General features: G+C 42.4%; 1 protein-coding gene across 3 annotated transcripts; it reads right to left on the minus strand.

The window, feature by feature from the left end:
* Positions 1-14,253: 14,253 nt before the first annotated feature.
* Positions 14,254-50,919, minus strand: DNAJC10 (DnaJ heat shock protein family (Hsp40) member C10). Of its 3 annotated transcripts, none has more exons than XM_061608282.1 (23): positions 50,863-50,919; positions 48,509-48,862; positions 47,052-47,217; positions 46,028-46,078; positions 42,691-42,773; positions 41,828-41,959; positions 41,194-41,287; positions 40,871-40,948; positions 33,997-34,040; positions 33,539-33,676; positions 31,381-31,470; positions 29,600-29,713; positions 28,364-28,478; positions 26,146-26,273; positions 25,302-25,418; positions 24,277-24,378; positions 23,246-23,401; positions 22,447-22,580; positions 20,803-20,856; positions 19,773-19,920; positions 19,292-19,411; positions 18,264-18,377; positions 14,254-16,821 (listed from the first exon to the last, which is right to left on the minus strand). In XM_061608282.1, exons 2-23 carry the CDS (start codon positions 48,713-48,715, stop codon positions 16,810-16,812), a joined length of 2,397 nt encoding a protein of 798 aa, XP_061464266.1. In that variant the 5' UTR covers positions 48,716-48,862; positions 50,863-50,919; the 3' UTR covers positions 14,254-16,809. The 3 variants fall into 3 exon arrangements, with proteins under 3 accessions (XP_061464266.1, XP_061464264.1, XP_061464265.1); XM_061608280.1 differs by lacking the exon at positions 50,863-50,919 and adding an exon at positions 50,561-50,852; XM_061608281.1 differs by lacking the exon at positions 50,863-50,919 and adding an exon at positions 49,764-50,518.
* Positions 50,920-72,089: the final 21,170 nt, after the last annotated feature.

Here is a 72,089-nt window from a genome sequence, read left to right on the forward strand (position 1 = left end):
TCTACCTGCTGCATTTTGCCCTAGCTGCAGTTTCTGGATCAGCTGATGGGCAATTCCATGTAGAGCGTGTTGCAGTAATCCAGACTGGAGGTTACCAGGCATATGGATGACATAGGGGGAAGTTCCCAACTTTATCTCTTTGGGCCCTGGTTTTAGTGGGCAGAGGAGAATTTAGTACCCCCTGTCTGTACATTAAATTGTGTTTTAAACACAAGGAAAGTGAAGAGTGCTTCTCCGTCTCCTCTGTCGTGTCACTGCTGGCATTCTCAGAGCGGGCAGTGACAGCGAGGAGTAGTGGCGGCATCAGCAGCAGGTCAGGAACCCCCAGAGGCTATGGGACCCTGGCAGTGGGGGTGGGCATTGGCAGGTGTCCAGTCCTTCTTCAGCAGGCCCAGGCTGGCCTTCCTTTGATGTCCCGCTCTTCTTTTCCTTCGTCTTTCTCTCCTCTGGTTGGGGGTGGATGGTTGAGGGGCCAAGGACTGCACTTGCTTCCCCATCTCCAAAGCAGTTCTCCCCTTTCCCTGTACTACCATGCCCCACTCCGTCTCCAGCCCTGCAGCCTTGCCTCTCCTTCTGCTCCTTCTGCCTCAGCTCCTGCACTCTCCGGATGAGGCTGAGTCCCATTTCTAGAAAGCACAGGAGCTGCTCCTTGCTCTCCAGAGTCAGGCACTTCTTCTTGCTCAGCACCTCCCAACCTTCCTGTGCCTCTCTCAGGCGAGCCAGACGCTCCTCCAAACTCACCCTGCCCACCTTGACCCCTGGACAGGCTGTGCCTCTTGACTCCATAGGCGCCCTCTCTGCCTTCAACTTCTGCACACTGCCGGCTAGAGCCTCCAGCCTCTCTTGGGAATAATAAGCCTGCAGGCTTTTCTCTTCTTTGGAAGCTTTCTCTGGAGCCCTTGGCTTCTGAGCTCCCAAGCCTCCCACCTCTATCTCTGTGTCGTCTTCCAAACCATCCTCCTCCTCTCTGCTGTCCTCCTCCGCCTCCTCCTCTTCTTTGTCAATGCCACTGTTGCCCTGGTTCAGAACTTCCATGGGTTCCTGAAAGCCAGGCAGTCCCTCAGCCATCCTCACCTCCATCCCTTCTCCAACTCCAGCATTTCTCTCCCTCCATGCAGCTGCTGTCAGCTCTGAATGCTCTCCATAACTCAGTCAGAGAGAACTGCTCTGCCTGGGCCTTCTCCCTTTCCTGGGGAGGGGACTGGAAACAAAGTCCTATGAGGAGAGACTGAAAGAACTGGGCATGTTTAGCCTTGAGAAAAGAAGACTAAAGGGAGATATGATGGCACTCTTCAAGTACATGAAAGGTTATCACACAGAAGAGGGCCAGGATCTCTTCTCAATCGTCCCAGAGTGCAGGACATGGAATAATGGGCTCAAGTTGCAGGAAGCCAGATTTCAACTGGACATCAGGAAAACTTTCCCAACTGTTAGAGCAGTACAACAATGGAACCAATGACCTAGGGAGGTGGTGGGCTCTCCAACACTGGAGGGATTCAAGAGGCAGCTGGACAGCCACTGTTGGGTATGCTTTAATTGGGATTCCTGTATTGAGCAGGGGGTTGGACTTGATGGCCTTATAGGGCCCTTCCAACTCTACAATTCTATGATTCTAAGAAAGAAAGAAAGAAAGAAAGAAAGAAAGAAACCAGATTCATAAAAGGCAGTTTTAGACTGAGCACTGTGCCAAACAGATTCTGGCTGCTGGGCTTTATAAGGTATAACAATTGGCTATTGTTTCCGTTCTGTGTACAGAATTCTCACGCCTTTTGGGTGTAGCACAAATTGGCTAATTCACTTGAACAGAGAGGCCTGCTTTTAATGCCTGTTGTGTGTGAATATAGGAAAAGAAATCAATTTTTCCTTCATCATTTTCAAGGGCCCAAATTGCTTGGGGCCAGGATGCTTGAGGGATCCTCCATCATTTGCATGTCAAACCAAGTGCAATCCCCCCCCCACTCAGCCAGCAAGCATAATCTCTCTCACTTAACCACCTTCTGGACCCTGCCCTCCCACCAACTAAAGGACACTCACCCAAGTAAACATTTTCCCCTGAGATGTAAAAAAGTTAAAATACTGCAAATGCAGCACAGTAGCCAGAGAGGGTGGGGGAGGCCACTTTGTGTGCCAAGTGCAAATGCAGTATTCTCTCTCTCTCTCTCTCTGTCTCTCTCTCTCTCTCTCTCTCTCACACACACACACACACACACACACACGCACACGCACACACACACACAGAGTCATCTTTCACCTCCACAGTTCTTTATCTCCATTCTGCTGCTGCCTCCTTGTCCTTCTCCTCTTTTATCCATGTTCTTGCCCTCCGGCTCCTTTTCCCCTCCACTCCATTCTTCACCACCACCATCCATTTTTTAAAACAATTGTTTTCTCCACTCCACCCCGTCTCACTCTCCACCACCTCCCTCGTCGCCTCCTGCCCACTCACAGAGCATGAGGGAAGAGTGACGCTGCATAGAAACACAGTTTGAGGCACATGATTTTCATCCACAAATCAGAGGAGCAGAAGACTTCCCCAGCTTCCCCCCCCCAAGTAATGCCCAAAGGTAATGCTGGGAACATTACAATTACTCCACCAAAGTACTAAAATTACTCCTAGTTCTATTATAATCAAAATGTAAAAGAATTACCCACTCGTTCCTCAAAAAAGTAATGAATTACTTCCATGCTCTGATTTGCACTAGGGATTACCATCTTCTCAGAGAACATCCATTATGGTGCTTGCATAGGGATTGGACACATTTGTGTAACACATGCACTCCATTGGGCTGCGCCTATCTGTACTGTCCACAGTCATCCACTCCACAAATGTCGCTTCACAACTGAAAGTGCAATGTGGGTACAAGATGGCAGGCTTTCTCTATCACAAAGCTTCTTATGCTCTGGATATCTCTGGATGAGATCTTGCTGCTAGTAGCTCACTGCTCTTATCCAGTCCCACCACTAGAGTGACAAACTAGTGAGTGGTCTCTTTTTCACCACTTATGTAGGATCAGTCCCTATCCTACAGTAATGCAACACCTGCTCTTGACTATGGGGCTTATGCTTTTAGCAGGAACTTTGAAGAGGACTAGAGAAAATCCCTCTGTGTGTCACAATAGTTGTGTGGCCGAGCACAAAAGCAGAGCTGGTGATGAGTGTGAGCTATGATGAGCCGAGACGTTACTACTTCAAATATCACATCAGGTTGAATTCATTTGGTGGCTTCTCAACTGAGGTCTTCCATCTCTGATACAGTAATAATTGGTCTCCCATTTCCAATATAGGGATAATTATGGGTCATAATAAGGAATATTCAACTAATTTATGTCAGGGAGAAGGAACCTGTGTCCCTCCAGAAGTTCTTGGATTCCCATCAGCCTCTGTCAGTATGGCCAATGGCCAGAGATGATGAGAGTTGGAGTCCTACAACATTTGAAGTGACTTGAACACTCAAAAACACTACTGAAATGTATTCCTCACATTTATATCCCACCCTTCCTCCAAGGGCCTCAGGTTGGCATACATAGATGGGGTTATCCCATGACTTTGTATCATCATAACTACATGGGCTGTGGGGGGGGGGAGGGAGGGCTCATCTACATGGTGGTTTGCTGTGTATTTGGTGCTACTCATGTCTCTTTAATTTGCATCGTTCACATGACATTACTGGCAAACAGAAACTATCAGACAGGTTTCCCTCTGTAAATCTGTATTAACATAATACGAACAGTTTAGAACAATATGGCTCCACTCTGCTCCATACATCTTCACAGACAGTTCGCTTCGATGCTTTTTAGTGGGCAGGTGAATTGTCACTTTCTGCTACTCCCATTCTCTGCCCACTAACACTCCCATGAATTCCATTTTCTTTCCAGTGGTTTATCTAGCAACTTCCGACCGCTCTGTCCTCCCTATTTCACAGTTCGCTGCAGCCCTTCCTTCTTTCCTCCCTTCTTCCCCGAGGAAACTTCTCTCACTCCTTGTAACAGACTAATGATGGCTTTGTTTCCACAATAATTATACAGCCATGAGAGTGGCTGTATACTATAGTCAGCATGGATTTTTTGCATTCTGCAATGTTAAATTGAAAATACCCCCATGCCATTCTGATGCTTCCCATAAGCTCATTTCAAAACAAACCCTTACAAAACTTATAGTCCTGAACTCAGAAATGCTTGCTTAACAACCCTTTAAATTTTCATGGTGATACACAAAACAGTCAGAGAGAATCTAGAGTTCAAAGGGTAAAAAAAGAAAGAGAAAACCCCAGAGCCCTTCTGGACTTTTTTCTGTCAGAGTTCTCATAATCTGTTCAATTCATTAAAAATCAGCCGTGTTCACGGTGTACCTGAAATCCTATTACTGACCTTGCCCCATATTCTGACCGTCTTCTGCAGTTTAAAAGTTAAAAAAATGCCTGGCTGATTTTTAATTAATTTAAGGAATTTAGCTTTGAACTCAATGATAATGTTGGGCATGCTCAGTAAGAACCAACTGTCAGTGTTCTAAAAGCCAGACTCACAGCTGCTGGGCTTGCCTAATCAGGGGGCCACACCCACACCAGACCTTTATTTCACTTTAGACAGTCATGGCTCCCCCCAAAGAATCCTGGAAAGTATAGTTTGTGAAGGGTACTGAGAGGAGACTCCTAATCCGCTGACAGAGCTCCAGTGGCCAGAGTGGTTTAACAGTCAGCCACACTGATTGAAGCTCTGTGAGAGGAACAGGTATCTCCTAGCAATTCTCAGCACCCTTCACTAACTACACTTCCCAGGATTGTTTGGGAGAAGCCATGACTATCTAAAGTGAAATAAAGGTCTGGTGTGGATATGGATAGGTGTGGATATGGCCAGCTTTGGTTTAAATTTGAGTGGGAAGCTACATGTGCCTGCTCTAGAATAACAAGGTAGGGGAAACCCTGAAAAAGAGTGATACTGTTCCTAACGTTTTCTTTTTGGAAAGGAAAGGGGCTTCCCCTCTGCCCAGTGTCCACCCATCCAATCGCCTCCCCTCCCCTTCCCCTTCCTCCGTCACCTCTCCTTCCCCTTCCTGCCCTCCTCCTCCCCTTCTTGGTCTGCTTCACCTATCCTAAGCAAGATAGGAATAAATCCCACTCAAAAAGCATGGAAATTATCAAACCTGCCCTCCCCTCCTCCTCCCTCCTATCACTCTCCCTCTTGCCCCTTCCCTCCCCCTTTCTTCACCCCTCCCTCCCCCTCCCCTTCCAATCCCTTTCCCCTTCTCCTCCTTCCCCTGCCCTCCACCCTCCCCCTTGGTCAGTTTTACCTATCCTAGGACTACAACCTGGGAGACAAGGGCTTGAATCCCCAGTCTAATCCCCTCCTTCCCCTCCCCCTCCTTGTGCTCCCTTTGCTTCCCTTCCTCCTTCCATCTACTCTCCCCCCCTCCCCCCCATGGACAGTTTTCCCTATCCTGGCCATGATTGCACTGGAGTAATTCCACTTAACTCAGTAAGCATGCAAATGATCAGACCTGCCTTTCCCGTCCTTCCCCTCTCCTGTCCCTTCCTCCGCTTTTCTTCCTCTCCTCCCCTCTACCTTCTTCCTGCTCCCCTGCCCACTCCAGGTCTCTCTCCCCATGGTCAGTTTTACCTATCCTAAGCGTGCTTGTATGGGAGTAAATTCCACTGAACTCAATAAATATGCACATGATCAAACCTGCCCCCACCCTCCTGCCTGCTCCCCTCCCCCTCCCCCTCCCCTGTGGTCAGTTTAACCTATCCTAAGCATGACTGCAGGGGAGTAAATCCCACTGAACTCAATAAGCATGCAAATAATCAAACTATTCTCAGCAAACTTGCACAGGATCACCATATGCTCAGATGCACATGTTACCAAATTCTTCCAAGCTACACAGAAAGTAAATTGGACTGTGAAAGACCAACCCAAATTGTGTTTGCATTTTGACAACTTTGTAGGGCAGTCCAATATCTCAGAGAGGAGGTCAGGTCTCCTGCTCTCCTGGTGCATTCACTATAGCTGCCCAATTTCCCTGCTTTTTAAAGTTTGATAGAAATATCTGTTGGCTAGAGATGTGTTCTTAAACTGCAAGGTTTTTTGCCTATTAGTGAATCTAATTGGAATTGCCTTTGGGTTTTATCATTCTTTCTCATATCCTCTATCTTTGCAGAGATAATTTTGATGTAACATCTCTCTCTACTTGGTTTCCATTTTTTTTTAAAAAAAATTCCGATTCCTTTTTTAAAAAATTCACTTTGAAATCATACTTTTATTGATGTATTTTCTATCATTACAGAGTTGTGAATAAACATCAATACCAGTGGAGATTCATGAATAAATATCCATTATAATATTGATAAGTCTACGCAAAGCTAAAAAAAAATAATCATGGAGGAGATTGGAAAAATGATAAGATAGTGAAGGGAAAAGGAATTGGATCATTAATGACCACCAGGGGGCCACACTTAAAAACTAAATGTAAAAAGGAGAGGGTTACATTCCTACAACAGACCAGGAAGAAGAGGTGGTGGCTGGTGACCACACTTCTCATCAACTCCCAAAATACATTCTCTCCTCCTACCAGACTAGTGTAAAGAAGAGAGGGAGGGCTGCTTGTGCAACTGAAAGAACTGTGATGGCAAGCAGGGAAAAGGAAGAAGAGGAGGGTGCAGATGACTCTACTTCTTTTTAACTACCAAACTTCAGAAAGTGGTGGGGGCAGAAGGGAGTGAAAATACTGTGTAGGTAAAAAAATATTTGCACATGCTCAGTAGCTGAGCAACCGGAGGGAGTAAAAATGTAAAATTAGAGAGCAGGGCCACAAGGAACCAGCAAACTTATCCTTCCCAGAGGAACACCTACTTGTGTGAATAGAAAACAATGGATTTGTAGTTACCATTGAGCACAAAGTGTGGACTGTGCAAATCTAATACAACGGTAAAAACTGTCTATTTGCTATGAAGAAATGCTCCCATGTGGATAAGCTCAGAGAGAGAAAGAGAAAGATGTTGACTAGCTTAAGATGACCTTAAGCCCAACCAGGGATTTGAACTGGGGTCTCTGTGCGCAACGCTCTAACCATTATACTACACTGTGCCTGCAATTAATAATACTGCTGTTATGTATTATTCTTAATAACACTAATACTGTTACTAATATTGAACCTAGCCCTTCCAAGTCCTGTTACCTCTAGGCTTCTTGGTAATACAGGACCTGTTTGACCTTCTGGAGATAACGGGTGATATCAAACAGCCATATTCAGAACAGACCTACTGATTTTGGTAGGTCTACTCTGAGTACAACTTAAGTGGCTATCGCCCTGTGAAAATGCACTGCATTTTAGCATGCAAGTCTCTTCCTCTGGATCATGAGGGTAACTGCAGTCTCTCATTCAAGAACCATTCAAGAGAAGAACAAGGAGAAATTGGTCATAAGCAGAAAACTGCCCCTAAAATCTTGCTGCTGCTGAAGGTCTTGTCCAAGGCTTAGCGAGCAAAACAGCTGTTCAGAGTAACATTAAGTGTTACCAGCTGAGACGAATTACTAGGCCTCCCAAAGGTAACTTAAAACCACACAGAAATCATGTAAAGTTTGGTAAAATTTATCTAATGTGGCATGAGCAGGATTTACTGACTGCAACAGCCCTGGAGATATCTGTTTACATTAGAATGGGACATACATGCTGATTACTTTCAGGGTGTTTGGAAGTTTGTGTTATGCTTGGAAGATAATTTAATAGTTTTAATCTTAGCTAAAGACCTGCGAAAAGTAAGAATTTGTCTAAATTGCAAACATTTCTTCAATGCTGTGTCATAGTAAATGCAAAATTTTGTATTTTAATAAGCCTTCAGGAATTGGTCAAATCTTGTGTAATCTCTTTTTTACCCTATACTGCAAAAAAGTTAATTCTCGTAGCTAAACACTTCCAGCTATACCTATCTGCAAATGTTGTCGATGTCTGTAAGTGACTCGCTCTGGAGTAGTGCCATGGGTTTCTATGTAACTTCAGCAAAGCAATTCTGTTGTACATGCTTGAAGATTACATAGGCTTGTCTAACAGAGCTTGGAAAAGTTACTTTTTTGAACTACAACTCCCATCAGCCCCAGCCAGCGCCATGCTGGCTGGGGCTGATGGGAGTTGTAGTTCAAAAAAAGTAACTTTTCCAAGCTCTGCTTAACTATACTTGTTATATAAACAAAATGCCCACCAGACAAAAGGATTTATTATTCTTTTTCTCAGCACCAATAATAGAACTTGCAAAACTGAAAATATGATAAAACTCCATTAATGAATCAATGATTGTACAAAATGTGGGATCTCCTTGTTATGGCGACACTCTCCCATCAAATCAAAGAAACCATGCATCTTGCTTCTCTTGAATACTTCCTTCTAAGGGACAAGCTAATGGCCCAGTTTGCACGTCATGGCAATTAAACCATAGTTGTTTCCATGGAGGAAACAAGCTACAAACTCACTTAGCATCTAAACTGGGGATTGTGGTTTGTTTTGCTCAAAGGAACTATGACTGGTAAACCAAGGACAAATCTTGGCTGCAGATAGTGGTTTGTTTCACTCCAAACAAATCACGATCTCTGGTTCAAATGTAATGCTCAGTGAAGAATTATGTTGCCTCTGTGCACTAGTGGGAGGAGCAAAGTGGGCATGATCAGATCTCGCACAGTAAACCTTGGTTTGTGGTTTCCCACAACATGCAAACATGGCCAGTATATTAAATGCATTATCACTTTTCCATATATTTAGTTATTTTTCTTTAAACAGTAACCACAGAAAACCCTAATAGGATCAGGACTACTGTGCAGGGGAAGAGGTGGTGGTATTAACCTGTGCCATTTTCCTGACAAAAATCATCCCGTCGTAATGGTTCTATTTGCCCTGGGAGGAAAAATAAAAATCTTATGATTGCTTTAGCTAGAATGACTAATATACCATTACTGTCGTCTGGGATAATGTCAAGTAGCTGTCAAGCTGTGAATATATTTCCTTTAAAAACATACACACAAAAACCAAACGAAAATCAAAACAGACATTCCACATCTGATCAAAACAGCAGATGTTTGGATTGCTTTGTTGTCTTCAGTGGATGTCAAAAACAATTTGGCACCAGTTATATCAGTTGTCAGTTCAGAGCTCTACTTGTGACAATGTGTTCTAAAGAATGCCAGTGTTTATGAAATGATACATCTTTGCATTTGAGGACCTTTTCTTGTTCTCTCAAACCTACCCCCCCGTCCTAGCCGTCTTCTGATTTCTTGACTATTGCCTTCATTTTGGTTAATGACTGTGCCGAGATATTGATAATCCTTGACAAGTCCAATGTCCTTGTTACTAACTTTAAAGTTACATAAATCTTCTGTTGTCATTACTGTAGTCTTCTTGACGTTCAGCTGTAGTCTTGCTTTTGTGCTTTCCTCTTTAATTTCATCAGCATTCATTTCAAATCATTACTGGTTTCTGCTAGTAGTATGGTATTGTCTGCCTATCTTAAATTATTGATATTTCTCCCTCCAATTTTCACACATCCTTCATCTTGGTCTAATCCCGCTTTCCGTATGATATGTTCTGTGTATAGATTAAGCAAATAGGGTGATAAAATACACCCGTCTCACACCCTTTCCGATGGGGAACCAATCGGTTTCTCCATATTCTGTCCTTACAGTAGCCTCTTGTCCAGAGTATAGGTTGCACATCAGGACCATCGGATGCTGTGGCACCCCATTTCTTTTAAAGCATTCCATAGTTTTTCATGATCTACACAGTCAAAGGCTTTGCTGTAATCTATAAAGCACAGCGTCATCTCCTTCTGAAATTCCTTGCTCCGTTCCATTATCCAACATATGTTTGTGATATGATATCTGGCGCCTCTTCCCTTTCTAAATCCAGCTTGGACATTTGGCACTTATCCCGGTCCTGAAGTGGCTGCAGCTGTTTTACCAGCCAAAGCTGGTAAAAGGCACTGCTAGCCACTGAGGCCACCTCGGCCTCTAGCGACAAAGATGGACCTGGGAGAATCCACAGATTATGAACCTGCTCTTTCAAAGGGAGTACGACCCCATCCAAAACAGGCAATTAAGCAATTATGTGAATTTGGGAACCTCTAACTCACAGCACCTCCGTCTTGCTAGGGTTCACACTGAGTTCATTGGCCCTCATCTAGCTCACCACCAAGTCCAGGCACTGGTCCAGGGCTTGCATGGCCATTCTGTGATATGCCACACCCCACAGCATCCATTTTGTGATATGACACACCACTGCACCCCGGGGTTCAAGACGCTTTCTCAAATTCCAAATGTGCCCACTGTCCCACAAGGTTGGCAACCCCTGCTATAAACACAGTCATAGAAGCAAGTAATGAAACAACGAATGACACATTAAAAATGACAATGAGAACATATTATCACAGTCAATTCTTGATCAGTAATGTGTTTGTGGTTTTGTGTATGATATATATAGCAAGGGGAGATTTAAATACACCCAGGCCAGCTAAACAAAGACCTTTCCTTTCCTCCCATATGTGGGGATATTGCAGTTTCTCTCAATGCTGCACCTTTCTCAAAATGTCCGAGCGCTTACAGCCACGATGTATGGCTGGAAGCACATTTATTTAGGGTGGCTGCTGACACATTAGCAAAACAAGAGGACAGATTTACATGACCTCTGCATATCCTAATTTACATGTACAGATGCTAATTTAGAAATGATTACTACATTTAAAACAGAACCACAATATATCTCTCCCTGCTGGAGAAGGTTGTGACCCCGTGATCTATGTTGGCTGCTCAGTCTGCTGTCCAGGTGCTAAGTGGTGATGGGCAACTTCAAGACCCATACTGATCCTTCTCAAGATTATTTATCTTTAAATCAGACTTAGACCAAACAGCCCTCCAAGCAGTCCTGAAAGGTGGGACATACGGATACCCTAGTTTTATTTACACTTACAAGGAATGCTAGGATCCTGATTACATTGACTAAGGAGTTTTGACAAATGGGTTTTTTATAGGGAATTAAAGCCTGCTAATTGTTACCTGTGAAACACATCAACACAAGTGTGCTATTTAAACGTTCAGGGGGGTAGCTCTGGATGATGCTTGCAAGAAAATTCAGACTCACCCTTGAACTGTGCTATTGTGACCAAGTCCAAGGCAAAACACGATGGACAAGTGTAATAAAAACTGTTTTCCTTTATCTGTTTTTACTGGAAATGCATCAGATGCCTGACTTGAGCAGCACTTCTGTCTAGAATGTCTGCCCTATGGGTTTGGCTTTTAAGAACTTTTGTTCTTGCACAGAAGGAAGATTTAAATTTAAATTTAAAATGTTACTGCATTGATTTAGATTGTGTTATTTGGTATCATATTGTGTTATTTATTGTATTTTTTATGCTTTGTATTTCTATGTTCACCGCCCAGAGAGCTATTGCGAGTCGGGTGGTATATAAATTTAATAAATAAATAAATAAAATAAGGAAGACATAGATTTATTTGGCTGGAATTCCTTTTGGAGAAAATTGTATTTATACCTGGATGTCTGTGCAGACAATCTTTGCCATGAAATCATCTTCCAAGACAACAGTTGCAACAGTTTGGTTGGTTATCTTAACCCTAGAAAAAGGATCAAACATATCTCCGTCAATTCTTTAAAAATAAATAAATCTTCCTTTCCAGAATGTTCCTCACAAATCACGCATTCACCATATTTTTTTTAATGTTTCCAGCTATAGGAATCTATTTCAGATCTGGATAATTTGTAAGATCAAGCTGCATGTAGCCTGCCAGATTTTTATTGTGGCCTGCTAGGTCCTTAATTCCCCCTCCCCAATTTCACATTCCCAGACAGGCAGCAAAACCCTGAAGTGTATGGTCCCTGGTGGACCACCGTATGTGGCTGGGGTGCATACAGTGCCCAAAGCAGGATGGGAGGGAGGTGGGAACGGAAGTGGGACAGTTAGGCCAGACTCCATGTCCACAAAGAAGTGGAACGGTTATAGATCCACCTGGAAAGAAGTGGGAGGTGGGACCCCACTTTGAGCTCACATAAGGAAGCTGCTTCAGATCAGTGGCATATCTAGTTCTCTATTGTCTACACCAGGGGTGGCTAATCTGTGGCTCTCCAGATGGTTTTGGACCATGGCCAATAGTCAGGGATTTATTTATTTATTAAATTTCTATACCGCCCCATAGCCGAAGCTCTCTGGGCGGTTCACAACAGGGATGGAGTTGCAGTTCAACGACATCTGGAGGGCCAATGGTTGGCCACCCCGGTCTACACTGATGAGCAGGGTTCCAGAGAAGGGCATTTCTTATCCCTACCTAGAGATGAAGGGGATTGAACCTCAGACTGAATTGCATGCAAACATGTGCTCTGACCCTGAGCTACAACCATCCCATCTCACCCATCAGACCTAACCTAGTTCTCAAGTCTCCCAGATCCCAAAGACTATGAAATTATGCTACTAGCTAGACTGAATTGTTTTAAAAACAGAAATCACAGCACTCTTTTGCCAGCTTGTCCATTCACATTGTTTTTAGCTTTGTTTGTGTGGGTAGTTTGATTAACAGAAAAGTGACACATTAAAGTTGCACGTAAATGAAGCATAAAAAGGCACATTGACAAGTCAGCTTGACCAACTTTCAGTGGCAGCTAATTCAACAGCATTCTTGTACATATGGAGACCATTCAGAATACTGATTAGTTCCTTTGCTGATTTCTACCACTACATTGTAGGATGAGATGGAGCCCATTACATTTCCTGACAGGACAACATAGACATATCATCTCAAATAGCAGATAAACTGATAATCTGCCTTTCTCAGACTGCAGATGCAGGCCCTTAGGATTGAATGTTCTTACGCACAATCCATCCATTAATCAAATCCCTTCAGATAGAAAATGAGTATATCAGGGAAAAGGATTCTCTCCTAGACTTCTCCATGACATGTCAGTTTTCTACAGACAGGGATTCATTTATTTTATAATGGGGAAATGCATTCAATCCTAAGGCTTCACTTGCTGTAGACATATTATAGCTCAGCATCAGGTTTACCACCCCATTTGCACTCAATAGTCTAAAGCTAAAACTTTTAAAACTTGGCACGTCATTATCAAAAGCAGCAAGACAATTAACATATGAGCAGAAAACCCTATCCCAAAGCAAAACATGTATTTTAGAGCCTGGAAATATTAAAAATTGAGTTCCATTGTAAATTTTGGTTTATAGCTAAAACAACCAAGAGTGAGATAACTCTTGGTGAGTAATAGCTCTGAATCCCTAAACCTGCCCCTCTTAAAGACCCAAGTTTAGGATTTCCAGTACCAGTACCAGTAGGATTGATCAGATATCTTTTATGATAACTACACCGAGTTAATGCTTTCTTCTTGATTTATGGACAAACTTCCCATGTCAAACAGTAAATTTGCACACCAGACATTAAAAAGTACCCTTGGCTGCACATAAAAGTTCACAGAAACAGGAACAGATTTTTGCTGTGGGACAAACTGCATTCCTCCCACCCATTTTACAGAAGCTACTGTAAAGCTACACATGCCTAGCTTTGGAGGCTTGCGGTAGAGCCCTATCCACTCTTGATTGTGCTTTTCAAGAGCCTTATCCATTACAAGGTTTCCTTGGAGCTTTACTTATTCAAAAATGTCAGATGAGCCTAGGAAATTTCAGAATCAATGATGTCCTTGCCCATGACTTATAGCAGGATCCCCCCGCTACTGGAGGTGTGCATAAAATAGCTGAATGCCTGACACGACTGGCTCAATACATTCTACTGTGAAGCAAAGCAGAAAGTGGTGCTCCCTCCCCAACATTCAGGTGCTTTGTATTCAAGGCCAGGCAAATTGTTTTGGCAAATGAGGCCTCCTTTCAAGGAAACCAAATCCAGATAAGCGTTGCATGCCTGGAACTTCTCATCATGTGGAGTAGCTGGCCAAGTGTAACAGCATAGTGTTTTTTATTATTGCAGACACACAACCCTCTTGAATATGGGAGTTATTTAATGAATATGGTTTCGCTGCAGTAATTCACCACTAGTGAAGAGACCGTTTCATTTAAAAGTAACTTGTCTCTTTAGTAGGGAAACTAAAAGAAACGCCACTCACCATGTTCTTAAAATATTGAATGGGAAACTAATTTAGACATCATCCAATATTGTTGGGTGCTCATTACCTCTTTTGGAATGGAGGTTCTGAAATCTGCACTTAAAAGGTTTTGAACCCAAAATCACAATATGAAAGGATATACACATATACACTGGATGAAACCATTTATTACCGTAGTATAAAAGTTCAAGAGATAAGTAGACCGCAGCAGAAACAGATGCAGCATTCACTTCTATGATATCATCAAAAGGAATACTGTGCTCTAATCCTATCCACTCCAGTGTTTTTGTATCCACTAATGGGAAGAACTAGAAGGTGGTCTAGTGCCATGTTATTAAACCATAATTCTGATGCAATTATCAAGATTATAGCATATACATAAATACTTAGGATCTTACCCTTGGGGTGATTTAATAACAGAAATGTATTCATAGTTGAACTAATTACTATGTATACTTGCACATGCAGGCGTCACAAAATAATGGTGATTATGGAAGTGTCTCTCTCCTTAAAAAGAAAATCTGTTCTTCAAATGTGCAGAGTAATTCGCACACATACACACAAAGGCAGTTATATAAAATAATAAAAGTGACCGTCTGCAGAGTATGAAAGTGTCCACCTTTAAAAAAAAAAAAATAGTCCCATCTTGTGCCAATATTCTAGGCACCCCAGCATTTCCAGTGTGAGATTTTCAAATAAAAGTTATGGATGGGACACTACAAATACAAAAAAATGATTTAAGAGACTGGGGAAAAAAATAACATTGGCTGGATCCAGACATCCTGGAGTGATATCCAACTAAGTCACACTCAGAGTAGACTCACTGAAATCAATGGACTTAAGACCATTAATTTTAATGGGCCTACTCTGAGTATGACTCAATTGGATATCGCCTCTATTGGGTGGAGTTCTGCTCATGAATACTCCCTTTGGAGGAAAGGGGACGATCCCCCCCCGCAGATTCTCCTTCCCACCTTTGCGTCAGTTTGCAATGGAGGATTGGCGTATCCTCTAGCGTAGCATGGGAGGTGGCATAGGAGGCTACAAATGGAAGTAGCAAAACCAACTCTCTCCTCCTCCTCCCTCTTGTAGGAGCCTCCACTGAATCTCTGTCCCTTCTGCAAATGGAAAAGTGAGTCTGGATCCAGCCAATGTATTTGTACATATTAAGGACACTGCCTTTCCCCACCCACCACCACTGTCAATCTAATGAGAAAACCTGAAGTCAGAGCCTGCAAATGTGGACCAGCAATTTTCAGAAAAGTAAGCTGGCTAAGTCTGTTGATTTAAAAACATCATCATCAGCAGCAGCAGCAGCAACAGAAAGCCTTATGGCACCTTAAAGGCTAACATGTTTATTACAGCATAGGTTTTCGTGGCCAGTCGTCAAATGAAGTGGCCTGTGAAAGCTTATGCCACAATAAATATATTACTCTTTAAAGTGCCACTAGTTTCCTTGTTTTTTCGGCACCAAGCAGAAAAAAATCTATAAGGCACTTGAAATACTGCAAACAAGAAAAAGTCAGTAGTTACATTTTAAAATTCTGTTTAAAGGTCCCAGAGCAGGCTGGCATCAACACAGATTAAAACATGGGCAACAGTGACTTCAGGACCCTGCTTTAAAGCTAGAAAAGAAACTGCTGTGACACAAGCTCAAAATGTTGTACTTTTAAACTCTGTTAAGAAAATCACGACGATTCAACTCAGGCATACGTAGCCATGGGTTTCTTTTGTGAATGCCTTACTTGCTTGGATGTGGAAAAAGCTCAGCCTGCATTTCTAATCATGCTTACCCAGAAGCGAGTCCTATTAAAATCAACTTAGGTGGCCAATGAAGGCGGCCTTGCTAAGTTGCCTCTCAGCCGCTTCAGCCCATAGCAAGCAATCTTCTGCATGTGCTGCCATCTGCTGGACACAACTGTCTGTATGTCACTAAATACAAATGGCACATTGTTCTTCTAAGCATTTTCAGTACCGTTCCCAAAGTCAAACCTGCTTATGGCAGTTTATGCATGCAACTGGCTCACCATAGGATGAAGGCACAGAGAGCCAACACAGGCAAGGCTTGTTTTGCCCCTTTGGCTGCTGTGCTCTGAAATGATCATGCAGGTGATCTTCAAATGTGGCTTAGAAATCAGTACATTCTATAACATAGGTGGGCTGAATGCTAAGGAAACTGAACTTCATCAAAACTGATGTGTCACCCAGTAAATTCCAGACAAAGCTTACTAACTACAGTAACCAGAGATAAAATAGTTGTCCAGACCATTCTTTTTCTTCCCATGGGAAGGAGAGCGAGCGAGCGTGCTGTTTCATCCTTTCTGTACTGCACAGTAGTCTGTCCACCTGCTGTTTCTCAGGTGGAAATTTATTGTTCTTTTTTAGCACAAGAAAATATTATTCTGTAAAGAAAGAGGTTGGGAGTGCTGAAGGGGGGGGGACCCTACAGTTCCTCCACTACTGACCAAGTCTCAAGTCCAAACTCTGAAAAGCTTCCTTGGTATGAGGTTAGCCTATCACTAAGGCTGCCAGAGTCTATTCCTCTGTTACAAATGAACACTTTGGAAACTTCAGAGCAAGTTCTGTAGCATTCGTGGAGAAGATTTGTCTGTCCATAAATCCTGATGTTTCCCTTTTTCCTCTTTGAGAAGCAAGATCTAATACTTTCATTGCCAGAGCTTCAATCTGAATTCATTCCATGACTCAGAGTTCATCCTGATTGTTGGAAAGGGGCAAAGAGAGAGGAAATAAAATAGATTAAAAATGATTAATACAATAAAATCCCCAAAAATGTTCTTTTCATGTTATCGTAAAGCAGGCTTCCCCAACCTGGTGCCATCCGAGAGTTTTGGACGACAACTCCCATCATCCTTGACCAGTGGCCATGCTGACTTGGGTCAATAAGGGTTGTAGCCCAACAACATCTAGATGGCACCAAGCTGGGAAGGGCCGTCATAGGTATACTTGGGAACATGAGAATAACTTGTCCCCACTGTCACAAAATGCCAGGGATGCAACACATCTAATATACCGGACAGTGGTCCCAAACATTTCCCTCCCGTGGACCCCGTGGAAATCACTGAAGGTCTTGGCAGACTACTTAATGATTTTTTCTGCCTGTTGTAGCCATTGTAGTGCGCTGTGCTAGATGCTGTAGGATTTTCAATGTCATTGTTATTGCTTCTGTTGCTTCTTATATTTTATTGTATTACAATTTACTCTCCATAGAATTCAAATTGTAATACAGTAAAATGCAATATAAGAAATAAAAGAAGCAATAAAATACACTCAAAAACAATATGAATATTTAATACGGACATGTCGGGGACCACCTGAATGAAGCTCGCAGAACAGTTTGGGAACCCCTGCTATAGGAAACTATTTTCTTGAAGAAGTGATTTACATTGCAGAGTCACCAAGTGAACGAATACACTAGTATGGTTGTTTGGTTTCGCCTTCCTTCCTTCGGACCCAGCCGATGGCACAGATTCCTCCGCTCCTCAAGATGTTGCGCCTGATACTATACTACTGAGCATTGTGTCTACTATTGGAAGACATAAGGTTAAGCCACCAATGACCCTATAGACCAGAGATGGGCATGGGCCTCAATGGCTAAGGCTGATGGGAGCTGAAGTCTAGCAACATCTAGAGAGCACCATGGTAGCTATCCTTGCTGTAGACCAATACTGGAATTTGGTTACTTGGCTGCCACACAGTCATTCAGCGGTTGCCCCCTGAAATCATTCTTTCTCAGCTGCACCAGTTCCTTAAAAGCATTTGAAATGATTCAGTCTTAACAAACGCAAATGTCTGAGAAGCGATACTATGGCTGTGGTACGTCTAATTTCATTGGGGCATATCCAAGAGTGGCTTTGTAGGTCCACTCCCATAAGGCATGGCCACCAGATTTTCACCACTTTCTCCTCACCCCTCCATGCCATATTCTGTACTGTTTGAGGGCCCCCCAATTCTCAGCAGTTGTTTTGGAGGCAGCCGAGAGGGTCACAGAAGATACGGGTCTTCATAAAAACCAGGAGCCCTGCCTGGCATGATCAGGAGCCATTACAACTCCACCATTGGCTACAGCCCATAAACACAAATAAGTCAGAGGATAACGATATTAAATGTTAAATATTGTCTTTAAAAAAACTGCTCACCTTGTTTCTGGAAGATTTTTTCCTCTTATTTTTAATATCTTCTACTTTCTCCATCAGTAGCTTGGCTATGGTTTTTGCATCCTGGCTATCTATGTGCTCCCCATGTGCATTTTTCTTTTTTAAAAAACAAGGGGGGGTGTTATTGCCTACAACTCAGCCGCTGGACTACATCAGCTCTATTCACATCTTTTAAAAAATTACTTAACAATGTTTAATGCCGCATAGTACAGCCATATTTGTCAGCTTATATGCCCAAGGACATTCCCTGGGGCAAAAGTGGAGCAGCAACCGTGTTCACAAAGTGTGAATCAGGCCTGGGTGTAGGCTGTGGACTGCTGCCCTTCGGCAGAAGAAAGGGAAACATCCAAACAAATGAGGACCTTGGCATGTGCCCAAGCTGCACTGTGGCCAGTAGGCAGAAGGAAGATCCTCCAATTCCTGGCCCACAGTATTAGAATAACGGCGGGTTGTAGCCGCTGAGTGGGGTACGCTTAAAAAACCAAACCAAACCAAACCCAGCAAAGCTCTCTTGGAAGGGGTTTGCAATGATACTAATTTGCATTATTTAACACTAAGATTAAAATATGCAGCATATACCACTCTGATATTACTGCCAACCCACTGCCTCATCTGCCTTGTACTGAGTCAGATCGTTGCTCCAAGTAGCTCAGTGCTGTCTATACCAAGGATGGTCAAACCGTGGCCTTGCAGATGTTTCGGACCACAACTCCCATCTTCACCGACGACTGGCCAAGCTGGCCGGGGCTGATGGGAGTTGGAGTCCAGCAACTGGAGGGCCACAGGGTTGGCCGACACTGACTGGCTGCAGCCCTCCAGAGTTTCAGAGCCAGGGGTCCAGCCCTAGCTGGAGGTGCCAAGGATTGAACCCAGGACCTTTGGCATGTGAAGCCTATGCTTCACCATGGAACTACACCCCTCCCTCATAGTTGACAAGTATGAAGGTTGTTTTTTTAAATAAAAAAAATTAATAACAAGTTTAACAGCGTAAAGATTTTTTGTTATTTTACCTTTGCTCCTTGATAAGGATAAAACTTAACTGTTGGATATGCTTTGATGCCAGCAGATTGACATGTATGAGCATAAGCTTGGCAGTCAACTTTCCCAGCTTTCACTTTTCCTTTAACAGTCTGTGTGTGAGAGAGAGAGAGAGAGAGAGAGTTCCACATCTAGTTCCATGCTTGGCAACTAGTTTCACTAGTAGGCTACTTTGAATGGCAATAGGTGGGCTGCCTCTTGGCAAACTCCCTCTCAATGGGAAGACCATCTCAGCTGACCACAAAAGATTACATTGTTGAGCTTCTGCAGCCAACCCAACTTGGTTAACTGCTGGGCTTTGGAAGGGAGAATTTGAACCAGAGAAAGCACATACATGTGAAGACACTTCTACATTTTTGTGGTGGGTTTGTTTTCTGGACTTATTTTCAGAGCCGATATTTGTTTAACTGAACAGGTAATGACTTGTTGATGCAGGAAGATCAGACAACTTACCTTTGCTAGAATCTCAAATTCTGGAGCAAAATTTTGGCAGGGGCCACACCAAGGAGCATAAAAATCAATGACCCAATGTTCTTTCCCATTCAGAACTTTGTCAGTGAAGCTCTGAGGTGTCAGATCAAGAGACACCCGAGGCAAATATCTTGAAAACGAAAAAGGATATTAGCATTTCAGAGTTATGTAGTTTTTGGGGAGTTCTTTATCAACAAGAAAAAGCCCTATTTGTGCATTCTACTCACGGTTACCCAGCCCATGAGTGGGAAAGGGAGGTCACACTGTGTAGCCTCTCCCCCTGGTGCCCACATATAGGACTCCAAATGTCTGAAGAGAGCAGGGAGCCTTCACGGTCTGGAACCCTGAGTAATGGGGGTTTCTGATAACATGGAAGCCTGTAAACAGGAAGGCTTATTATCTCTTCTTTCAGATATGTGCAGTTCCACACATGGATCCCAGGGGGAGGGAGTACCTAGCATGGCCCACTTCGTGCTCACATATTGGTGTTAACTCCAAGTAAAATGACCCAATAGGGTTCATATTATCACATTCATGAATGAGGTCAAACACGTACTGTTCTCACACTCAACTCAGAAATGTCCAAACAATTTTTGAGGATTCAGGACCATTTCTAAGAGTATCAGCTTTGCAATCTCCCCAATATCAAGGGTCAAGAGAAAACATGCGTTTCTACACTGTTATATCTTTTTTGTTTCATCAGCAAGCAAGAAATTACTTTCAGCAAGGCCTTAAACCACAAAAAACTTGAGCCATTAAAATGAAACCTGTTTACACAATAAGCGTACAAAGAGGAGTCACCGGACCACATAGGCCACCGGGTCACATTGCATTTGACATGAGCTGAAAAAGTTCTATGCCCATATTGATCCACATGCGTATTGCTCCTCCAAGTGAGGGAACCCCCCCACAAATCAGGGTCTCCTCCTTGCATGGAGCTCCCTGCCCCCACATGTATTATTTTAAGTGAACCCCCTATACATTGTGAACACATCTTAATGTAAGAACTCACCCTAGTGCCCATCTCCTCAGTGAATGGGCATCTCTGTGCCAGCCATTGTAGCTACTGTTAAAAAAAAGATAAAAGCAAAGGTCAGAATAGCCCTTAAAAACAGCCCAATGGGGACTGAGCATGGTAGGCAGACACAGAATGCTGACTACTGGGAGGGGGGCAGGGCGGGGGATGGAATGGAATATCCTGGGATAAAGGCCTGTATGTATACTACAACATAACATGTGTTGAGCTCACAGTCTTTATAGCTGGAGTTCCATATAGTCATCATTAATAGTCACAGATGTGGATTTATCTAAACTTCTGGCCATCAGCAAATTTTGTAAATTAATCATTGCATATAATTGAATTCTCATTAAATTAGCAAACACAGCTTTCTAAGCAGTCTACCAGGCATATATAGGCAACATAGTCTGTGCCTGCAGATAGAAGGGTTTAATCCAAAATAACCTACAACAAAGAACTCCAGTAAAGCACTTCAGTTGTTTTGCTAATTTAGTCTGTTCTGGTGGTCAGATCCATACTACTAAAAAGGAAAATAAAGTCACATATTATGCTTGTTGTCAGTAAGAATAATACTATTTGATTACTACAAATCTAGGATTGGATTTAGCTTGCATCACTGAATAATATATAAACTGCTATTATCTTCCCTGATGGGTTTGTGGGGAAGCTGTAGCCATCCAGATGTTGTTAGACTCCAACTCCCATCAGCTCCAGACAACATGGCAACGGTCATGGATGATGGGAGTTCTGGAGGGCCTCTATGATGTCCCTGTATTTTAATATCTGTAAATATGGTAAGTGCGGGTTTATTAAGTGATATATGGTAAGTGACTGAGTAAGAGGGGGGAGTACATGGGCTAGAATGCTGGAGAATGTTGGATGATTGGCTGAGTGTTTGAATGGCTGAAGGTATAAATGAGAGGATGACAGTGGAGTTGGGGGGGAGTTGTTGGCGATTGGTTGTGGAGTGTGGATTGGATTATATTTGGCTGGTATTTGGCAGAATACATAAGACTGGAAACATAAAGAGTGACACTAAATGAAACCATACGCTTGTTGAACATTCCTAAAGTAATCTTTTTATTACCTGGTGTTATCAAATCAATACTTTTATTGGTTTACCTGAAGCCTGATCCTTGGCTGGGGATACACAGACCAGAAGGGAGGGCAGGGTAATTACCAAGGCTGGAGGGAAACAGTTTCAAATAAATGGTGGCAGCGGTGAAGGGAGATATTGTAACATCGTGAAGTATCCAGAGCAACCCAGGATTGTATGCTTTATAGACAAAGATACAAGGGGGTTGTGGACAGCAAAGGCACCCAGACACAAAGTAACAAGCCATAGGGAGACTAAGGCGAAGTCTCTAGCAGTATTGTTTACAGGGAGTGACTGGTGGTGCTGCCTAGTAGTGGGATCTTGTGAGATCTGTGCTAGGGTGAGCTAAAGAAAAATAAAAACTACATTTCTCCCTGGTGGGAGCCACAGGTGGGAGCCTGACAGATGGTGCCAGTGGGAGGAACATTACAGCCTCCAATTCAAAGCTTGCTTACCAGAGCTTGAACAGAAGGCAAGTATTTGAGTATTTAATAATTTAAAAAGCAAGCCAAAATGCAATCTAAGCAGTTTGCATGACTCACTAGTATTGATAAGATGAAGCTGATTTTTGCGGGAAGAGTCTTATTTCAGGATACCCTTGAATGTTTTCTTGATGACAAAGGGAGAAATGTTTTTGACAGTCCACACTACCAACTGCAATCAGTCCACTCAGCAACTGAAATAGGAGAACAATGATTCAACTATAATTGCAAAAATGACTGCAATAAAAATGTTAAGTTTTTATTTACAGGTGTGCAAACTTGGGGTGTATGTGTAAACCAAGGTCTTAACCATCACGAAAATAACTAAGGGACTAAGCAGTTAGGGTGGTATTCAATGCTAGTTCTACTCAGAATAGACATGACTAACAGGTTCATTAATCTCCATGGGTCTACTCTGAGTAGGACTTAGTTGAATCCAACCCTTAGCAATCAGATGAGTATAGGACATGGTGTATACGGAGAAGCTTACAAATATCATTAAGGTGAGGGTCAGCAAGAGAAAGCTTTATTGAAAAATGGTCAACGTTTGTTACATTTTCAATGTACAAACAAACATTGGACTGGAAGTCTTGTGAAATTGTAAGTTGAAATATTGGTAGAAAGACAACAGTGATGGAATTTCTATACTTTTTCAGCAGAGGGAAATGAATAAATGAGCAAAAGTTTGGAAAATTTGTGGATATCTAAGACACTCTGGAATATCCATGGAGATATGTCACCATAGGAGAGTAATGCAGAAATGTCTTCAGAAACAAAAGGGATATGTTCTGCAAATCCCCAAGTTTTGTATGTTTTTACTGACACTGGGCATTGAAAAGAAGTAGTTATTTGATTTTACCCTGGCCATCCTCTTCCACTCCGGCAATAAAGCTTGGCAAGGACCACACCATGGAGCATAGAAATCAACCATCCAGATTTCATTACTCTTCCTTTTCTTCACTAGCTCATTGAAGGTCTCAGGTATTAGAGAAACTACTGATGGGTTCATGAGATCCTAAGGCACAGCATGGAGACAATTTCATTTAGTCTGCTTTCAGAATATATGGAAGGATAGATCAAGTCGTGTAAGGTGTCAAAGCTCAAAATCATATGCCATTTGCTTATGGTACTTTATAAAGAACATTGTGGCAACTAGATTGTCTAGGCCAGGAGTGAAAACATGTGGCCCTCAGCCTAGTTTCAAAACTTTGCCCTCTTCACCTCCACTTTTGGCTTTGTTGCTGCCCACTTTTTGCTTCTACTAATCGCTTGCATGTGGTCCCAAAACTGATTACACTGGAGGGAAAGCAGCCCTTGAGAGAAAAAAGGTTTCCCAAGGTTGGTGAGGAAACAAAACATATCCTGCTTAGAGGACGGTTTGTAAAATTATGGGAGATGGCAATTTGAACAAGTCAGCTTGGTCTGTTTGAGCCAGCTAGGGAGCGTGTGCTTGTACAAAGGTCTAAACAAGACTGGAAATGATTAAAGCAATTCTGAAGTGATATGCAAATTGCAATCCCTTTCTTTTCTATGTGGTAAAAAAAAGAAACAAAACTGTTATTTATAATGGGGAAAAGCAAATTGTAACTGTCACTATTATAAATATACAGCTTGTAATAATTTGTTGTCTTTCAAGTAACAGAGATTTAATGGCAATATACATTTTATATTTGTTTTAAATTTAACAAAATGATTTTTTACCAAAAATAAGAATAAAGGGTTAGGAAGAACGATGCTAGGGTATCAGTCCAGAACACATCACATTTACATAATTAAATTTAGGACTGTAGCTTTCTATCAAACTCAACACTTTGAACTCAGCAGTAAACAACATCCTTTAGTGGGGCAACAGAAAGTTCCCAAAATTACACAACACCTGTTAACGATTACCTCGATAAACTCCAAGATCTGCTCAGAAGAGTGATGTCCTTCATATTCGTGAGTATTAGATTGGTTGAATACCACAGTTGTTGGGTAAGCTCTAATGTTGTGCTACAAAATATCAAAACAAAAACACTTTCAGAAATCAGAGAATCAGAGACCCCTTTATAACTTCAATAGATTTCTGGCTTTTCATTCAGTCCTTTGGCAGGTGAAATTCAGGTAAGGCTGAAAACTTAAAAAGGAAACCTCTGACATCTCAATAATTAAAAAGAACTGTGAGAGATAGAAAAGGCTACACAATGCAATACCAAGAAGGATGCTGGTTTACTTTTTAGATAAAAAGGGAATTTAAAAGTAATACTGTTTCACAATTTCCTGCAATACAGAGATAATGGGCTATATCTTATGTGGGTAAGATTCAGAGTAGGTCGATTGAAATTACTAGGCATGATTACTCCGAGTAGAATGTAGTTGGATACAACCCAACGGTCTTTAATTTTTATAAAGTGTGGTGCTCTTTCACTTAAAAAAAAAGAGGTGGAATAAATTAAGTAAATAAGGAATCCTTTCAGCTTACTAGGTCTCAAAACTCAACTGAGTTTGCAGGTAGTTTGTACAAAGAATCCACTGTCTGAAAATCCAGCTCCTTTTGTGTCTGTCCATTATGTATTATTTCCTGCCACTGAATAATCATTCTTTTAAGCCAGCTTGAATTCCATACCCAAATTAATTAATTCAATTAAGACATATTCTATGCCCATTTCCTGTGCATTTTATGGTATTTTCTTTGCAAGACTCCAAGTTCATAGAGTATCCAGGATTTAAGAGGTGGCAGCAAACGACCTAGCAAAAGTCATCTTACAGGTGCTGTAATTAAATGGGCATGTGTATGGGAGCTTTTGCATGAATTGGGGTCTGAATAATTGTCATCACTTTGATTAACAAATGACGGGGAGACCACTTTTCAAGGAAAGATTAACCTGGAACAAAGTTATGTGTATGAGGAAAAGATATTTATACTTGCAGTTTACCGTGTTGCAAATCCCTTCATGAATGGTACAATCTAATGTACCAAATTTCAGTTGACCATACAGTTGTTTTGATGCTTTTCTCAGTTCTGGCAGCAAAGCTCGGCAAGGAGGACACCACTAGAAACAGAGAGAAACAAGCATATATCTCACCAGGTAGGATAAATCATTTATTAAATTCAATGGTAAACTATGGTTTTGTATGATATCCAAATGCCACTGGAAGGGTACCCCAGGAGCCATGGGATAAAGTAGATGTTCCTTTTTACCTGTAGGGAGGGAGGCAGAGAAGGAGGTCCACCCTTGCAAATTTCCCTGTGGCAGGTACAGAAAACTGGGTACCTCTCAGGAATGCATTAGATATAAAATAGATAGCCTTGCAACATGGCATTGGCTATGTCTTCCATTACATCCCTTCCTCCTCCGATTTGAAGGACAATTTGCTTACCAGATAACTATTTTGAAGCAGACCAAACTGCTGTGAAAAATACAGCAAAACTGTGGATCTAAACATTTCTGCTTGGAAAATACATAGTTATATTAACACAGTGGGCAGGATCCAACACTGTGCAAGTGGACTTTCACTCATGCAACAGGGGTTCACCTCTCCCCTTCATCTCCTGCATGTTTCCAAAATCTGCTCTGGAAGGTCCCTCAACCCCTCTGGAGCCTATTCTGAGGGTGCACAAGGGGCTGCAGGAGGCGGGGGAGGAGAGAAGAGGAAGGTGAAATCTTTTTGTGCAAACAGAAGTCCATTCCACTCACGTGTGGACAGCTTTGGATGCAACCCGGTATATTTTAGCAAATAAATGATATCTATAGAAGAATGTGGAGCTGTTATAGTTACAGGTGCAAAGAAGTCAACAAGCCACGGCTCCTTCTCTTTGCCAGGAAAATTCTGAGGCCCAAGTGTGATGACATGGGAATTCACGCTCTCCTTGGCAAAAGCCACTAGGTCATATAGAATCTTCTTCCCTTCAAAAGGAAAAGAAAAAAGAAAAGGAAAGTAAGACTTGGTGTGGATAGCTACCCATTCTTTGTTTGGCAAAGCAGGGTAGAAAGTTCGGGATGGGGAGACATGTCTTTTTCTGTCTAAGTAACAGGCAAAGGGACGTATCCAATTAAGACACTCTGAGTGGACCCACTGAAATCAATAGATGTAAGTTAGTCATGTCATTGATTTCAATGGGTCTACTCCGAGAATGACTTAGCTGGATTCAACCTCAAAAATATACATATCGAGGAGGGCTGACCAAGTTTTACAAGATCCTCTCCCTCCCAAAGTGGAGTAGATATGTTTAAGTATCAGTCAGCCACGTCAGATACTAATCACTCACAGCTTAGCAATGCACAGGATTATCATGCCACCATCCTCTTGAATTCTACAGCATACAGGTTTTCACTTAAAGTTATGAAGATAAAAATCAGTGGTCTTTGTGAAAGATAGAGGGGAGACATTTATTTATTTGAGAGCTTATAAACTGCTCTGCATTCAACAAATACTCAAGCAGTGTAGAAAAACAATATAAAAATAGACTAAAATTATTTATTAATTATTTTATTTAAAATATTTCTATCCCACCCTTCTACCCTATAATAGGGCACTCAGGGCGGCTTACAATAAAATTGAGCCCGTACATAATAAAACCGTACACAATAAAAATCACAAAAACATTAAAATAAATTAAAATACATAAAATGCAATTAAGATACATAAAATAATATATACATATACACACACACACACACACGTATATATGCATATATAGGGAGTGGTACTGAAGAGACTACTGAGGTAAAAATTAACATAGAAGGCATAAAATCAGTGTCAGACTCTACCTTCAGTCCCTCCCAAAAGCTCTCCGGAATAAGATCATTTCCAGAAGTCTCCAGAAAACCATCAGGGAGGGAGCAGAGCGGGCTTCTTAGGGTAGGGTATTCCAAAGCTTGGGGGCCACAGCTGAAAAGGCTCTCTCCCATGTGTATGTCAGTCTAACATCTTTCACTCCAGGCACGTAGAGGAGACCAGAGGCAGATGATCTTAAATCCCAGGCAGGTACATACGTGCATAAGCGGTCCCTCAGGTACATTGGTCCAAGGCTTTAAATTGGGCACTTTGAATTGGGCCCGGAAACAAATTGGGAGCCAGTGGAGTTGATAAAGCACAGGGGTGATATGCTCCCTGCGCCGTGCTCCAGTTAACGTTCTGGCTGCTGCATTTTGAACCAACTGCAATTTCCGAACTGTTTTCAAAGGCAGCCCCACATAGAGTGTGTTACAGTAATCAAGCCTCGATGTCACCAATGCATGTGTCACTGTGGCCAAGTCAACTGCCTCCAGGAACGGACACAGCTGGTAGACCAGTTTGAGTTGGCCAAAAGCACCACCTGATATTCAAGCAGCAGGGCAGGATCCAGGAGCCCTCCCAAACTGCGGACCTGCTCCTTCAAGGGGAATGTTTAAAACATGAAGCCAGCAAGCATTAAAATTCTGGCTCCAGAAAATTTAAAGGGGAAAATTCCCAACAATGAAGCACAGGGCAAGGCAAAACGATCAGAGTTGTGAAAGCAAGAATCCTTCAAATAAAAATATATCTAAGGAGCACATGTTACATGGGAATGTATGTAACAACTGCCTCCCACCTTTTAGACAAAAAGTTTAAAGGAGGAACACTTTCGAATGAAAACATTTGACAGGGAAAGAATTAAGTACTTCTCCCATTCCTTTTCTCACACTCATAGCCACCTGAGGCTGCTTTTAATTTTTTTTAAAAAATACTGGACCTATAGATGTTTGTGACTTGTAGTTTCTCCCTAAGGAAGGCTGTGTATACATCATACATTTAAAGCACATCAAAAGCACATTCTCTATCCCGCCCAGAATTCTGGGTACTGTAGTTTACCCCTCACAGAGCTACAATTCCCAGCATCCCTAACAAACTACAATTCCCAGGATTCTTTGAGGAGGGAAATGTGCTTTACATATACGGTTGTGTATGCAGCAAAAGACACATTTACAGGCATCAAAAATTGTAATTGTGACTCTTCTATGCAAGGGTTGCTTACCATGATGAATTTCATAGTTTTCCATTCCCCTTCCTTTAAAGACTGCTACACATGGTTGATAAACATAGAAATCATTACAGACATTTGATGCAGTTAGGCAGTCAAACTTGCCGACCTGTGAAATAAGCATCTATTTGTTATGATCCTAGGATAATTATCCACTAAATATCACAAATATCAATACTTTGTGCAATGTATTTATGGGTTCATAAGCACTATTAGGTTTTTCTAATTTTTCTTCAAAACACAAATACTGGGACAAATATAGTACAGTGGCGCTCTAGACATTGCTGGACTTCAACTCCCATCATCCCCAGCCAGCACAGACAACCGCCAGCGATGATGGGAGTTGTAATCCAACAACTAATCTAGAGGATCACAGGTTAGGTGGAAGAATGAGGGGGTCAAATGAAAGGACAGACTATGTAGCTCTGCAGGCACAGAGAGGGGATAGATATATTAAAACCCACTATAACAGTGGTTCTTAACTTTTTTTAGGTCACAGACCCCTTTGAGAATCTCATGAAAACTATGGACACCCGTAAATAAATAAAAATAATTTTATTACATCAGAAATTGATTTTTTTCCTGCCCAGTTCACGGATCACCTGAAGCCCATTCATGGACCTTCTAATGGTCCATGGGCCACAGGTTAAGAACCCCTGCCTTAGAACAAAAGAAAAAGCATTGCTGCGAGTGGAAGGTAGAACTCACAACAGCTGATACAGTTTGAACCCTTTTGGAATGATGCCCAGAGGAAGCAATTAGTAAATTTAACGCTTGAGTTTCATGGCTCTGGACCCACCATCAAGGTGGAAGAGGGAAGACAATGCCCTCCTGAAGATATTAGCTCAGCGGTTGGTTCAGTGCATGGACATATACCAATCCCACTGGGCGGCAGCATGGGAAGAAATGGCAGAGTCAGGCTTTCTCCCAGTTTGCCCAATTCAAGGAAGTGGGATACATGTTTGATGATAGATGTGCTACAGCCAGGAACAAGTTTGCAAGCAACTGACTAGAGGCAGCTAAATAAAGATTGAAAATGATGAGGCACTGATGAATTTGAGCTGGGAAAACAGATTCCACTGAAGCTTTTTTTTTGGGGGGGGGAGAGTGTAGCATAAGCTAATCTCCCTTCAAATCAACACTGCGCTTAATAATATTCTCACAAGGCAACTTCCTTATCCTTTCCCCTCCCCTACATCCATCCATTTTCACAGGTTCTCCTGTTCTTACCTGAATATTTTCTGCTTTAAGGAGATAATTTAGCTTTTTAAGGTCATGGCCATCTGACCTGCCACTCTCACCAAACTGAAAGAAGATCAGCCACCGATGATGAGCCAGGTGATCCTTAGGAAGGGAAAAAACAAGTAAAAACAAACCCACTAAGTTTTTATTCATATCTATAAGTATCTATAGGTCTATAGAACTGTTGTCTCTACTCAGAATCAAACAAGAAGGTGGTGGTGGTAGAATCAAATGGATTCTTTGATTTTGCCAAAGTTTAAGTTGCTGAACTTTACAATATTTGGGATGGCATAAAACACTGATGTTTTGCCAAAGAGCTCCAGATACCCATATTATAACCAACTAATGTACATAACAGCTATAGATTTATGCATACATCTGCACTTTCAAGCAGATATAGAAATGTCAATGTGCTGAACCGGTGCCTGGTGCGACAATGGACTGGATGAGGGCTAATAAACTGAGGCTCAATCCAGACAAGACTGAGATGCTGCTAGTGGGTGGTTCTTCTGACCAGATGGTGGATGTCCAACCTGTCCTGGATGGGGTTGCACTCCCCCCAAAAGAGCAGGTTCGTAGCTTGGGGGTTCTCCTAGAATCATCTCTGTCACTTGAGGCTCAGGTAGCCTCGGTGGCATGGAGTGCCTTCTACCAACTTCGGTTGGTGGCCCAACTACGTCGTTATCTGGACAGGGATAACCTGGCTTGTCCATGCTCCGGTAACCTCCAAATTAGATTACTGCAATGCACTCTACATGGGGCTGCCCTTGAAGACGGTTCGGAAGCTGCAGCTTGTGCAAAATGCAGCAGCCAGACAGTCCAAACATATAAAACCAATTCTGGCCCACTTGCACTGGCTGCCTGTATGTTTCCAAGCTCGATTCAAGGTGCTTGTTTTGACCTATAAAGCCTTACACGGCTTGGGACCACAATACCTGATGGAACGCCCCTCTCGATACAAACCCACCCGTACACTACGTTCAAGATCAAAGGCCCTCCTCCGGGTGCCTACTCCAAGGGAAGCTTGGAGGACGGCAACAAGGGAGAGGGCCTTCTCAGTGGTGGCCCCCAAATTATGGAATGATCTCTCTGACGAGGTGTGCCTGGCGCCAACACTGTTATCTTTTCGGCGCCAGGTCAAGACTTTCCTCTTCTCCCAGGCATTTTATCATGTGTTTTATACTGTTTTTATAAGACCTGTTTCAAATTGTATTTGTTTTAATGTTTTTAGTTACTGTAAACCGCCCAGAGAACTTCGTATATAGGGCAGTATACAAGTATAATAAAATAAATAAATAATAAATAAATAAAGGTAAAATTTCCTGATTCATGGTGCAAATCAATCTTTACATGGGAGTAAGTCCCATTTTGTTCAGTAGGACTTACTCACAGTAAATGCACATAGGATTGTGGTCATAGTATTTCTTGACACATGCCAGTGTATTCCTGTTGACACAACAGGTCACAGTTAAACATAAATGTAAGCTAAAGCTTCTGAACTCCTCCTCTCACCTGTGTGGGAGGTGGAGAACATGCAAGCCCAAGGCTTACCTCGGTTTCTTCACATCATGCTAGCCAGAGATAAGAAACCTGTAGCCCTCCAGATGTTGCTTGGACTACAACTGACCAGGCTGGTTGGGGCTGATGGGAGGACAAGTCCAACAATATATAGAGGATTACAGTTTCCCTACCCATGCTAAAACTATGGTTAGCATGACATCCAAATGCAGCTGATGTCTCTTGAGAGTCAAGACTGGAATGTTCTTTACCTTCAGTGAAGATGCTGAGATCATTCCAAAATCTGGAAGGTGCTGCATGACTTCCAAATATATCTCTCTTGCATCTAAGGAGTTCAGGAACTGGGGGGTGGGGGAGAAATCACAGCATGAGTTTCAGCCTTTTTTGTATTTATTTAAAACAGATTGCCTAATCTCCTATATACCCAACCAATCACTGTGTTCTGCAGGAGAGGTTACCCTGCAGATACCATCCAACCAGGAGGTCCATTTTGCATGATGTCAGAACCTTTAGTGTGGCAGCACCTACCCTTTGGAACTCCCTCCCATCGCACATCAGAGAGGCGCCTTCCCTATTGCCTTTTCAGTACCTGCTAATGACATTTCTCTTTCAAAAAGCCTTCTAAATGGAGAATGCTATCCCAGTTGGTATCTGTCTTGATTTTATGTATGTGCTGTCATTGTTTGAAACAGTTTTTATATTTATAATTACTTTTATCATTGTTTTTATATATTCAATTATTTTAACTGTTTTTATCCACATAACTGTTTTATATACATTATTATATTGTAAATAACTTTGGGACGCCTTGCGGGAAACAATATATAAACAAATTAATACTAATAATAGCAGCTTAAAAAAATCTTCACCCCCCCCCCTCTGAACAGCTATTAAAACAAGGCTGGGGAAACCTGTGGCTCTCTAGATGTTTCTGAATACTCCAGCTCCCATCAGTCCCAGCATGGCCAAATGGTGAGGGATGATGGGACTTGTAATCCAACATCTACAGGGCCACACAGGTTCCATAATCCTGCACTAAATCATTTCAGGGCATGTTATTGGGGGAGAGCTCAACAGAAGGAAGGAGCATGTAAACATGGAGGAAGAGGGAAAATTATCTCCTCATCTAGTCCAGGCATTGTATTTCTGTCACCCTCCTATCCTGCAAAGCATTTCATGGGCTGCCTGAAATGACCCTGGATAGAAGGGGGGCCTACAGATAGCCCCCCTTCATTTATGAGTTAACTTGTGTTTTTCAGAGTTTGTTTTGTTAACCTCGATCAGTCTTGTGCCACAGCCTGGAGATGGCAAACTTGAAGCTGAAAGGAGGAAAAGGATTCATTCTATTGCTGTGAGCCTAAAGCATCTTAAACCTCCACTTCCATACCGAATGTCCTGAAAATGTATACTGTGAAACAGGTCTATCCTCAAGGTAGCATTCATTTGTAGTTAATGATGGGGGTTTCTCCCTGCTCCTTAAATATACTACTTTCTGTGATTTCTAACAATAAAGACACAAGCCAGAATTCAGCTCTTTGAGATCTTTGGAATATTTTACAAAGCACACTTATAAGCACGTCATATAATATCCTTTCCCTGTAAGAAGGAAGGAAGGAGCCACAATTCTGAACTCTAGGTAAGCAAGGAACCTAGAGCTTATTCACTTTGGGTACAATTCAGCCAGTGCTTAATTTTTATTTATTTTGATCAGATTCAGTATTTGTTTACTCTTCTCTGATGAAATCAATGAGATACTCTTCTAGATTGTGCCAATTCTTTTAAGGTTCATTTTTTAAAAATAAGCATGAGAAGATCTGTTTCTTGTATCAGTTAAGAACACAGTGCACTCTTGTACAAGAAAGAGTTATAACAAGAGACGTTGATACAAATTCATTTTGTGCAATTGAGGTGGCAGACAGTTATGGCCCAGGGTATGGTCTGAAGGCACACAAGACTACTACTCTGCTGAAGCTAAGCAGGTTTGAGTCTGGTCTGTGCTTGGATGGGAGGCCTCTTGGGAACCAGATATATGTTGACTTGGGTTGCATGGTGGAATAAAGGTGGTATATAAGCTTAAGGAAATAAACAAAGTCCAGTATTGGCAGCTGTTTATAGTAAGTGTGGATGTGCGTAAGCATGGTGCATTCTAGTACTTTCAGGACAGCGAAGCCTCAGAATGTTTAGGTGATATGAGGAAAATTACAATCCAGTGTGTGATCTCTACAGATACAGATAAAGCACGGACGTTTTCTAAGACACATAATTCAGTCTCTTTTTTGAGTGCCAGAAACATATGAAGAATTAAAAGTATAAATCAACTATTGGGGGGGGGACACTTATAAAGGCACTCTTCCCTTCACCACCACCTCACTGTATGTATATGCAAACCAATTGTAAAGCAACTCATACCAAAACACTTCCTCTCTCTTTATTAGTTAAAGTGGCTCCAGGTGGAAAGTATGCGGTAGTGCTAGATGAGATATCCAAATTATCACAAAGCTCACCCTGGGTGGCACAGTCCATCCAGCCTACATTAACAAGGCCTTCCTGCAGCAAAAAACAAGTGAAACACTACATCAGATTGAGACAGATTACCTTCACACACACATTCAGGGGGCTTGAAAGTAGCATCAAAGAACAACTATATCCCACCACTAAATTCATGTGTTTTGATTCCTACATGTGAATCCCACCCTGGAAAGGATTTAGAAACAATGGGTATGTTCCAGAGTTAAGCACTTTCAAGTTGCAGTGGAAGAATTATGCATAAGTTTAACTCTCTCCCTCTGAAGTTAATGGGACTTGGAAGCATTGAACTTTGCCTGAATCACGTGTGCCATTTGAAAATGAAAACAAACAACACTTACCAACATGCCAGCCAATCTAAGGCGCGTTCGGGAAGTCAAACAATCTAGAAAATGACAGTAAGAAATGACTGAGAAACAAGTTTTGAATCAGGTTTACATTGATCTACATGCGTCTATGCATAAACATCATTACACAAATAGAGGCTTTTGGCAAAAAATGTCTAGTACTTCCAAAAAGTTATGAGATTTAATGCGACTCGTGAAGTCAACACACTGCCTTGGATCTAGACCAGTGGTTCCCAACCTGGGCCCCGCAAAGTAATCCAGAGGGGGCCGTGAACAGTAAAGAAATGAATTACCGTATATTCCGGCGTATAAGACGACTGGGCGTATAAGACGACCCCCAACTTTTCCAGTTAAAATATAGAGTTTGGGATATACTCGCCGTATACGACTACCCCTGCTTATGACATGCAGGTACTTAGCAGGAAAACTGTCACTTATAAACTTATAAATATTAATATTTGGATTGTCCAGTTGTTTTGTTTTTGTGCCTAGGAATTACCACCAAAAACTGGGGAAAGATGTGAGAAATCTTTTTTTTAAAAGCAACATTAAATGCCTAGACTCTAGTTTCCGACACTATGGAGTATTTATTGATTGATTAAGAGAATTTATATCCTGCCCTTTTGCTGTTAAAAACAGAGCTCAGCACAGCTTACAAATATAGTAAAAACAATATAAATACACAATCAGAGAAAAACAAGCCAAAATGTTAGGAAAAGGAGTCTTTCACACCACACGCTCAGTTCTAAATACTGTTGCAGCAAGTTTTACAAGTTCCTCCAGTATTCCACTGGTGCAGGCACTCAGACATTCAAAGTACTGTATGTTTCTTAGGTTTTATAAAAGCAGAGCTTTGCTTAACTCAAAATTTCTTCTCCCTTTGATAACCACATCTACACAGGTTCCACCTCCATACTCAAAATGAAACTGAGCCTGGAAGTGTACAACAACCCCACACATACCTTGCTAATTCGATTATCAATGCCAGGATGTCTGTCTTATCGACTACTCTCCTGCTCTCCCCCCCCACCGGGCATCATGAAAGACCCAGTCCTGGGCTCAGAAAGAAAATAAATATCTGGTCCTCTTCAAAGTATTGAGAAGCCTCTTGTTTTAATTGAAATAATAATTATAAATTCTTGTTCTTATCACTAATGGGAGTTAATTATCTTGCATATGCTGCTGTTGCTTCTATGGCTGTAACGGAGTGAGGTTAAAGATAAGTGAAATGCAAATAGGAAAAAAAAATACAGAAGGCAGTAACACTTTCCTAAATGTAATACCATAACCAACCACAACAAGATTCCTATAAGGCAAAAAACTAAGCATCTCACAACCAGTCAGGATTCCTAACCAAAAACCAAAAATATGATAAATGAAGAAATATTTATATAAGCATAACTATCAAATATATTTATTATTTACACAAACTGTAAAGATATTTATAGTGCAATCCTAAATTTATTTATTCAGAAGCAAGTCCCAGCGTATTCAATGGGGCTTACTCAAACAGGGACAGAAATGCAACCTCAAGTGATAAGCAACTTCATTCACACAACCCAAAATTCCGAATCATGCCACTTTACGCTGTTTTGCAACTGTTTATACTTGTTTTTATGGTTATTGGATTTTAAATGGCTTTATTTCTTGTTGTGAGCTGCCTTGGTTTCCAACCCTACCTCACAGGGGTGTTGGAAAGACTCCATACACACACGCACACACTGCAGATGTATAAATACATACAGCCCATATAATAGTTTATTGTCAAACCAATTGGTCATTGCAGAAAAATCAGTATTAGTTTTTTAAAAATCAGTATTAGTTTCCTACAGAATAAAAACTGCAATACCTAAGTAAGCCCTGCCTACTTGCTTTAAAATAGGACTGGGGGGGCGGCAGAAAGAGAACACAAACACAATTCTTTTTTACATTCACTCCAAAGTCCCACTGATTTTCAGCACATTCATAATCATGTCTACTCAAAAGTAATTCCTACTGAATTCAATAGGATTTACTCTGGACATATGGGATTAGCACTGTTTTTACCCCCAAAAGCAACTATTGGGAAGGTTTTCAAAACACTGCCCAGGATCTGACTCCTACACACAACAGGGGGAAAAACTGAAATGTATATACCTACCCAATTTATGAGATTTTCAGATAAACAGGAGGGGAAACCACCATTTTCTGGCCTCGCAATGAGGTTTTGCAGACACTGCCACCAAACAAACACTTCACTGATTGGCTGAAATCCTGAACGGGTGGGGTTAAAGCTACGAAGTGCTATACAGTAGTTTAAAAAAAGATTTAACTGGGGGGGGTGCCTGACGTTTTTATATATCTCGAGAACCGCATCACCTAGAAACTTAATTTTTTTTTTAAATGAAAGCTGAGAATCCGGGCTACCTAAGGGGCTAGCCGGGTGCTGGGTGGCATGCTTAGAATCCAGGTAAAACCCAGCTATCCGGGCAATATGGCAACCCTAATAAGACGACACCCGGCGTATAAGACGACCCCCGACTTTGGAGAAGATTTTCCAGGGTTAAAAAGTCGTCTTATACGCCGGAATATACGGTATTTATTATTATTTTTTAAAAAGTCTTCACTTCCTCTACACTGTCTGCTTTCCGCTGCCACTGCAGATGACACCTCCCCCTTGCTCCAAACGAGAGGGGAGGCCTTTTCCTGAAGCGCCAAAGCATCTTTCAGGCGCACTAAGGGCAGGCATCTGCCTATAAAATACATGGCAGATGCCAAAGGAGGCTGAGGGTGGAGCTACCAGGAAGAAGAGGGGATTACTATCACTGATTCCTGTCTCCTTGCACTGCCGCTACTGGCAACGCCCTTGCTTAGAATGAGAGGAGAGGCCTTTTGTGAAGCAAAAAGAAGCAAGCCTCCAAAGAAAGGCTGCTTTCCTCCTTCCTTCCTGGCAGCCAGCCTGCCTCCCTGGGGCGAGGGGGGTCACAAAAATATCAGCTTATAAAGGGGGTCCCGCGCTCATAAAGGTTGGGAACCACTGATCTAGATTTTGCTCCTGCTGGCAGAAAGGGGGAGGGGTGAATTTTGCCAATCCCCCCTTCCCCCTCCAAATGTCTGCACTGGAAAGTTGGGGGACCCTCCAAAACACTGTGGGAGAAGGTGCTAGAGGGCTGCAGAGGCAAATGGAGGAAGCTGCCCCCCTTTTCCATCCTCGCACTGGATCAAAGCCTTCTGCAGATGGAAAAAAGCCCTTCCATTCACTGAGGATGAAGTCTGGATCTAACTTGCAGTTCAGTGGAAAAATCTGGAAAGAGAGTATTTCTCTCTCTCTCTCTTTCTCTCTTGAAATGGGGAACATGAAGTTTACCTCCTAAGAGACCACAACACACACGTAGGCTAGGGGAGTTTCATTTCCCCTTTCACATCAGCAGGGAAGGGTGGGGTAGAATGATTTGCAGTGGAGGTCTGAAAACGGCAGATGAATATGCTTAAAAAACAAACACACTTCAGAGCCAATGTAAGATGCCTTGTTGTCTGAGGCAAAGGACAAAACGACGGCTCCCCCATTACACATACAGAAGGGTACAGGTGAATAACACTGGCAAAATGGCAGCATCCTCCACCACACCTGAGGGCAGCTGGTTAGGTGAGCTGTAGGACACATACACCAAGGACCTCAACACGTTGCCACTGCCCTACAACATCCACTGCCTGAAGTGGCCACCTCATTCTTGTTGGAAGCGGGGCAAGAGCAACTCCTGTTTTGTTCTTTTGTTTATGTTCCAGAAGGGAGATAGAGTTAGGGTCCTCCAGATGGCTAGGCTTGACTACCTTCACCTGTGATGCTCCGACTGACTTCCTTCCGTCGCAGACTGATATGTTTAGGGAAGCTTATCTGCCTCTCCTCCTTCTGCCCTTTCCTTCTCTCTTCTTCAACTGTCTGAGAGAAAGGAGACACCTTTGTCTCTACTCTCTCTCTCCTGAGCCATGAGGGCAACTCCCAAACCTGGGCATTGCGCCTCCAACTTAGCTAGTTAGAACTAGGTATGCCTTTCCTATCTACTATGTATTTCTATAGATAAAATAGCTTTTCTTATTTTATTAAGTCTTAAGTCTCAGTGATCTCAGTGCAGGGTAAAAGCCTGCTACTTAGGTAAACATACATACTGGCACACCTGCATTTCAGACCGCTTAGTTACTCTGCATAACAAATATACAAATTTACACAACAACAATTCTGCCTAATAGTAGCAGAGGCCCAAATTAGGATAGGGGAATTTCCAGTGGCAGCCAGGAACGTATCTATGCTTCTAAAAGGGAAGCTTTATTTACTAGCATGGAGAAAAGATGACATGTTTTAATTATCTCAGTAGGAAACAGGCCACAGCATGCTAGCAATTAATCATAATTTTAGATATTAGACATGTCTCTTTAAAAACAAACCTCCTCCATGGAAATATTTGAAATATATAAAACAGAATGCTAATAATTTCCCAGCATCAATTAATCTTACAGCTTTCAGAACACAGTCCTGTGCATGTCTAAGACCCAACATTCAACATGGTTCTCAGGCCTACTAAACCTGTCCTAAATGCTACTTTTGGGATCCCCTGGGAACCTTCCTTCTTATGAGACTTTTAGGGTGATTTGTGTCTGTTGGGCCCAGGGTGAGAGCCAGGGTGGATGGGCGTTGTCCTGGGTGAAAGCCAGGAGGTTGAGAGATGTTGAGTGGGGAAGTACAAAGGAATTGTTTTGGTATTTGTTAATTTGTATTATTATGTATTATGCATGTATTACTTGTATTAAGGTTTTATTGTACATTTTTAAAACATTTGTTGCTGTTTTACTTTTCCGTACACCGCTTAGACATATATATATATATATGAACGTAATTGTGATTAACCAAACAGAGGTTTTTATTATATTAACAAAACGTTTCAGCTTCCGCCTTCATCAGCTGCCAACATACAAATGCTGTTACCAAGGTGGCAGTTATAGAGCTTTGAGGATAGAATGCTCAGAGGGGCTTCATTTGCAGAAGCTAAGTAGTGGTGGTACTGTCCTCCAGGTTCAGGCCATGTGGTGCCAATGTGTCCAGAGAGTAAATCCAAAAGTTCTCCCTTTTGGTCAATGCTGCTGGATCTGCTGGCATCTCTATCGCTGTAATGGAAAAGTCCAACAGGCTGTGACCCTCGATGTTAAAATGCTTTGCAACTGGTTGCTCTAGTTTTTTGGTCAAAATTGCAGACTTGTGGTTCCTGAAGCGCGTGCGTAGGTCAGTTGTGGTCTTTCCTACGTATTGGATATGACATCCTGGTCTTTTGCACTCGGTGATTGTTAGGAGATGCTGGATGGAAATCTATCACATATGGAATCCGTTGCTCTCTGCTCTTTGACACCTCAGTATGATGGAGGAGGTTTTCTCTGGACAGAATGGAGGCTCGGTGGAGCAATCACCAAGCAATCAGGGAGAGCTACCCATTGCTGGCAAACTCTGAACATCTTACTAGAGCCATCAGCAGGCCTCCTGTTATAGCATTTCGCCAACCTCCTAATTTGCACAGACTGTTGGTGAGAGCTGTGCTTAAGCCACCTATCACCAATCCAGGGTCTCATCCTTGTCACTCCAAACGCTGTATCACCTGTGTGTACCTCAGGGAGACAGCCACTTTTACAAGTGCTAGGACAGGCAGGACATATTACATCAAACAGAACATCACCTGCAGGTCCTGCAATATAGTTTACATCATCGAGTGCAAAAGACCAGGATGTCATATCCAATATGTAGAAAAGACCACAACTGACCTACGCACGCGCTTCAGGAACCACAAGTCTGCACCGAGCCTCCATTCTGTCCAGAGAAAACCTCCTCCATCATACTGAGGTGTCAAAGAGCAGAGAGCAACGGATTCCATATGTGATAGATTTCCATCCAGCATCTCCTAACAATCACCGAGTGCAAAAGACCAGGATGTCATATCCAATACGTAGGAAAGACCACAACTGACCTACGCACGCGCTTCAGGAACCACAAGTCTGCAATTTTGACCAAAAAACTAGAGCAACCAGTTGCAAAGCATTTTAACATCGAGGGTCACAGCCTGTTGGACTTTTCCATTACAGCGATAGAGATGCCAGCAGATCCAGCAGCATTGACCAAAAGGGAGAACTTTTGGATTTACTCTCTGGACACATTGGCACCACATGGCCTGAACCTGGAGGACAGTACCACCACTACTTAGCTTCTGCAAATGAAGCCCCTCTGAGCATTCTATCCTCAAAGCTCTATAACTGCCACCTTGGTAACAGCATTTGTATGTTGGCAGCTGATGAAGGCAGAAGCTGAAACGTTTTGTTAATACAATAAAAACCTCTGTTTGGTTAATCACAATTACGTTCATATATATTTTTAGGTGATTAACGGAATCCTTATAGGGATCCAGAGCAAGCTTGAGTGAAGTTCTGTTTGCTGCTTTCAAAACTGTCTTATGTATGTGTGTGTGTGTATATATATATATATATATATATATATATATATATATATATATATATATATATACATAAACGAAATTGTGATTAACCAAACAGAGGTTTTTATTACACTACTATAAAGTAGTTTAGACATAGACTAAATAATAATAACAGTAACAATAACAATAATAATGTTTACTGAGAATTAATTCCCATCAGTTCAATGGGATTTACTCCAAATAAACGCATATCAGATTGCAGCCTTAGTGTCTAAATACAAGAAGGACAACGGTTATCTTTGGAGACAATTCTGACAACAGAAACATGACAATATTTTCCTGTCATCTTCCGCTGTAAGTTCCTTACTGTCAGAGTAATTAAAACTTTTAATTTTAACAACTCAAATGTATATATTTACCTCCTTGTTCAGCGCAAAAAGTAATTAACCAGCCAACACCAGAAGCAAATGCAGTTTCCACAGCATTGACAAAGTTTCCTGAAAAACAGAAAATGAAAAGTCCACATTCAGGGATCTGCACCTGTTTTCATTTCTCCAGCAACTTTGCTTAGCATAAACTACTGGTTACATGGCTTTGACAGTAGTTTTATCTCTTCTACACTTTTATGAAGATTCCATTGGAGATGTTTGGGTTAGCTTATCTGTTGCCCACTGTTTGGCTGCAGAGTCTGAAATATATGCAAACTCAAAAATAACATGACATTAAAGTAATTATGGTTTACCTGCCCACAATTCTGTCACTGTGCCTGTGACAAACTGCATGGCAAAATTCATTAAACTCTCCTTTGACCTGTCTCCAAAATATTTCACTGGATTCTGCAAGGGAAACATATCTCATTTTAAACCAATAACACAACATATGTATTAGTCAGTACTTATACTGAATTGCATCTTCCATCTATCCTATCCACATAACTGGAGGCTTTTAATTTAGGTCCCAGCATATTTCATATTAAGCTTTCCAAATGTGGGAATCTAACCCTAATCTAACCTTAGTCCTTAGGTATAAAAATGGAGCTATTATATCTATCCAAAATTTTCTCACCTGGCAAAAACACAAGGATTATTAAAAGGATTCAGAAATCATACAGTCCTGGAGCCACTTCTGCTCCAGATGCTTGTTGCTACCATTTCCTGTATGCAACAATGGTTCCTAGGCTTGTCTTCTCAGAACTGTGTTTGGCCTCCTGGGTGGTTGCCGAGGCTATGCACATGCATGCAATGAGGATGAGCATTGTCCCCAAATCTGAAATCAATGGGGGAAGATCCTCTTTTTCCAAAGAGTTTCCTCAACAGACTGAGGCTCCCGTACATTCTCAAAGGGATGCTAGATGTGGACATTATTTGTTTACTTACCATACCGGTTTTAAACACATACAGGCTTGGGTAACTATTAATTCCCTTGATCCGGCAAAGCATTCTGTTATCACCACAGTTTACAGCTCCAATACGTATTAATCCATCCATTTCTTTAGCAAATTCTCTCCACTTAAAATTGAAAAGGGGGAAAAAAAGTGACAACCTAGGTTATTTTTCTACCACAACCGTAATTTGTTTTTGGAAGGCTTTCAAGAGAATTTTTAAATGTTTCTTCTCCAGCATATAGACTCAGTATAATTCTACTACAAGAGTTAAAAATCCAAGCTTATATTCAGAGGCTGGTTGAAGGGCAATAATGTCTTGACCACCATTCTGATTATCTTTGCAGGATCCTGGTATCTGCCCTCAAATCCCCAATGCTCAGGGGAAATTTCTGATCCAACTCCTTGCAGATCTCAATGGGAAGGGCTGTAGCTCAGTGGCAGAGCACCTGCTTTGCATGCAGAAGATCCCAGGTTCAATACCCCTGGCATCTCCAGGTAGGAATGGGGACGTCCCCCGTCTGAAATTCAGGAGAACCACTGCTGGTAAATGTAGACAATTCTGAACTGGGTGGTTTGACTCAGTATAAGTAGCTTCCTATGTTACTAAGGATAACAGATTTTGATGGTAACACCAAAGGAGTCCTGCTGTGATGTTAGGGCTATGCATGCACAGAATGGGAGAGCATAATGCAAGCATTAGGGATACAGCCACATATTGGTCCATGGCTAGAAAATGATGCAGCTCTCTCACATCATCCTAAAAAGTCTTCCCCTTTCCCTTCAGACTCTTGTTCCTGCCAAAGGAAACTAGGGTATGAATTCAACAGCAGCATTCACGTGCTGACCTATACCTACCGTTGGTGCTAAGTCATGGCAGTGTGAACATCGAGGGGAATAGAAATTGATAAACCACAATTCTCCAGAATTAACAGCAGCATCTGTAATAATAATAATAGGATCAAAATTATGTTGTTAGTTTTACAGCATAAAACACTGACAGGCACCAACATCCACTCATATATACCTGGAGGAGGGGGAGCTCAGTGATGAGCTATTGTCCCAATTAATTTTCTCCCTATTTTGTGGGAGAAAAGGGTGCCTCCGCATGCAAAATCCCTGAAGAAATTAGTGCTCTAAGTCCAAGGGCAGATGACCTATAAACTACATTTTCAACAGGCATGATCCATTCCGACTGCCACTAGCCCAACATCTAGAACAGGGGTGGGGAACCTTTTTCAGCCTGAGGCTGCATTCCCTTCTGGGCAATCTTCCAGGGGCCATGCGTCAGCAGTGGGCAGAGACAGAAACAAAACTGGGAGGAGGACTCGCATTCATTAATGCAAATGTTGCCTTTGGACAGTCAACTAGTTTGTATGCACATTCACAAATCTCTATCCTGCATCCAGGCAAGCAAGAGGCACTATCAGAGTTCAAAGCCACATCCCAACTAGGCAAAAACACTCAAGGGAGGTGTGAAGAAGGGCCGGCAGGTGGTGTGGCTGGGGAAGGGGTATGGCATAGGGCAAATCCCAAAAGCCAGAAACAGAAACGTGGAGGGCTGTAATTAGCCCCTGCGCCTGCGCACTCCAATCTAGAAGGACTGGCATGAGTCACCATAGCGACAAAGCAGTGACAATAGTTCAAAACCGCCACAGCAGGAAGTACTTTGCAAGGTAGTTCCAGTTGCACTTCTGCTAGCAAGGCAAGGCACTGTGGTAAGCCTATGCCACTTTCTGTAGATGGAATATGAGTTTTCTCTTCCACATCTCCACTCTTCCCTTGAAATGATGGAAGACCCAGAGAATGATGAAGGCCAAAAGCCTTCTTCTCTACACATTTCTTAGAAACTGTTAGGGACAGGGAACATCCCTGTGCCACATTAGAAGATTTTCATAATCTATACTTGCTGGTGACAAACAAACAAGAAGGATGCCATCTTCATATCCCATTTGTGAGCACCCAGACTGGTAACTGGCTAGCCCAGGAGTTGCCACCCTTTCTGGACTACTGGGCACATTTGGAATTTTAAGAAACTGCTGTGAGTGCCATTAACAAAATGGCTGCCACCAGAGCATGTAGGAGAGGCTAAGCCAGTGCAAACTGGAACTGAGCAGGGAGACCAAAGAGTCTCTTATGCATTCTGGATTTTTGAGGGGATAGCTCCCGAGACCCTTTCACAGGCATCACAGGAGATAGTGGCAGACATACTGTGCCCGTGGGTGCCTGTTGGTAATCGCTGATCTAGCCACTAGTGGAAACAGAATGCTGGCAAGCCAGCAGTGTTTTTATTTAACATGAATGCCAGCTATAACACTATGCCTCAAACTAGCATCCAAAAAAAGGGAAACCAACATCCAACATTTCCATGGAGGAGCCAACATAGAAAAGGCTCTTTTACCTCATCTCTTACTTTAAAATAGAAGGGGCATAAGAAGACTGCTTCTGCATAAGTCTGAAGGGAATTTGGGAGCATGGGGAATCCTGGTCCTTATAGGTATAACTGCAGAGATCCAGGGACCTGAGTAAGTAGTGTACAGAGAAATGATTGCCGTTCTCAGTTTCCCGTTGCTCAGCAACAGAGGAACAGTTCTGCATCCCAGCCCCCACATATAATCACACCAATTTAACCAATCTTTTGAATGTGTGTGTATGTGTACCTTTTTAAATAAACAATCAAATGCATACCATAGTTGGCTGGTGGGGGAGGGGGACTGAAGGAAGGAAGGGAAAAACCAGCAAAATTTATTTTGTCAACTGACACATATACTTCAGAGTTCATATGAGCACCCTTACAGCCATTGGGGCTCTCCCCAAAGGCCAGCCCTGCTGTTGAATTCCAGCCCCTCCTTTCCTCAACCCAGAGGAAGGTGGGATAGCTGAGGAAGGGGAGGAAGCGTTTGTGCACACACACTTCTGTGTAGAAAGGGAATATGAATGGATGGAGAGTGAAGGGGAGAGAAGCTGAGGGCAAGCGGAGGCTGGAGGTCCCAGAGAGAGAGACAGGCTGGACCTCAGTGTGTGTGTGAGAGAGAGAGGATGAAGGCGGGGGAAGAAAAGGGGTATCCCTGATCACTTCTGGATTTGGCTCCATTCACTTTTTGTCTTTGGCCCCAACCACTGCCAATATGTGGCCTCCAACATTTTCCCTGACAAAATGTGGCCTTTAAGTGCTCTTTTAGAGCAGTGAGCTAGTATGGTGTGGGAAACAGAGTCCTGACATAGGCCTGGGGAGACCTGGGTTCAAATCTACTTTCAGCCATGAACTTCATTGGGTGACCATGAGCCAGTTACTCTCTCTCAATGTAACCTACTTCACAAGGCTATTGCAAAAATTAACCTATTTTCATTGGGTTGTTGTAAAGAACGGGTAAAAGTATCAAGTTGTTATTTTCTTTTTTAATAAAAGGTTTTGTTTTTTCAGTTTGAGCATTATTTAAGCCGGATCAGATGCAGCACATGACAACAGTGAAACTGTAAAAAACAAACCACCATAAAAGCTGTCAACTGATCAAATGCCAGCAGTGGGAGGACTCTTACTGTATGCACAAGTATGTTGTTATCATGCTAAGTAAACACATTCAATTCTGTAAATCAAGCATGAACAGGAAATGCAAACACATACTAACATTTCATTATTTCTGAGTTTTGTTCCCTGGGAGGAGAACTAAGTTATCAGAGCCTGATTTTCTCTTTAACCCCTCCCCAGTGTAGGATCATGATTCAGGTCCAGAATTATACAGTCAATACCCCCCCCAACTCTCCCACCTAGTAAAGTGAGTTCTATAGAAAAAGCCTGATCAAAATGTATGTTGATAAATGGAGGACAACTTAAGGAGAAATAACTTAGAAATAAGTGCTTTGTTTGGACCACTAATCCTTCTTACAAGACATTTCTGTGATTGGGAAGACTTAAAACTACAAAATGGAACTTCAGAAAAGCAGAAATATTTTTTTCCATTCTTGAAGGTGTTTGCTAGCTTTCCACCAAGACTGAACCAATGATTTCTTGTACTCAAATGACTCACAGGGAACAAAAAAGATACTCTTTGAACATCAAGCTCTCATATTCATTAGCTGACATTTTGCAATCTCTGTAACATTTTCTCCTGGGGAAAAATTAGGTGGCACAATTCTGTACTTTGAATAAATGAAAGTAAAAGTGTCAGGAAAACATGTGATCATAATGACTTACCAAATTCTCCTCTGTCTAGTGTTATAATTTCAAGATCATCATCATAAATACCTGGCAAAAAAAAAACCACTGAGCATTTAGAAAAAAATACGCACCTGCATAACATATGAATAATTTAAAAAATTCAGCACTACTTTATTGTTTACAACCTTGCATTATACTAGGTAGCCATTGGTGACAAGAACTGCAGGCAAGCAAGTGAAGGGGCTGTCACGGTGTGAAACAATACAAAAGGTGTAGAGTAAAACATTAAGGCCCTCTCATTTGGTCCTAACTGCTCAGCAACTGATTCAATTAAACATCCTTTTCATTAAGCCACCATATGCAAGGCAAGTTAAACAGCTGCAAGTTTAAGGCTGCAATTCTACACACACTTACCTGGGAGAAAGCCTCACTGAATTCAATCAGACTTACTTCTGAGTAGACAAACATAGGAGCACAGCCTATCCTATCAGCATTCTATAAGGGGACAGTTTTAGAATTAGAAACAACAACTTGTGGAGTGCAAGGATTTCCCATTAGTTTCCACAGAACCCAAGGTTGTGAGCCTGGCCCTATTACAAGGATTGTCCTGGGCCAGAGAAAATAATCTGGCAGGCTGGCTAGTGCCTAGGGGTTGCCAGCTGGCCATCCATGCCAGCTGAAAAACATTAAAAGCCAAGTTTAACTGAGGAAAAACAACTAGTTACAGTTTCCTAATCTGGAAACAGCCTGAGAAGATGTCAATTAAAAAGGTACCAGTTGCAACTCATTAAGGAATAGGAACAAGAACCAGCACTGCAAGGCTGTTTGCAAAAGAGAAATTCATTTAACATAACACAATAAAGGATGTCCTGTCCCTAAGAATCAGACTAATCAAGAAAGTCAAGTACACACTATGTACTTCCTTGCAATGTCCACAGGCCAACACAAAGTTAAGTGCTTTTAAGCCCCTTTAATGTGTGTTGATGGTGGCCATCATGTTGCTCTGAAGCTACCTGAACCCAGGGCAGGCAGAATAGCACTGGCAAAGATGTTGCCTTACCAAAATCATAGCGGTAGTAATGCCAGCTTTCGTATCGGCCTCCTTGCTGGTGATCCTCTAGGCCTTTTTCACCGTATTTATCATACTTCTTGCGCAGATCTTCATCTTTTAGCACTTCATAGGCTCTGTTTATTTTCAAGAACTTTTCATGTGCCTCTGGATCATTCTATAGGAGAGAAAAATCTTCTGGGTGTTGGCTGACTGATAGGTAAAACTATCAACTCAACACATTCCAACCTTGAAGATGTTTATAAGGGAGTATCCTATTAATTTCTGTTTAACTATCTGCATTTATATTTAGGTCTTCGCCACTCAGATCGGTTGTAAGAGGAGAGTTGTTGGAAACCTCTTTATATCTTTGTTAAGCTACCTCATATGAAGTTAGTGGCTTGGATTCTGAGAAGTGCTGGAAGCGGATGGGAAGATGACTTTTCCATCTCCTCCATCCACTGGCAGACCCCCCCCCCAAAGCCTCTTCTGAGACCCTTTTGAATGGGGTGGGCTGTGCCACTGATGGCTGGGGAGGGGAACTGCTGAAAATCAGGTGACGGTACCTTCCACAAGTGGAGTTCTGGCTCATGGAATGCACTTCTGCCTGATTTTTTATGATCTTCCCCTCAGCCTACTACACCATAGACCACCCCATTCAGAAGGGTCTGCAAATCCTCCAGAAGAGGGTTCCCGGGGGAAGAAACAATAAGAGGAAACAGGAAAGTAACTTTCCACACTGTTTTCTTGCCAATATTTCTTGGGATCCAAGCCTATGGGTGATATCAGAGCACACCCATTGAAAATCAATGGACCTAATAACTTAATACCACTTATTGCAATCAATCTACTCTAAGAATGGCTTAGTTGGATATAACCCTACAAGTAGAAGCCATCATAATACCTGTAGCTCCAAGTCAGATGTAAATATTGGGGCATAGTGCAAGCTAGAAGTACTCACAGTACAGAGTTGACCTGAACAATCTGTGACTGACAAAGCTGAACACAGGCTGTCTTTCATATAGGGATGCCCATGGGGAGCATGTATTGTGTCAATAACCACCTGTTATTACTGTCAGCCTGGGACTGTAAAAAACCCCCAAGAGGATTGCAAAGCATCTGGTAGGCTGTAATGTCTATATCTAGGCTGGATAACACTTGATGGCTCGACTATGATAGGATTGGAATATATTGACTAAATAAATATTTTTCCAATATAAAGGGGGGAAGCAGCCACTGCAGAAGTGACAATTAAAAAAGGTGGCACTAACTTAAAATATTTTATCCATATGAAAGAAAATAAATGCTGAAAACTATACATTTCTCAACAATTGCACCCATTAATCCTTTATAACACAAAGAGAAAAGAGTGAAAAGAAAACCCATTCTAAAACAGCACCTTCAAATCTTTTCAGGAGCAAACTTTGCCTTAGCTATTTGGAAAACATTTCCCTAACAAGAGAACCTACCTGATTCTTATCTGGATGCAACTTTAATGCTAATTTTTTGAAAGCCTGCCTTATTTCTCTACTTGTTGCTTCTTTGGATATTCCAAGTAAATTATAGTAGTCTTGATTGGGGCAAACCAAGCCTGCCAGACATATTAACACTAATGACAACAAAAAGAGTATTTTAAAGTCTCTTATGCCTTTTCCTCTGGGTAAAGATTTCTCCATGATGAGTCAAGGAGACTTGAGAGCCAACCAATAGGCTTCACGATGCTGTAGTCAAAAAAACTGTGTATATTTTTGGAGAAACTTCTCGTAGGATTTTTGCTGTCATAGTCCAAAGAAGATCCACTTGGTTTATCAAAGAGACAGCACCTGTAAGAAAGACAAAAGCTTTCAGATTGTCTACGCCGTACAGTAAACACAGTATCAGCCACTTCACAGAGGCACTTACAGATACAGGTTCCTTTTGTGAAATCTCATCTACCAGGTGGTAAATGGCCTCTCATTTAAAAGCAATTCATACCTTGATCTGCTTTAAAAGCATCACGGGCTATGCTAAATGTTTCTTGCATTCTCACAACTGTAGTCTTTTGATCTTCATCTTTTAATTCCCACCCTTCTGGAAATCAGGGTGGCCTTAAACTTTAACTACCCAACAAATGGCCTAATCCTGGTATAATAAATTTCTTCCTGGGCAATAAATTCTTTCTGGAAAAGCAGGAAGGGTGGGAGGTAGATTGTTGACGTTTTACATTAAAGAGTTTCTAAAGTACATTCACTTAGCTTTGTATTTAAGCATTAGCCTGATAGATTTGTCAAGCATTTTTAGAGCATTAATTTGACTCGATGTCGGTAATTTGTTCTATATTTTGTTTTATAATTTTATAGTTTTATGATGTTTTAATGATTTTACTGTGCACCACCTTAATTTGTTTTAATCAGTTGGTGGTTTATAAGTATTCTTATTATTGAAATAAATAGATGACAAAGAATTGCATGCAGGTGAACAAACTGTTTCCCCTCCTCTGCACCCAGCAAAGAAATGCAGTAGGAGTCACAGAGCTCTCTGTTCCTCTTTTGCCCCAGCAGGGTTCTATTTTTATTTATTTATTTGGTTGCAGGCTAGTAACTTGGTAGTGCGCTAACTTCAGAACGTTCCTTGCAACCTAGAAAATACATAAAACTTACATTTTGATTTAGACGTTACACTTTCTTTCTACAGATGCACATAAATCTATCAAGTCATATATGCCATAGCCCCCAATGCAATTACCTTGGGACTGTTCCCAGCTGCCAGATTTGCATCCCAGACCGGACTGCATGGAGCCACTGTTTGTACTTAAGATTCAAAAAGGGAAGCTTTTCCCAGGGTGGAGATGCAAGAACAGGGAAACTGATTCACCTGTTGATTTCTACTGTTTAATAGCACAGGCACCCTGCCAATAGCACAGGCAGTAACCCTACAGTAATAAGTCCAGGGAAGGTGATGGCTGCACAAAGTGACCATTTAGGCTTGCACCGAATTGGTCATTTGGGGAGAAGAGACATTCTGGGCAGGAAATCAAGGTAGAATGATACTGCCACTGCAAAACATGTTATATATACCGGCTAAAATGAAACCTGCAACTTTCAGTTAAATTGGCCGGACCCAGCACCCTTTAAAAACTGGGGGAGGAACTGCTATAAGCTTTCCAACCTTGAAAACAGAGTGGAGCACACAGCCAGCCGGGAGAGGAGACAAAAGCAGGTACTCAGCGGGCCAAAGAAAGGGGCTACCGGGGGGGACTGGGTGTCGAGGCACGAGAAAGCCGAGAATGCCTTGGGCGGTGGGTGGGTGACACAGGAAAATGCGGTTAAACAAAGAAAAAAGAAATCGTCCCTGAAGTGATGGGGCAGAACAGCAAGCGAAGGGGAGACACCAGCGGCGCCAACAGGATGCCGGTTGGCCGGGACTGACGGACGGAAACGCGAGAAAGGTGCGCCTGCCCGGGTAAGAACTTCCTCGTCCGCCCCAGGCCGCTCTCCTTCGGGGAGGGGGTAGTGGCAGTAGCAGGAAGCCTAGAGCCTTACCGGGTGGCCGTGTTTGGGGTCCCTCCCGCTTGTTGCCGGTGCGGAGGAGGAGGAGGAGCAGCAGAAGCCGCCGCCGCCGTTGGCAGGAGCGGGCAGGCGCGCGCGGGGCAGCATGGGGTGGCGATGGAGGAAGGGACGCTGTGGATCCGGCTCTGAACCGGAGGCGGCGGTGGCGACGGCGGGCGGGGCCGCGATTTTGGGCAGAAGGCTGACGTGGCCGCAGCTCTTGGAGCCGTGTCGGCCCGGGGAAATCTCAGCAGCTCGTCCGGGGTGGAGGCGGCTTTGGGGAGGGGGGAGCTTACGTAGCCTTGCTTGCGCGTTCCTTACGCTTTCTTCCACCTCTAGGCGTGCTCCAAACTGCCTGCTCCGTAAACGGCTCAGTGGGTAGCACAAGTGATGGGCTTTTCCCCTCCGCCATCCCGATCTTATGAATCTTTACTCGTAAGTAAGACCCGTTGATTTCAATGAGGCTTCCTTCCCAAATAAGTCTGCAGCCGCTCGACAGCCCGATCTTAATGTTTGCTTACTCAGAAGTAAGTAAGTCAGTGGGGCTCACTCCTCGATAACGCTGCTACCAAATATACACCGGGGAGTTGGAGTTCAGTAACATCTGGAGGACCGCAGGTTCCCCATCCTGATAGACACACTTCATTTGGAGGAAGCCCCATTGAACTCAGTGGGGCAGACTTTTAATGCATAGGGCTGTTCTATGATGCAGGTAGGACAGGCCCAATCCAGCAGTAGGACAAAACATTTTGTGGATAGGTTTGAGGCAATGTTAAAAGACACCGTGAGGAAAATGGCGGTTTTAAACAATGGCAAAGGTTTGAGTACAGTGAGCAAAGCAAAACACTTGAGAGGAAAAAAGCCATGGTTTAACTTTAAACAAAGCTTGAGTACAATGAGGAGTTTATAAAGGCTCTGTTGTGTTAGCTTTTTGTTGGTAGCTTCTGTGTTGTACCAATCTCTGGTGCTATTTCTTGCTAAAACTTTTTTTCAAAGTCCTCAGTTTTGCCATTCTATTCACATCTGTGTCTTCCTCAATATCTCTTTCTTCTCACTACCATACTATGTACGCTGCTTTTGTGCATCCTCCTCTCTTCTGTTTTGCTTCCCTGGCCTGCCCTGTAACGAAATTAGACTTGTTCATATGTTTAAACCTGTACTTTTATTCAGGTAAGAAAGAGTTAATAGAATGTTAAGCGGTGTGGATGGTGTAAGGCTGACAGGTGTGTGAGAGAGAGTTCTGAATGGGTTTTGAAAGTGAAAGGTGGCCGGTTTTGACAGATTTAGATTGGGTATTGACTTGGAAGAGATAGGATTAGGGATTGTGAAATGAACATCTACGTAGAAGGGCTGGGGTGCTGAGGGAGGTTATACTGTGGTTAGAGGGGTACTTAACATCTTGTAAATAATAAAGTTTGTTTTAAAATCCTTTGTGTCCTGCTTGGTCAAGTGTGCTACAAAGTGCAGTTCTATACCTATACCAATTATACTGAAAGTCTACACCAATGGTCATCTTTTAGGAGAAAAGGTGGTGCGGTTAAAGCTTGGGGTTCAGAGGGCGTATCTGACCCAGGCTGAGGCAGACTTCCCAGGGGGATTTCCTGATCCAAGTGTGTGTGATCAGGAGGTGGAATCCCAGAGACAGATGGGAATGTCACACCCTGACTTCATGCAAATCCAGGATTGTCATGCGGCGCTCCAAATCTTCCAATGGGGTCTGCGTGATGTTACTCTTACATATTTATTATATATACTAGGGGCTTCGCCCCTGCTCACTTCACTCGCCTCCCCCTGCAGGCCACTGAACCTCTTCCCCTCTCCCCCCTCTGGGCTGCCGAAACTCCCACCTGGCCTCTAAGCTGCTGCTGCTGCCACCGGCCTCCCACCCAGGCTGCAGCTACCACCACTCCCAGGCTCCTGTGCAGGCCACTGTGATGTCATGATGGCTTACATTTTTATATATACAGAAAGACAGGAGTAAACGTAATTCAAAAACTTAAACCAAATGCACTATGCAGCACCCCCCTTTTTAAAAAGCAACTCTGGGCAAAACATTCAACCAGGGCATAAAAAATGCCCTGTGGGGTTCAATTGCAAAACCAGGAAGATTTGGCATGTTTCTCAGACCCTATATATATAAAAGCAACAGTAAGCAGAAAGACCTGGAAATAAGAACGAGTATTGGCTCTCTAATTCCTACACCTGGGTAGCTCATGCAGAAGATCCCATGTTCAATCCCGCCATCTTCAGGTAGGGTGTGGAAACTTCCCTTCAGGGAACTGCTGCCAATCAGTGTAGGCCAACTTTCCCAAACCTGGTGACATGTGTTTTGGACTACAACTCTCATCATCCCGACGTTTGGCTTTGTTGGCTGGAGCTGATGGAAGTTGGAGTCCAGAAACATCTTGAGGGCACTGGGTTGGAGAAGCCTGGTATAGGCAACAGAGAACGGGATGGTTTGACTATAAGGCTGTTTCCTCCCAAGCTTTCCTTCTCAGCATTGGAATGTCTCTAGGTTTCCAAGCCAGATCAGGTTACACTGAATTTTTTCTTTAAAAAATAAAGATTATAAGGCATTTTGCAGATGTGACACCTTGCTGTAACACAGAATCTTCTATATTATGTGGTACCAATGATTAGGCACCAGAGGGCGCTGTGTTCACATCTTTTCCCAAGAAAACCATTTTTACGTAGTATGGAATGAATGAGCAATTTCATCATATGCATGGGGTACAACTGAGGTATCCCACCAGGCATTTGTTTCTAAATGAATTCATGTTTATCTGCAGTCTGATAACACTCTCTGTTAGTACAAATGTGTGTTGTGTGCACATACATACATACATTGTATATTTTTGTTTTATTACATTTATACTGTATCCCACTTTTCCTCCAAGGAGCTCAAGGTTGCAGACATAGTTATCTTCCCCCAGGTTATCTCCCAGGTAATAGTGTGACACTCTAACCACTACACCACACACTGGTTCTGTGTGTCTGGGATATCACAGGCAACGCTGTTATAACTCTCATTTGCCATCACACCAGGGATCACATTGCGCATGGGCTAAAACCAGGGGCCTCAGAGTATGAAGGAAGTTGAGAGATGCTGTTTAGCATGGTTGTGGTTGTGGTGAGTTAGTTTCTCAACCAGAGGCTTGACAGGTTGGCTCAACTCAAGATGACAGCTCTTTATCAGACACCCCTATTGATACTTCCCCCCCCAGGCCCCAATTTTGCTTGCCCCAATACATGCTTAACTCCCCCACACTCTGATCTCTGCTTATTCCTCTTATTGTGCCCTCAAGCAGCCCTATACACGTCTACTCAGAAGTCAGTCGCACAGACCTCAGTGAGGCCTGCTTCTAGGCTAGTGGACTGCATCCTCAGTCACCCTCACTCATGGCCCCACTCAGCCTCAGCTACTGACCTGCGAGTAAACCTCACTGAATTCAGCACGGCATCTGAGAAGACATGGTTAGGATTGTGCTGTTGCTTTAGCTTTGCTGCCTCCAATCTGCTGGTGTACAGTGAAATCCTAGATATGCCGACTCAGGACTAGGTATCATTGACTTCAATGGGTCTTTCTTCCAAGGAAGGATGCGTCAGATTGCAGCTTTATCCCTTAGGCTTGGGCCGAGGTTTTTCCTTGCACCCTTCCCATTGTTCCCTTTGTTCTTTATCTTTTCTATTCTTCAAAAAAAAAAAAAAAGCACCACCTTATCTTTTATTTTCAGAAAGAAAACCAAAATGGCTAAGGGTTGCAATCCAATACACATGTCTCCACTGGGTTCAATGGGACTTACTCCCAGGTTAAGTGTTATTGGATTGCAGCCTAACATGGATAAAATAACAATAATATAAACACTTAAAGTAATAAAAGCAGGATTGCACAGTGGGTAGCTAATAAAACAATGGAACAGAAAAACCAAGGCCTTAAGTGTGAAGTAAAAATGCTCCATCAATAATAGCAGATAATAAACCAACTCCAATGGCTTCCTGGAAGAGCAGTGACAGAGCTGGGCAGACGACTGCAAGGAGTGCTGCAACTGAAAAGGCCCTGTACCTCATTGTCATTGGCTGGTCTTCAGTCAGCGGGAGCACGTGGGGCATTTTGAAACAGCACACAGGATGTACCTATGGGAAGAAGTGGCTCTTGAAGTACCCAGCTCCCTAGCCAATGGGGGTCTTAAACTGAGCCCAGCAACATATAGGTGCCTACTACCAGCCCAGATTGAATAGCAATGGAGTAATGTGTTCCAGCCAGCCAGTCCCACAGAAGTATCTGGTGATAGCATTTTGCACCAATTTAGATTTGTAGACCCTTTTTAAAGGCAACCCTATGTAGAGCATATTAACAGTAGTCCTGTCTAGAGATTACTAAAATGTGCTCTTTGTCTTCCTTAACTATCCTGCTTGCGGGCTTCCCCCAGACACCTGGTTGGCCACTGTGAGAACAGGATGCTGGACTAGATGGGCCACTGGCCTGATCCAGCAGGCTCTTCTTATGTTCTTATGTTCTTATCTCCCAAACTCATGCAACTCTGTCTACTATTTAGCCAGTCTGCTTCCTTGAAGTATTTGCCCCTGGTCTTCTTTAACTCCTGCGCCTTATTCTGGCTCAGCACTCCGGTCCTCGGTTTTCATCCTTGCCAGCACCACTACTGTTATTCTAGCACCTACCCTCACAAGCTAATAGTGAGGCATGAGGTTTCCTTGGCCAGATGGACCACTCACTTCCCTCACAGAAACTGCACTGTCAACTTTCTAATTTGTTTGCACCTGCATCTGAGTTTTGAGAATGTTTGTGAGAATTCTGTGACATAATAGCAGCCAGGGCCGGCCACAGGCATGGCGGGGCCCTTGGGCATCAGCTTGCCCCAGGCCCTGGCATGTGCACATGTGTGTGCATGTGTGGACCCCCCCACGCCCCCACCTACCTGTCTCTGCTCCCCTTCCCCCCACCTACCTGTCTCCACTTCCCCTTGAGCTACAGGGGCCCCTCTGCTTCCCTTCTGTGATCCGCGGCAACAGCTGCGGATTGCACGGCAAGAACTTCCGCCTGCCCACCATTTCCCTCACCCCACCTACCTGTCTCCTGTCTTTTAGCATTGCCATTAACCAAGATGGCGGACACGGTTTCTCTAAGGGGATGAAGCCTCCGCTGCCATCTTGGTTGATGGCATGCATGCACGCTATACACGCGTATCTCTGCCATCAACCAAGATGGCAGCAGGGGCTTCAGCACCTTAGGGAAACCTCAGCTGCCATCTTCATTAAGGGCAATGCTTAAAGGCAAGAGACAGGTAGGTGGGGCGAGGGAATGGAGGGCAGGTGGAAGCTCCTGCCCAACAGCTGTGGATCATGGAAGGGGAACGGAGGGGCCCCTCAGGGGTCCCTGCAGCTCCAGGGGCCCTCGGGCCAGTGCCCCACCTGGCCGCCCTTTAGATCCGGCCCTGATAGCCCAGCCAATGGCTAGCATGAGCTCAGAGCTGGTTGGCAGGAAAGGTGGTTTTGCTTGTTTGATTTTTTTTGGTCTTGCCTTATATAAAATGAGTGGAAGAGGAAATCTGGCCAGCCAGCAGCTCTACATGAATTTGATAAGGGACACCAGCCTTCACAACACCCTTCCTCAACACCATGCATCAACATTACAACTAATGGAGAAACATGCAGTTCATGCAGGTTCAGTGCACAGCCAGGAGAGGACTGCAGTTTTATTCTTTGTCTATGGAGTAATTATGTCATCATTATTGGCGATCACTTGTGGCCAAGTAAGATTGTCTTCCAAGATAAAGTAATAATAATAATAATACTTTAATTTATAGGCCGCCTATCTAGCCAATGGCCACTCTAGGCAGCTTACAATAAAACATGATAAAATACAATAAACAATATAGCCAGTACAGTATAATACAAAAATTACAGTATTTAGTAGATTGTTTTTACAGTTCTAGGACTAGTTCACCTTGGAAGTCTCAAAGGTCGTAAAGGCCTGATGGAATAGCCAAGTTTTCAGACCCCGGCGAAATATATCTAGGGAAGGGGCATGACGAAGATCCATTGGGAGGGAGTTCCAGATCGTGGGGGCCGCCACAGAAAAAGCCCTCTCTCGAGTCCTCACCAACCTAGCCACTTTAGTCGGCGGAACCGAGAGAAGGCCCTGAGTGGCCGATCTTGTAGGGCGGCACACTTTATGACGGTGGAGGCGCTCCTTCAGGTATACTGGGCCAAAACCGTGTAGGGATTTAAAGGTTAATACCAACACCTTGAATTGAGCCCGGAAAATAAGTCTTTAACGTTGGGTCTGTAAGTGACTGTGGAAGCCAATTCTGGATCCGCACAGCCTCCCACAGTCAGGACATAGGTTTCCAGATGGAAGATGGTCACGATGAGGATTTGCTTGACGTGCCTTCTGCTTAGCTCTTTTGACCCTTTCGCCCTCTACTCATGCTTCTTCAAAGTCCATAGCAACTTTGATAATGGCCGACCTCCAGTTGGGATGCTCATGGGCCAAGGCTTGCCAGTTCTCGATGCTCATGCTACATTTTTTTAGATTAGCTTTGAGAACATCTTTAAACCTCTTTTGCTGTCCACCGATATTCTGTTTGCCATCCTTAAGTTGGGAGCAAAGTAGCTGCTTTGGAAGACGGTGGTCAGGCATTCGAACAACATGGCCAGTCCAGCAAAGTTGATGTTGAAGGATCATTGTTTCAACACTGGTAGTCTTTGCTTCTTCCAAAACGCTGACATTAGTCCGTCTGTCTTCCCAAGTAATTTGCAGAATTTTCCGGAGGCAGCATTGGTGGAATCTTTCAAGAAGTTGGGAGTGGCGTTTATAAATGGTCCATGTTTCACAGGTGTACAGTAAGGTCAGTAGTACAATGGTTTTGTAAATAAGCACTTTGTTCTCCCTGTGAATATCCCAATCTTCAAACACTCTACGCTTCATTCGGGAGAATGAGGCACTCGCAGAGCTCAGACGATGTTGAATTTCAGCATTGATGTTAATGGTTAATGATGATCAAAAACAATTTTTCTCTTCCAAGTGAGTTAAATTCTTCATAATATTATCTTGAACAGCAGAGCATGATCCCCACAAATGGAGAGCACCTCCTCAGAATTTACCTGCTGCCACATCTGAATGAGATGAAAAGTTATGTTGAACATTATCAGTACATGGATGACTCCTCACTCCAAATCCCCATATGACCTCCCACAGCCATTTCATAAATCTATTAAACTCGTGTGTGTGTAAAACAAAAAGTAGAGGACATTCTGAGTCCATTTCAAAGCTGTAGAACCTTAAGAGACCAGAAAGAGCCTTGAATTTTCCCATCAAGGCTTAGCACCCGGACAGCAGCGTGAGGCGTCTGGTCACAGTCTTCCCAACTATGATGTGAGGTATTGCATTTCTATTTCAGTTATAGCCATTATTTCTGAACTAGCATATATACATATAAATTAGCGTATGCAAATCTCTGTCCAGTTGTGTCCTCTTCTTTTGGTGATGCATTTCCTATTTTTCTATGAATGAGTCTACCCTAGACCAAATGCAGTCCTGTCGAACCCTATTGAATAAATGTCATGATGTAGAGCAAATGTGCCTGAGCGGCATCTTCTGGAGATGATCTGCCAACCAGGATTGGAGCTGCTGGAGGGTGGTGTTCCCAATAATGTCGGTGAACAGTATTTTTAAAAGGCAGCCATTCTCGCAGTTAGTATGTTGGGGGGAAAGAGCCATCTGAAAGTACTACCTGTGACTCCAACATTTAAACGGAAGAACATTTGGTGCAACTCAACATATAAAGATTCATATCACAGCATAGGAAAGTATCCAGAGAGCACAAGCATATTGTTCTTGGCTCAGGTTACCAAGGCACATTGCCTCTTTCCAGTCTCAGAGAAGACATGGTTTTATTTTAGATAAACAGAGATTAGCAGAAAAACTCACTGTTTTGACACACTTTTATATGCAGCATATTTATATTTATTCACTTGGGGTAAATCGGTCATTTCCATACTTCATGCAGTAAACCAAGAAGGATTTATCGCAGAAAGAATGTATTTTGCTAGCTGTCCTCAGTGTTTAGTCTCTGGATGTACAAAACTGTATTGCAATATCTTTCTCTATAAAAAAATCTATATTGTGCCATGATTCATGATAAAAACTCTGACAGATTCATCTATTGATGCATATTCTTCATTAGGTTTTTTTTTAAAAGGTGGCTTCTAAAATAATGTTGGCAAGTATCTTATAAAAGACTCCCCACAAATGGAGAGCATTGGGTGCCCAGTGGGGTGCCTGGGGCGCCCAGTGTCCTTCTACCTTTGAAGATAACCTTTTTTGGGCTGCACTAATTAGAAAAGAAAATCTGCCAGTGATTTTGAGTTTCTTGGAGAACAGGCGAGATACAAATTCTGTTTGTATAATGTAACTGGGATATGGCAACAGCCTCTGTGTTTTAAGTATTTTTGTCACCTTAGTTAATTTACATCAGCCCCCTCCCTTTTTGGTTCTGGTATCATTTGATATTTCCAGATTGTGAAAGCATGTAGACTTGCTGAAGAACAGACACTTTTCTGATGTGCTCACAAAAGTCAGGGGAAAAAAACTAAAAAGAAGAAAAGAGCTGCAGTCAGGGCTGGCTCCAGGCATGTGGGGGCCCTTGGGCATCAGCTTGCCCTGGCCCCCTGGCTGGTGTGTGTGTGTGTGTGTGTGCACATATGTGCACATGCACACCCCCCATGGCCCCCCTACCTGCCTAGACTTTACCATTGCCCTTAATGAAGATGGCGGCTGCGGTTTTCCTAAGGGGAATGAAGCCTCTACTGCCATCATTGTTGATGGCACACGTGTGTGCTACGCGCACACATCTCATCAACTATGATGCCGGCAGCGGCTTCAGTACCTTAGGGAAGCTGCGGCTGCCATCTTCATTAAGGGCAATGCTAAAAAACCGGCTGACAGGTAAGTGGGGGGCGTGGATCGCGGAAAGGGAGTGGAGGGCCCCTCAGGGGCTCATGTAGCTCCGGGGCCCTCAGGCCAGTGCCCAACCTGGCCGCCCTTTAGAACCAGCCCTGGCTGCAATATCTGAACCCTCCCTAGCCACAGGCTGAGCTGTTACAGCACAGAAACCTGGTGATCACAGAAATTTGACTCTATCCATTGCCAGAGCTGCTGTGGTGCCACTGCATATGCACAAGCACTCTAACTAATAAGACTGCCAGTATAAAATATCTGGGGTCAGAAAGGAATGCGAGTTGTTGATGGGGAGGGATACAAAGAAGCAAGAAGGTAACACAACTCATCTCCACACATCCTGTTTTGTGCATGCGTTCAAAATAAAATGTAAACAAAGTTTGCCTGGTTAACTTTTTGGTGTACCAGTTGTTGTATCTACTGAAGTTACACGAAAGACCTAACATATAGCTTTATGTATAAAAATAAACAGCACAATTGTTTTCCATGTTCTTACGGTTTTTAGTTTAACACTTCTGTTCTAGTTTTGAAAAAAATAATGGTTCTTTATTGTATAGATGGAACACCTTTTTTTAGCTTTGTGATTCTTGATTTTGTGTGTGCATTTCTTTGGATTTGTGCTAACAGATGACAAGCTCACAATTAACATTCTACAGTGCAGACTCTACATGGCGATTTACGTCAGACACTACAAAGATGACATGCCATCGCTTTCAATTGAACTGCCGAGGTGGTGTTGTTTTTTGCAAAGTAAAGCCAACCATGTTGACATTTTTTAATTCATGGGGGAAAAAGAAAAGAAAAGTAATACAAGGGAAATAAATGATGAGTGGATAAAGTCTTTAAAATTGTACAAGTAGGTCAAGGTCTCGTTTTTTGAAGATGTCTCAGCTTACTTGAAGAAAACCAGTTTCAAATGTGTCAAGGCAATGGAGAACTTCAAGCAGAAAGGCAATGGATTTTTTTTAAGCTATAGCAACACATTAAGTGGGAAATTGGAAGCAGGGGAGGAAATTGGCATCAGTGAGATTGACAGTACTTTCACCAGTCTTGTTTGTTTCAGTGAAAAGTGAGGAAGGAACATCCTGAAGGGAAATCTGGACCTTTGAGACACTTTTCTACAGGGAAGTGCCTCTTAGCTGTTTTTCCTCACAAGGTCTCCTGAGGAGTCACAAGTAGGAATGAAACAATCTGACAATTTCAGTTCTCTCTCTTTTTTCTCATTTTCCAATCTTTTAAGTCAGTTCTCCACATTTCTGCAGCAATTTGTGATTTTTTAAATCCTCATGAAAATTCTCCAGCATTTTACTGTGACCTTCTCTTAATAAACACATTTTGTATGCAGTTTTGACTTACATTTTTTCAAGCAATTTCTTCTAATATAATGCATTTTTGTATGTTATTTTCATGAATATATTCATTTTTATGCACACATTTATGTAAACATTGTTTAGTTGGAGAAATGCATCACAATAAGTGTGAATTTTGAAGGGTGGCTGTGTTTCAGATCCCATATTGTTTCAGAAAGTGTGAAATTGATTTCCCCCCTCATCCCTCATCACAAGCAATGATAGCAGTACCTCAGGGCACACACAGGACATGCAGTCTTGGCTTTGCATGGAGTAAAGGTGTTGGTTTTGACCTTTAAATCCCTATACGGTTTCAGCCCAGTCTATCTAAAGGAGCACCTCCAGCATCATCAGCTATGCTGCCAGATCAGCCTCAAAAGACCTTCTCTCCATCCCATCAGTCACAACAGCCAAACTGGTGAGGACTCGAGAGAGGGCTTTTTCAGTTGTGGCCCCCACCCTGTGGAATTCCCTCCCAAATGATCTCCGCCATGCCCCTTCCATGATGAGTTTCCGCCAGGCCTTGAAGACCTGGCTCTTCAGGCAGGCTTTTGGGGTTGGCTAGATTTTATCTTCATTTTTAGATTTTTAATGTCTAGGTATTGTATGCCTATTTTGTACGTCGCCCGGAGTAACTGGACAGCCAGCCAGATGGGCGACTAATAAATTCAACAAATAAATAAATAAATAAATAAAACACCAGAAGTACAGGATATATCTTAGAGGAAAAGAGTAACTTTCCCTTTTGCAGTATCTCCTACTATCACAGGAACAAAGTTAGCCATGCCGCTGCAGTAGTCATTGGCACTTCAGTTAGCCAGGTGGGCTGGCAAGGGACCAGTGTGGATGGTAGCACCTTGCATATGCTTGCTGCAGAGAAGGGAATGTAGTAAAAACATCCCCTAAGTGACAGCCATCTGTGAGTAAATAACTTATTGCAACAGTATGACTGTTCTGTAAATTGTCAGTTTCTTTGAGGAATGTTAGGAGGCAGGAAACAGAATTACCTAAGCTAACATCATCTGTGCAATTTTGTTCTTGGAAGGTTTTTTTTTTTAAAAAGAGAGCCTCTGTGCTCGAAGACACCTGAAGTCCCTCCCACTACACTTAACGCATGTCACGTTTTTCTAAGAGCAGGATGATACAGATGACCAAGATTTTTTTTTTTAAGGTCATAAAAAAAGATGTAACACTTAATGGGCTGGATCCAGGCTAAGTTAGCTGCACTTCTGTCCCACTGAAATCTATGTGAAACATTAGTCATGATTTATTTCAATAGGAACTAAAATTGCAACCCCAAATCTGTTTACTTGGGAGTAATCCCCACTGAATTCAATCGGACTTACTTTTGGGTAGACATGCATAGGATAGGTAAGTGTAACTAACTTATAGTACAATCCTAACTGTATCTACTCAGCAGCAAGTTCCAGGTAAGTGAGGTTAGGACTGTAGCCTTAGTCTGGTTCAAACCCAATATCTTTCAGTTTTTAAAGACAGGCTCACTTCTCAAAATCTTAGCTGAGCTTGTTTCTAGGTAACAAATTAATATATTATTGTCTTCTGTCAAAAACGAAAAATGTAATAATAGGGCCATATGTTGATAAAGATCCGTTTTTTCCCTCATATGCCAATCAAAAGCCAAAACATAAAACTTTAGAAATGCTGCATATTTAACCTTTCTGTATTGAACCTTCTTTCTTATAAAAATAATAATTCAGTAGTGTTATGAGATCATTGTGATTACACCACAGAAAAAGGTCTCGGCATTGTATTTGTAAAAAATGTGATCATTTTATGATGAAAGGTGGGATATACATTTCATAAGTCTATGTACTCCAACTGCTAATGCCAGACATCTGGGAACATAGGATGGTTGCAGAACGTTATCCTACCTCATGGTGCTGATCCAGAGTGCAGAAGGGAGCCTGGGTGCTTATTGCTACATTTGCAGGAACCTCCTCCCACTTTTGCCCAAGAACTGTGTCAAACACAAATATACATAATTAGACTAGGTGATACTTGACCACAGCCCAGATGAACAAGTGAACCATTTCAGTGCAAAGTAACTCATTCTGGTAAATATGAAAGTTCTACCTATAGTGATTAATCTTTGGATGCACATTCACATGTGTACGTTCCCACTCATTGATGCATCCTAGGAATGGGCAAATCTGTCTGTTTTGATTTCTCTGATTATTTCCCCCCAATTTTAAATTCAGTTATCCACATTTACAGCCTTACCTGGAGATGCCGGGGATTGAACCTGGGACCTTCTGCATGCAAACCAGATGCTACAACCCTACCCAGGTAGAGATACTCACAAAGGTGACTTCAACTTCTTAGCTCTCCCTCTGTCTCTTCCAAATGGGAAACGGATGTTTCTTCATACATAGGCACATGCACGCATATGCACATGCACATCCACTCACCATTGATATCAGCCCATTGTGTGAACCAGCACAAGCTGGAAACTGCATATATTGCTGCTGAAATTTGAGTAACTGAACTGGACCAGCTTCCTCTTGGAAACGCAATGGCGACCTGTACAGCTTCCAAGATGCAAGGTACCTGTTCACATAAAGGCTGTAGATGTTGCGCCCCAGACGCAGGGAGAGTTAGATCAGGGAGAGGAGTCAGATGATGATGAGGTTCCTGGGGCCATCGGAGGAAGGGAGGGCTCTGACAGGCTGCAGAGTCCCATGGCTGGCACCCCCATTGAGGTAGTTCCAGCCCTGCCTACGAGTTCCCCTCCTGAACCGCTGGGAAGCGACCCTTTGCTTGTGCCAACCCTGCCTGTGCAGGATTCCCCACCTGGCACTTCAAGCGCTTCCCTGCCAATCAGCAACCCACTTCCAGAGCCCACGCTATCACCCAGTGAAGCCCCACTGTCGGATGGGCCATCGGAAGCTCGCCCCCCCTCTCCCTGTGCGAGAAGGCACAAGAACAGACTTTCAGAGGGCAAAACTCTGGCGGATCTGTCGTTTACACGCAAAGACCTTCCCTACTTAAGCAGGTGCCTCCCAAGACTGTAGTGCTGAGTCAACTCTCCCCACATGCTGCAGAGACTACTTAGATCAGCCTTTCCCAACTAGTGGGCCACCAGATGTTGTTGGACCACAATTCCCATCTTTCCTGACCTTTGGCAATGCTGGCTGAGGCTGATGGGAGTTGTGGTCCAACAACATCTGGTGGCCCACTAGTTGGGAAAGGCTGACTTAGATAGAATAGCTAGGGAAAGTAGACAGGGTAGACAGATTTATGAAGCACATCACTTTGGATGTGACCATTACATTAATAAAACGAGAAACAGATCACACCTCATCTCAGCCTGGTTCCTTCGTCTCTGGGTGGGACAGTAAACACACTAGTTGCCAGAGCAAAGCATTTCCATTTGTCACATCTGGAGGGGGAATGGGTTGATCTGATGATCAGTTGCAACATCTCTTTGAAGCTGAACTTTTTTTTAAAAAAAGCACTCAAGCTACTCCCACCACATTAAAGTACAAAAGGATGGGGTTTGACTAGTGTCGTGTGCAAGATGCATTGGAACCGGCAGAACAGTTAGTGCATTTCTACCCAAATAGCAGTTTTGCATGGGTTTTGTTCAGTTGTGCCTCTGAGGCATGGTGGGGTGGGGGGGTGGGGGGTGGGGGGAGGAGGCAGCACTGTCACTTGCTAACTGGCCCTACATGGAATTCTAATGTTTCTTTGAAACCAAAGAGGACTGTGGTTGCAGGAGCATTCAATTGACCAAAGTGTCAAAGTGAAAGGCTTGCAGTCTAAGGGATGCTCTTTAAAAATGAGTTATGGCCTTATTATTTTCAGTTAGGCCACAGATTTATAGATAGAAATGCCCTCCTCCCTAATTCAAGGCAGTTGGCTAAATGTATAGATTCTAATAATGGTTGCTATTTAATTTTTAATAAAAGGTTTCAGTTTATTATGAGCTCTTTGATGGGATGGTTTTCTTCTGGGAGACCACTGTAATTCAGGGCAAAGAAATGTGATTATACCAGTAGACTGTTTGGATTCTAAAAGCACTTTACAATGATGAAAGTTTCTGTACCTCTATGAGACTTATGTACACCCTTCTGCTAGCAATTTCTCATCATATAATGCATTTTTGTATTTTATTTTCACTCATACATTCATTTTTATGTGCATTTCCCCCTGACATATGCATTTCTGTAAACATTGTTTGGTTGACAAACTGCATTGCAAAATATGAATAAGCGCAGATTTTGAAAGATGGCTGTGTTTTAGCTCTCATATTGTTTCAGAAAGTGTGGATTTGATAGATTTGGTTTCACATGCAAACAACCGAATTTCTTACCAATCCATAGTGGGAACAGAGGGTCTTCACTACAGCAGGATCATATCCAGTGATGTTCATATACTATCATTCAAACAGTAGTGAAATCAAAGTTAAACAAGTTAATCTTGCAATTCACAAAATTTCCTTGTGGAACTCTGAAAATGGAAACAGACTGCTTTCAAGTCGATTCCCACTTATGGCAACCCTGTGAATAGGGTTTTCATGGTAAGCGGTATTCAGAGGTGGTTTACCATTGCCTTCCTCTGAGGCTGAGAGGCAGTGACTGGCCCAAGGTCACCCAGTGAGCTTCATGGCTGTGTGGGGATTTGAACCCTGGTCTCCCAGGTCATAGTCCAACACCTTAACCACTACACCACACTTAAAACAATCTTTTTAAAAAGCATCTGTCTTTGGGATGATCACAAACTTCCTCTTGAAAAAAGAAAAGAAAGCAAAAGTATTCTAGGAATAGTATTTGAAAGTAGAGATTTTCAAAACTTACATAGAATTCCTGCTTAATCTACAATATACCAGCTCTCTGTAAATGGTGATAGAAAGATAACAGCATATTTGAACTATTTCTGAAGGATACAACAGCTCATTGATTTCAACTTCTTGGGGTTATCTGAAATATGTGATGGTTGAAAAATCTCAGATATTCTGTGCGAGCTGTTGGGATCATGTGGCCATATGGGCATAAGTCTGTAATTACAAAAGCATTAGATGAGACGCTTTTTAAGCAACAGGAATCCACCAAGCAGAAATAAAATCAGGCTGGCTCTGATTTGGCAATATGGTGCCAAAACTACAATGTAATTAAATGATAACAATCTGAAGACCTTTCCGTTTCTGAACTCCATATATTGTACAAGGTTTCCCACTAATTGATTCCATGGCTTCCAATGATTCATTCTGTAGCAAATTCACCAACTGCTTTAACAATTTGAGGCATTGAGACTGACTGCACAGAATCTTATTTTCACCTCTTAAAAGATAACACAGCACTCAACAGTAAAATACATTTCGCTTTCATTAGGAGATAATGTGATTCACTTTTTTCAAGAAAACAACAGAATAGACGGTTTAAAGAGAAAAGAGATGCACTGAAGGCCCTTTTGAGCCAGTCATTCATATTTCCAGGTATGTGTAGAAATCAATCATTATTGAACTATATCTGAAATGTAATTTATTGATGACACATATAAGACCCTAGTATGTGATGCCAAGCTTGTTTGCCATTTTGTGCAAGCCATTGAGATAAAATGGCCACGTGTACACAAGTTTTATAATTAAAAGTAAATCAGATGAATTCCTGTTGCTTGAAAACGATCTCCTTCAATCAGAAACAAAATTAGACTGGCTCTGTTTTCAAGTAAAGTAAATGGGACAACTAAATAAAATCACCATTAACTGTATGTCATAGGATATAATTGTTCACTAACTGTAAGCTTGAGAAGAAACACTCTGGGGCTGTGTTCACACTCACCCGTTTGCAGCACAAATATATAATTTTTCCCAATATGGAATTGTTCACGGTCATCATCAACATGGTGCTTTCGATGTAGATTGATTGCAGATCCTGCTGTCTAGACGGTGGGTGTGGAAACTTGATATGTGCCTTCCCTTGATGAGATTATGTGTTTGAAACCCTTCCTCTTGCAATCTTGGTATGCAATGCCATTGAGCAGGTGTGGATCCACCCACCGTAACTGGGACCACCTATATCTAGTTTCAAATAGACACACTGCAGGGTAATACAGAATCAATCTGCAATGAGGTTTTATTTTTGGAATAAAACCAGTTTATCAAGAAGCACTTTTGAGGGGGGGAAATATGCAATAGGTCTAGATTGCATGTGAACTATGTAGAAAAAAAAGAACTCAGTCTCCGTTGATTCTAGCATAAAATGTGCATATGCAACCTGGTTTTAACCTTCTTGCTGTTACTTTTATCCTATTTCAATACTGTTGGAACCCTACTAGTCTTCTTCAGGCATTTTTTCCCACACAGTCATAATTGTGATCCTAAAAAATGTAGGGCCCCCACCCCCTCAGTCCATCCCAACCACTCAGTCCTCACTGGCTCCTTCATCAGAACATAGGAAGCTGCCTTATACCAAGTCCAACCATTGATCCATCAGTGTAGTATTGTCTACACTGGCTGGCAGCGGCTCTCCAGGGTTTCAGGCAAGGAACCGTCTGACCAAGCCCTGGTGCATGGGACAGTGGGGGGGGGAAAGGATCAGTAGAGTGGAAAGTGATCAATGTATGTAGGCTCCCCCCTTCATTTAGAACCAGGTGCGATTCTTCCTCAGGCCTCCCCTAATGCATGGATGGTGATGGACAGGTGGGCCAGGGATGTGACAGTGATTATGACTGCATGGAGAAGAATGCCTGGAGGGTGTTCTTGTTTTAGCTCTATGTAACTCAAGTGAATAGATTAGAATGGTAAAGAATTGTATCTGGTTTGGGGACAGATTTGCTGGTTTTGCAACAATGTGTTAAGAAATGTGGAAACTGATGGCCCCCAGTGGGGTTTAAGCTCCTGCAACCTGCTTCTAAACCCTGTGCTCTGTGCATCAAGCCACTGGAAGTTGATGCTGTCAGTATGTGTCTGTGGCTGCCCTTATGCATCCAGGCTTCTTGGCAAAAAAGTTTTCCCCCTTCCTAGATGGGTCTGGAGCCTTTGGCCCCAGGGGCGTGGTGTGGGCTCTCTGGTGGCATCCTGCCCAGGAAACTATATGGGTGCTGCATTCTTGTGCTCCAAAATGGAGCATGTCAGGAGTATAAGGTATTTGAATCCCTGCCTGTAGCAATGCCTGGGAACTTACTGGCTTTGCACACCATACCTTTAAGACACTCTATACCACTTGTAACTGCTATGACTTCCCTTAATGAATCCTGGGAACGGTAGATTATTACGGGTGCTTGGAACTGTAGCTCTGCCATAACAAATTACAATTCCCAGGATTCTTTGGGGGAAGCCATCACTGTTAAAGTGGTATAAGAGTGCTTTAAATGTATCACATGGATGTTACCTTACAGTAGGGGGTTTGTTGCTGGCTATGCCACTAGAGCAGGTGGATGAAGACACTGTACCATTGGTTTGTGTTGTCTGTATGTGTGTGTTGTGAGGCAGGGCTGTGTGCTGGGGGCATGCCTCTATTGCTGCAAATTCTTTGGCTCCTTCTGAGTGTGGGTGGTAGGTGGGCTTCATTGCCGGCACAGACCATGATTGGTGGCTTTGGTGATGTTGCCAGGGTCTCTGGGCATGTCTGCCATTTTGACACTGTTTGGAGATTTTCCAAATGCGTTTTCCCTTCCCCTCCATTCCCAGGCTGATCACATATAATTGGTTGTTTTATTTATCGAAAATCGTTTGAACTTCTTTTAATCTTTTGGTGTTGCAACCTGCCCTGGGAACGTAAGGTGAAGGTTGTGTAAGAATTCCAATAAACACTACTCCTAACAATATTTTTTAGGATATGGCAGCTGTCCTGTTGGCATAGCGGTGGCACACGTTCCCCTCTTCCCAAGTAATTGGTGTATACTAGGATTGCTCTGCTAGTTTGCCCAACGTCTCCACACACCATCTGAAGATTTTCAGACTGAAGACTTTGGGGCTTTTCTCTCTTCCCAACCACCACCACCCCTTTGTTATTTTCCCTAACACCCAGTCTGAAAAAGGGTTCTGGAGAACACAAACATTTGTGACATTTTCGTTGTTCCTGACAAAAGGCAGATCCACACCGTACATCTAAAGCACATTCAGAGTGCATGACTTTCCCCTAAGGATCCTTGGAACTGTAGTTTGCTAGGGATACTGGAAATTGCAGCTTTGTGAGGTGTAAACTACAGTTCCCAGGATTCTTTGGGAGAAGCTATGTGCTTTAAATGTATGTGGGGTGAAGATGTATGGTTTGAATGTAAACCGGTGAATTCATTCAGTGAAGAAAGATTTAGATTACTTAAGGGAAGGAATTAGGAGTGCATTATTGTGTGTAGAGTAATATTTTCCAGACCTTACATTTTATATTCTTGTCTTGGCCAAGGACTGTGCTACAGAAGGCTGGCAGATAGCTATGAGTGACAACGACCTTCAGCAGCCTTGAGCCTGTCAACCAGCAATTAACATATGAAAGGAAAATGATGTGCATTTAGAATAAGAGATTTCAGGCTGAAATCCTATGTGAACTTTCTTGAGAATAAGTCCCAAACACCCTGAGGATCACACTGCATGTATTGTCAACTCTCTCTCTCTCTCTCTCTCTTTCTGTTCAGCAAAAGATCTTTGGAATGAAGGATAAACATTGCATTTAAAGTACAAGTCTTGACTAGGATTTAGAAAGCAGATCACTGTATTAATCAGAAGACCACTATAAATTACTGAAACCTTCTGATTTATTTCCCAGGATAGAATTCAAGGTAAAAAAGAAAAGAAAAACATTCTTTATAATGACTGGAATGTCTTATGACATGCTTTGATTTCAATGAGGTGTCTTTCCCTTGTTTATTTGATTCTAGTAAAATGTTTGAAAAATACATTTGGTTGCATTTCCTGTTACCTTCAGTCTAACATTAAATTGAGTCACAGGTGATTCTTCTATTTGTATTGCTTCAGGTAGATGTAAAAGAAGATGACTCTTAAGAAACAGAGTTTCCTTTGCCATCTTTTTGGCATTCCCTGAACCAGAATTTTGCATCTATATGGGTGTAGTGGGTTGTATGTGACTAAAATCAGATACAGTCCAGCATTAATTGTTAGCAAGGAGAGTGGAAATAGTTTAGAGCACTTTATGATCTATGTTTTGTGATATATTTATTTGTTATGTATGTGTATGTATTCTGCTGTTCCATCTAAATCAGGTGCCCAGAGCAGTTCACAGCAAATATCATAAAACAATAAATCAGTATATTAAAAACAACAAGAGCAACACAACATCAAACTAGGAGCAATGGGATTAAAAAAAAAAAGTAGCCCCAAAAGACATCAGTGAGCAACGCTAAGAAAGCATGCACTCAAAGCAGTTTTTAGTTGGCTCCTGAAAGCACTTGATAGCAGATATCCACTCATGCAACTTAGGCTGTTGTCCATTGTGAGCATAGTTTTATGCAACATAATTTAATCGTTTGGAATAAATATAGAGGAGAATAAGTCCTGATTGATTGCCTATATCTGCAGTAATATATACCAAGATTTTAGTTGTAGTGTAGGTTGTAGGAGATGTTGAGATATGGAAAATATCTAATCTGTATAAATATAATCTCAAATAAGACAATCTCAAATAAGGTTTGGACATATAGTGAGATCATGAATGTAATTGAAACATACGATTTATCCTGGTTTGAATATCTGCAATTGCATAAATCCCTTAAGAAACTATGGGCAGAGATACACTCGCCGTTCTGTCTGTTCCAGTGCATTTCCATGTCTTGTTTCTGTAAACAGGGCCATACGACCCTAGTCAAACCTCACCTCTTTTTACTATAAAACCTGGTGGGAGCAGCTTAAGTGCATTCCTAAAATTTGCTTCATACAGATTTTGCAACTGATTGGCCAATCAACCCGTTGCCTCCCCACGTGTGGTCAATGGAACCTCTTTGCTGTAGGCGACTAGTGTGCTCACAGTCTATATAGAAATGGATTTCTATATACCTAATGTACTGAAAAATTATAACAAATTGAAACCACATAACCTCTTCTTTCAACAATTTATAAAAATTCTACTAGGTCTTTATTATGAAGAAGAACAAATTAAACAGTTTATGATAAAATGGGAACAAGATTTATGAGGTGCTATAACTTTCGATTCCTGGGAGTATTTGTTGAAAAGACCAAATGATTTCTTACTTTGTGTGAGTTATCAAGAAAAAGATATTAAATGATGACTTGTTGGCTTGTAACACCACTTAAAAGAAATGTTAGCGATGCCAAAATGAAGGTGGAAATGATTTTCTATTCTGGTGGACTTGTCCAAAAGCAAGAGAACACTCAGCAAAGATGAGGGATAAGATAAAGCCAATAACACACATTGATTTGGAAATCAATCCATTATTGTCTCTATCCCAGATTTGGCTGGGAGGTTTCAAGAAATGGCAATGTATATGGGACTTCCCGGAAGTAGTGCTGGCTGGTGGTTGTCTCTGAGGGAGCTCTGCCTCAGAGGAAGCTTTTTTCAGGTTAAAAGCCAGCCAAGAGGAATCTTGGACTGGCTTAAATGTTCTCCAAGGTATAGGAGAACCGATCAGATTTTCCACAAGACTTCGTTGAGCTGTCGGCGGCTGGAATTGATCAGGAAATCCCTGAGATAAGAAGGCATGCCGATCGGCTGAAGACGGAGTCAGGATTTCCACGCAAGCTGTACTGGAAAAAAGCGAAGCGTTCTTTTTTTCTTCTAAAAAAAAACGTTCTTAACCAGCGAGCCTACTTCTGTCTAAATCTTATCATTCGTCTTAAATTACTACAATAAAAGGGATTTGTTTACGAATCAGCAACTGAGAAACCTGGGTGAGTCATACTTTTTCTCTTTTAAATATAATTAAGGAAGAAAGAAAATGTAAACAACTTATATACTTTTTTTACGACAAAAAGCTGGCCTGAATTTGGAGTTTTAAAGTTTAAAAACGGATGAGAGGTAATTATTATATTTTGGACTATTTTTCTCTTTGGACTATTTCTTTTTGGACGAATCTGCTGCTCGTATATGTTACTAATTGTTTGGTGTTGGGAACCAGAATTGTTTTGCATTCTTGGATGTAGATAAGAACTGTGCTGTGCTGGCTGGACTTCAATAACAGGCCTGGAATATTAACTCTTTTGTTGGTGGAGGAAAAAAAAAGAAATAGACTGCCTCTAGGTTTTGGAACAGTGATTAATATC

The sequence above is a fragment of the Rhineura floridana genome, chromosome 2 (assembly GCF_030035675.1).
Source record: "Rhineura floridana isolate rRhiFlo1 chromosome 2, rRhiFlo1.hap2, whole genome shotgun sequence".
Classification (NCBI taxonomy): domain Eukaryota; kingdom Metazoa; phylum Chordata; class Lepidosauria; order Squamata; family Rhineuridae; genus Rhineura; species Rhineura floridana.

Bases quoted from the DNA above. Each gene is read 5' to 3' on its own strand.
- DNAJC10 (XM_061608282.1), bottom strand. From the start codon at position 48,715: ATGGAGAAATCTTTACCCAGAGGAAAAGGCATAAGAGACTTTAAAATA. The intron at 46,079-47,051 runs GTAAGGCAACAT...TTTTTTTGCCAG, and splicing joins TTACTACCGCTATGATTTTG to GTATTTATGATGATGATCTT. The intron at 19,412-19,772 runs GTAAGTTGTCTG...TCTCACACACAG, and splicing joins AATTTGAGATTCTAGCAAAG to ACTGTTAAAGGAAAAGTGAA.